At 27.7% G+C, this 72,089-nt stretch overlaps 4 protein-coding genes across 6 annotated transcripts; 3 read left to right on the top strand and 1 right to left on the bottom strand.

The window, feature by feature from the left end:
* Positions 1-39,882: 39,882 nt before the first annotated feature.
* LOC149056091 (zinc finger MYM-type protein 1-like) lies at positions 39,883-40,791 on the top strand. The gene has a single exon (XM_089227006.1). It carries the CDS (start codon positions 39,883-39,885, stop codon positions 40,789-40,791), a length of 909 nt encoding a protein of 302 aa, XP_089083132.1.
* A 17,607-nt stretch (positions 40,792-58,398) lies between these two features.
* Positions 58,399-65,195, top strand: LOC107169266 (tetratricopeptide repeat protein 27). Its single transcript, XM_015518954.2, has 17 exons — positions 58,399-58,623; positions 58,702-58,873; positions 60,030-60,113; positions 61,310-61,451; positions 61,539-61,791; positions 61,847-61,974; positions 62,054-62,166; positions 62,234-62,300; positions 62,360-62,473; positions 62,533-62,751; positions 62,809-62,997; positions 63,090-63,242; positions 63,796-63,957; positions 64,034-64,204; positions 64,269-64,464; positions 64,771-64,871; positions 64,935-65,195. The coding sequence occupies exons 1-17, from the start codon at positions 58,521-58,523 to the stop codon at positions 65,034-65,036; spliced, it is 2,469 nt and encodes an 822-aa protein (XP_015374440.2). The 5' UTR covers positions 58,399-58,520; the 3' UTR covers positions 65,037-65,195.
* Positions 65,196-65,760: 565 nt separating this feature from the next.
* Positions 65,761-67,713, bottom strand: LOC107169267 (UPF0598 protein CG30010). Of its 3 annotated transcripts, none has more exons than XM_015518956.2 (4): positions 67,166-67,713; positions 66,855-67,092; positions 66,422-66,470; positions 65,761-66,298 (listed from the first exon to the last, which is right to left on the bottom strand). In XM_015518956.2, the coding sequence occupies exons 2-4, from the start codon at positions 67,026-67,028 to the stop codon at positions 65,862-65,864; spliced, it is 660 nt and encodes a 219-aa protein (XP_015374442.2). In that variant the 5' UTR covers positions 67,029-67,092; positions 67,166-67,713; the 3' UTR covers positions 65,761-65,861. The 3 variants fall into 3 exon arrangements, with proteins under 3 accessions (XP_015374442.2, XP_015374441.2, XP_015374443.2); XM_015518955.2 differs by having other exon boundaries at positions 67,409-67,713; XM_015518957.2 differs by having other exon boundaries at positions 67,546-67,712.
* Positions 67,714-67,940: 227 nt separating this feature from the next.
* Positions 67,941-69,285, top strand: mRpS17 (mitochondrial ribosomal protein S17). The gene is made up of 3 exons (XM_015518949.2): positions 67,941-68,228; positions 68,286-68,494; positions 68,943-69,285. The coding sequence occupies exons 1-3, from the start codon at positions 68,109-68,111 to the stop codon at positions 69,112-69,114; spliced, it is 501 nt and encodes a 166-aa protein (XP_015374435.1). The 5' UTR covers positions 67,941-68,108; the 3' UTR covers positions 69,115-69,285.
* The last annotated feature ends 2,804 nt before the right edge of the window (positions 69,286-72,089 follow it).

The raw sequence follows: 72,089 nt of genomic DNA, 5'->3' as shown, positions 1-72,089 counted from the left end.
ATACCCCCTTTCCATTTTTCTTTTCAAAATATAGCTCATTTATTTTTTAAAATTTATTATTCAAATTCCACTAAAATACATAATTTTATCAAGATTCCATTATCCTTCATTTTTTATTTAATTTTTTTTCTTGAAAATACATAGTGCAGTCTTCATTGTGTATTTTAATACTATAATTTTTTTGAAATTTCTTTTTTGATCCTTAAGAATCATTTGCCTGCGGGTGCCAATACCCCCTTTCCATTTTTATTTTAAAAATATAGCTCTAGTTTATTTTTGTGGACACAATTTTTAAACTTTATTAGCCATAAGCCACTAAGAAACATAATTTTATCATGATTTAATTAACCTTCTTTTATTTTTGTTGAGAATACATAGTGCAGTCTTTATTGTGTGTTCCAAGACTATAATTTTTTCTAATGTTCTTTTTTGATCCTTAAGAATCATTTGCCTGCAGGCGCCAATACCCCCTATCCATTTTTGTTTTCAAAATATAGCTCTAGTTTATTTTTGTGGACACAATTTTTAAACTTTAATAGCCACTTGCCACTAAGATACATAATTTTATCATGATTCAATTATTCTTCATTTTTTATTTCATATTTTTTCTTGAGAGTACATAGTGCAGTCTTTGTTGTGTATTCCAAGACTATAATTTTTTCCAAATTTCTTTTTTGACCCATAAGAATCATTTGCCTGCGGGCGCCAATACCCCTTTCCATTTTTATTTTCAAAATATAGCTCTAGTTTATTTTTGTGGACACAATTTTTAAACTTCATTTGCCACTTGCCACTAAGAAACATAATTTGATCATGATTTAATTATCCTTCGTTTATTTTTCTTGAGATTACATAGTGCAGTCTTAATTTTGTATTCCAAGACTATAATATTTTCCAAATTTCTTTTTTGATCCTTAAGAATCATTTGCCTGCGGGCGCAAATACCCCCTTTCCATTTTTATTTCCAAAATATAGCTCTAGTTTGTTTTTGTGGACACAATTTTTAAACTTTATTAGCCATTAGCCACTAAGAAACATAATTTTATCATGATTCAATTATCCTTCTCTTATTATTCTTGAGAATACATAGTGCAGTCATCATTGTGTATTCCAAGACTATAATTTTTTTGAAATTTTCTTTTTGATCCTTAAAAATCTTTTGCCTGCGGGCGCGAATACACCCTTTCAATTTTTATTTTCAAAATATAGCTCTAGTTTATTTTTGTGGACACAATTTTTAAACTTTAATAGCCACTTGCCACTAAGAAACATAATTTGATCATGATTTAATTATCCTTCTTTTATTTTTCTTGAGATTACATAATGCAGTCTTAATTATATATTCCAAGATTATAATATTTTCCAAATTTCTTTTTTGATCCTTAAGAATCATTTGCCTTCGGGCGCCAATACCCCCTTTCCATTTTTATTTTCAAAATATAGCTCTAGTTTATTTTTGTGGACACAATTTTTAATTTTTATTAGCCACTTGCCACTAAGAAACATAATTTTATCATGATTTAATTATCCTTCTTTTATTTTTCTTGAGATTACATAGTGCAGTCTTAATTTTGTATTCCAAGACTATAATATTTTCCAAATTTCTTTTTTGATCCTTAAGAATCATTTGCCTGCGGGCGCAAATACCCCCTTTCCATTTTTATTTCCAAAATATAGCTCTAGTTTGTTTTTGTGGACACAATTTTTAAACTTTATTAGCCATTAGCCACTAAGAAACATAATTTTATCATGATTCAATTATCCTTCTCTTATTATTCTTGAGAATACATAGTGCAGTCATCATTGTGTATTCCAAGACTATAATTTTTTTGAAATTTTCTTTTTGATCCTTAAAAATCTTTTGCCTGCGGGCGCGAATACACCCTTTCAATTTTTATTTTCAAAATATAGCTCTAGTTTATTTTTGTGGACACAATTTTTAAACTTTAATAGCCACTTGCCACTAAGAAACATAATTTGATCATGATTTAATTATCCTTCTTTTATTTTTCTTGAGATTACATAGTGCAGTCTTAATTATATATTCCAAGATTATAATATTTTCCAAATTTCTTTTTTGATCCTTAAGAATCATTTGCCTTCGGGCGCCAATACTCCCTTTCCATTTTTATTTTCAAAATATAGCTCTAGTTTATTTTTGTGGACACAATTTTTAATTTTTATTAGCCACTTGCCACTAAGAAACATAATTTTATCATGATTTAATTATCCTTCTTTTATTTTTCTTGAGATTACATAGTGCAGTCTTAATTGTGTATTCCAAGACTATAATATTTTCCAAATTTCTTTTTTGATCCTTAAGAATCATTTGCCTGCGGGCGCCAATACCCACTTTCCATTTTTATTTTCAAAATATAGCTCTAGTTTATTTTTGTGGACACAATTTTTAAACATTAATAGCCACATGCCACTAAAAAACATAATTTGATCATGATTTAATTAACCTTCTTTTAATTTTGTTGAGAATACATAGTGCAGTCTTAATTGTGTATTCCAAGACAATAATTTTTTCCAAATTTCTTTTTTGATCCTTAAAAATCATTTGCCTGCGGGCGCGAATACCCCCTTTCCATTTTTCTTTTCCAAATATAGCTCATTTATTTTTTAAAATTTATTATTCAAATTCCACTAAAATACATAATTTTATCAAGATTCCATTATCCTTCATTTTTTATTTAATTTTTTTTCTTGAAAATACATAGTGCAGTCTTCATTGTGTATTTTAATACCATAATTTTTTTGAAATTTCTTTTTTGATCCTTAAGAATCATTTGCCTGCGGGTGCCAATACCCCCTTTCCATTTTTATTTTAAAAATATAGCTCTAGTTTATTTTTGTGGACACAATTTTTAAACTTTATTAGCCATAAGCCACTAAGAAACATAATTTTATCATGATTTAATTAACCTTCTTTTATTTTTGTTGAGAATACATAGTGCAGTCTTTATTGTGTGTTCCAAGACTATAATTTTTTCTAATGTTCTTTTTTGATCCTTAAGAATCATTTGCCTGCAGTCGCCAATACCCCCTATCCATTTTTGTTTTCAAAATATAGCTCTAGTTTATTTTTGTGGACACAATTTTTAAACTTTAATAGCCACTTGCCACTAAGAAACATAATTTGATCATGATTTAATTATCCTTCTTTTATTTTTCTTGAGATTACATAGTGCAGTCTTAATTATATATTCCAAGATTATAATATTTTCCAAATTTCTTTTTTGATCCTTAAGAATCATTTGCCTTCGGGCGCCAATACCCCCTTTCCATTTTTATTTTCAAAATATAGCTCTAGTTTATTTTTGTGGACACAATTTTTAAACTTCATTTGCCACTTGCCACTAAGAAACATAATTTGATCATGATTTAATTATCCTTCGTTTATTATTCTTGAGATTACATAGTGCAGTCTTAATTTTGTATTCCAAGACTATAATATTTTCCAAATTTCTTTTTTGATCCTTAAGAATCATTTGCCTGCGGGCGCAAATACCCCCTTTCCATTTTTATTTCCAAAATATAGCTCTAGTTTGTTTTTGTGGACACAATTTTTAAACTTTATTAGCCATTAGCCACTAAGAAACATAATTTTATCATGATTCAATTATCCTTCTCATATTATTCTTGAGAATACATAGTGCAGTCATCATTGTGTATTCCAAGACTATAATTTTTTTGAAATTTTCTTTTTGATCCTTAAAAATCTTTTGCCTGCGGGCGCGAATACACCCTTTCAATTTTTATTTTCAAAATATAGCTCTAGTTTATTTTTGTGGACACAATTTTTAAACTTTAATAGCCACTTGCCACTAAGAAACATAATTTGATCATGATTTAATTATCCTTCTTTTATTTTTCTTGAGATTACATAGTGCAGTCTTAATTATATATTCCAAGATTATAATATTTTCCAAATTTCTTTTTTGATCCTTAAGAATCATTTGCCTTCGGGCGCCAATACCCCCTTTCCATTTTTATTTTCAAAATATAGCTCTAGTTTATTTTTGTGGACACAATTTTTAATTTTTATTAGCCACTTGCCACTAAGAAACATAATTTTATCATGATTTAATTATCCTTCTTTTATTTTTCATGAGATTACATAGTGCAGTCTTAATTGTGTATTCCAAGACTATAATATTTTCCAAATTTCTTTTTTGATCCTTAAGAATCATTTGCCTGCGGGCGCCAATACCCACTTTCCATTTTTATTTTCAAAATATAGCTCTAGTTTATTTTTGTGGACACAATTTTTAAACATTAATAGCCACATGCCACTAAAAAACATAATTTGATCATGATTTAATTAACCTTCTTTTAATTTTGTTGAGAATACATAGTGCAGTCTTAATTGTGTATTCCAAGACAATAATTTTTTCCAAATTTCTTTTTTGATCCTTAAAAATCATTTGCCTGCGGGCGCGAATACCCCCTTTCCATTTTTCTTTTCAAAATATAGCTCATTTATTTTTTAAAATTTATTATTCAAATTCCACTAAAATACATAATTTTATCAAGATTCCATTATCCTTCATTTTTTATTTAATTTTTTTTCTTGAAAATACATAGTGCAGTCTTCATTGTGTATTTTAATACCATAATTTTTTTGAAATTTCTTTTTTGATCCTTAAGAATCATTTGCCTGCGGGTGCCAATACCCCCTTTCCATTTTTATTTTAAAAATATAGCTCTAGTTTATTTTTGTGGACACAATTTTTAAACTTTATTAGCCATAAGCCACTAAGAAACATAATTTTATCATGATTTAATTAACCTTCTTTTATTTTTGTTGAGAATACATAGTGCAGTCTTTATTGTGTGTTCCAAGACTATAATTTTTTCTAATGTTCTTTTTTGATCCTTAAGAATCATTTGCCTGCAGTCGCCAATACCCCCTATCCATTTTTGTTTTCAAAATATAGCTCTAGTTTATTTTTGTGGACACAATTTTTAAACTTTAATAGCCACTTGCCACTAAGAAACATAATTTTATCATGATTCAATTATCCTTCTCTTATTATTCTTGAGAATACATAGTGCAGTCATCATTGTGTATTCCAAGACTATAATTTTTTTGAAATTTTCTTTTTGATCCTTAAAAATCTTTTGCCTGCGGGCGCGAATACACCCTTTCAATTTTTATTTTCAAAATATAGCTCTAGTTTATTTTTGTGGACACAATTTTTAAACTTTAATAGCCACTTGCCACTAAGAAACATAATTTGATCATGATTTAATTATCCTTCTTTTATTTTTCTTGAGATTACATAGTGCAGTCTTAATTATATATTCCAAGATTATAATATTTTCCAAATTTCTTTTTTGATCCTTAAGAATCATTTGCCTTCGGGCGCCAATACCCCCTTTCCATTTTTATTTTCAAAATATAGCTCTAGTTTATTTTTGTGGACACAATTTTTAATTTTTATTAGCCACTTGCCACTAAGAAACATAATTTTATCATGATTTAATTATCCTTCTTTTATTTTTCTTGAGATTACATAGTGCAGTCTTAATTGTGTATTCCAAGACTATAATATTTTCCAAATTTCTTTTTTGATCCTTAAGAATCATTTGCCTGCGGGCGCCAATACCCACTTTCCATTTTTATTTTCAAAATATAGCTCTAGTTTATTTTTGTGGACACAATTTTTAAACATTAATAGCCACATGCCACTAAAAAACATAATTTGATCATGATTTAATTAACCTTCTTTTAATTTTGTTGAGAATACATAGTGCAGTCTTAATTGTGTATTCCAAGACAATAATTTTTTCCAAATTTCTTTTTTGATCCTTAAAAATCATTTGCCTGCGGGCGCGAATACCCCCTTTCCATTTTTCTTTTCAAAATATAGCTCATTTATTTTTTAAAATTTATTATTCAAATTCCACTAAAATACATAATTTTATCAAGATTCCATTATCCTTCATTTTTTATTTAATTTTTTTTCTTGAAAATACATAGTGCAGTCTTCATTGTGTATTTTAATACCATAATTTTTTTGAAATTTCTTTTTTGATCCTTAAGAATCATTTGCCTGCGGGTGCCAATACCCCCTTTCCATTTTTATTTTAAAAATATAGCTCTAGTTTATTTTTGTGGACACAATTTTTAAACTTTATTAGCCATAAGCCACTAAGAAACATAATTTTATCATGATTTAATTAACCTTCTTTTATTTTTGTTGAGAATACATAGTGCAGTCTTTATTGTGTGTTCCAAGACTATAATTTTTTCTAATGTTCTTTTTTGATCCTTAAGAATCATTTGCCTGCAGGCGCCAATACCCCCTATCCATTTTTGTTTTCAAAATATAGCTCTAGTTTATTTTTGTGGACACAATTTTTAAACTTTAATAGCCACTTGCCACTAAGATACATAATTTTATCATGATTCAATTATTCTTCATTTTTTATTTCATATTTTTTCTTGAGAGTACATAGTGCAGTCTTTGTTGTGTATTCCAAGACTATAATTTTTTCCAAATTTCTTTTTTGACCCATAAGAATCATTTGCCTGCGGGCGCCAATACCCCTTTCCATTTTTATTTTCAAAATATAGCTCTAGTTTATTTTTGTGGACACAATTTTTAAACTTCATTTGCCACTTGCCACTAAGAAACATAATTTGATCATGATTTAATTATCCTTCGTTTATTATTCTTGAGATTACATAGTGCAGTCTTAATTTTGTATTCCAAGACTATAATATTTTCCAAATTTCTTTTTTGATCCTTAAGAATCATTTGCCTGCGGGCGCAAATACCCCCTTTCCATTTTTATTTCCAAAATATAGCTCTAGTTTGTTTTTGTGGACACAATTTTTAAACTTTATTAGCCATTAGCCACTAAGAAACATAATTTTATCATGATTCAATTATCCTTCTCATATTATTCTTGAGAATACATAGTGCAGTCATCATTGTGTATTCCAAGACTATAATTTTTTTGAAATTTTCTTTTTGATCCTTAAAAATCTTTTGCCTGCGGGCGCGAATACACCCTTTCAATTTTTATTTTCAAAATATAGCTCTAGTTTATTTTTGTGGACACAATTTTTAAACTTTAATAGCCACTTGCCACTAAGAAACATAATTTGATCATGATTTAATTATCCTTCTTTTATTTTTCTTGAGATTACATAGTGCAGTCTTAATTATATATTCCAAGATTATAATATTTTCCAAATTTCTTTTTTGATCCTTAAGAATCATTTGCCTTCGGGCGCCAATACCCCCTTTCCATTTTTATTTTCAAAATATAGCTCTAGTTTATTTTTGTGGACACAATTTTTAATTTTTATTAGCCACTTGCCACTAAGAAACATAATTTTATCATGATTTAATTATCCTTCTTTTATTTTTCTTGAGATTACATAGTGCAGTCTTAATTGTGTATTCCAAGACTATAATATTTTCCAAATTTCTTTTTTGATCCTTAAGAATCATTTGCCTGCGGGCGCCAATACCCACTTTCCATTTTTATTTTCAAAATATAGCTCTAGTTTATTTTTGTGGACACAATTTTTAAACATTAATAGCCACATGCCACTAAAAAACATAATTTGATCATGATTTAATTAACCTTCTTTTAATTTTGTTGAGAATACATAGTGCAGTCTTAATTGTGTATTCCAAGACAATAATTTTTTCCAAATTTCTTTTTTGATCCTTAAAAATCATTTGCCTGCGGGCGCGAATACCCCCTTTCCATTTTTCTTTTCAAAATATAGCTCATTTATTTTTTAAAATTTATTATTCAAATTCCACTAAAATACATAATTTTATCAAGATTCCATTATCCTTCATTTTTTATTTAATTTTTTTTCTTGAAAATACATAGTGCAGTCTTCATTGTGTATTTTAATACCATAATTTTTTTGAAATTTCTTTTTTGATCCTTAAGAATCATTTGCCTGCGGGTGCCAATACCCCCTTTCCATTTTTATTTTAAAAATATAGCTCTAGTTTATTTTTGTGGACACAATTTTTAAACTTTATTAGCCATAAGCCACTAAGAAACATAATTTTATCATGATTTAATTAACCTTCTTTTATTTTTGTTGAGAATACATAGTGCAGTCTTTATTGTGTGTTCCAAGACTATAATTTTTTCTAATGTTCTTTTTTGATCCTTAAGAATCATTTGCCTGCAGGCGCCAATACCCCCTATCCATTTTTGTTTTCAAAATATAGCTCTAGTTTATTTTTGTGGACACAATTTTTAAACTTTAATAGCCACTTGCCACTAAGATACATAATTTTATCATGATTCAATTATTCTTCATTTTTTATTTCATATTTTTTCTTGAGAGTACATAGTGCAGTCTTTGTTGTGTATTCCAAGACTATAATTTTTTCCAAATTTCTTTTTTGACCCATAAGAATCATTTGCCTGCGGGCGCCAATACCCCTTTCCATTTTTATTTTCAAAATATAGCTCTAGTTTATTTTTGTGGACACAATTTTTAAACTTCATTTGCCACTTGCCACTAAGAAACATAATTTGATCATGATTTAATTATCCTTCGTTTATTATTCTTGAGATTACATAGTGCAGTCTTAATTTTGTATTCCAAGACTATAATATTTTCCAAATTTCTTTTTTGATCCTTAAGAATCATTTGCCTGCGGGCGCAAATACCCCCTTTCCATTTTTATTTCCAAAATATAGCTCTAGTTTGTTTTTGTGGACACAATTTTTAAACTTTATTAGCCATTAGCCACTAAGAAACATAATTTTATCATGATTCAATTATCCTTCTCATATTATTCTTGAGAATACATAGTGCAGTCATCATTGTGTATTCCAAGACTATAATTTTTTTGAAATTTTCTTTTTGATCCTTAAAAATCTTTTGCCTGCGGGCGCGAATACACCCTTTCAATTTTTATTTTCAAAATATAGCTCTAGTTTATTTTTGTGGACACAATTTTTAAACTTTAATAGCCACTTGCCACTAAGAAACATAATTTGATCATGATTTAATTATCCTTCTTTTATTTTTCTTGAGATTACATAGTGCAGTCTTAATTATATATTCCAAGATTATAATATTTTCCAAATTTCTTTTTTGATCCTTAAGAATCATTTGCCTTCGGGCGCCAATACCCCCTTTCCATTTTTATTTTCAAAATATAGCTCTAGTTTATTTTTGTGGACACAATTTTTAATTTTTATTAGCCACTTGCCACTAAGAAACATAATTTTATCATGATTTAATTATCCTTCTTTTATTTTTCTTGAGATTACATAGTGCAGTCTTAATTGTGTATTCCAAGACTATAATATTTTCCAAATTTCTTTTTTGATCCTTAAGAATCATTTGCCTGCGGGCGCCAATACCCACTTTCCATTTTTATTTTCAAAATATAGCTCTAGTTTATTTTTGTGGACACAATTTTTAAACATTAATAGCCACATGCCACTAAAAAACATAATTTGATCATGATTTAATTAACCTTCTTTTAATTTTGTTGAGAATACATAGTGCAGTCTTAATTGTGTATTCCAAGACAATAATTTTTTCCAAATTTCTTTTTTGATCCTTAAAAATCATTTGCCTGCGGGCGCGAATACCCCCTTTCCATTTTTCTTTTCAAAATATAGCTCATTTATTTTTTAAAATTTATTATTCAAATTCCACTAAAATACATAATTTTATCAAGATTCCATTATCCTTCATTTTTTATTTAATTTTTTTTCTTGAAAATACATAGTGCAGTCTTCATTGTGTATTTTAATACCATAATTTTTTTGAAATTTCTTTTTTGATCCTTAAGAATCATTTGCCTGCGGGTGCCAATACCCCCTTTCCATTTTTATTTTAAAAATATAGCTCTAGTTTATTTTTGTGGACACAATTTTTAAACTTTATTAGCCATAAGCCACTAAGAAACATAATTTTATCATGATTTAATTAACCTTCTTTTATTTTTGTTGAGAATACATAGTGCAGTCTTTATTGTGTGTTCCAAGACTATAATTTTTTCTAATGTTCTTTTTTGATCCTTAAGAATCATTTGCCTGCAGGCGCCAATACCCCCTATCCATTTTTGTTTTCAAAATATAGCTCTAGTTTATTTTTGTGGACACAATTTTTAAACTTTAATAGCCACTTGCCACTAAGATACATAATTTTATCATGATTCAATTATTCTTCATTTTTTATTTCATATTTTTTCTTGAGAGTACATAGTGCAGTCTTTGTTGTGTATTCCAAGACTATAATTTTTTCCAAATTTCTTTTTTGACCCATAAGAATCATTTGCCTGCGGGCGCCAATACCCCTTTCCATTTTTATTTTCAAAATATAGCTCTAGTTTATTTTTGTGGACACAATTTTTAAACTTCATTTGCCACATGCCACTAAGAAACATAATTTGATCATGATTTAATTATCCTTCGTTTATTATTCTTGAGATTACATAGTGCAGTCTTAATTTTGTATTCCAAGACTATAATATTTTCCAAATTTCTTTTTTGATCCTTAAGAATCATTTGCCTGCGGGCGCAAATACCCCCTTTCCATTTTTATTTCCAAAATATAGCTCTAGTTTGTTTTTGTGGACACAATTTTTAAACTTTATTAGCCATTAGCCACTAAGAAACATAATTTTATCATGATTCAATTATCCTTCTCATATTATTCTTGAGAATACATAGTGCAGTCATCATTGTGTATTCCAAGACTATAATTTTTTTGAAATTTTCTTTTTGATCCTTAAAAATCTTTTGCCTGCGGGCGCGAATACACCCTTTCAATTTTTATTTTCAAAATATAGCTCTAGTTTATTTTTGTGGACACAATTTTTAAACTTTAATAGCCACTTGCCACTAAGAAACATAATTTGATCATGATTTAATTATCCTTCTTTTATTTTTCTTGAGATTACATAGTGCAGTCTTAATTATATATTCCAAGATTATAATATTTTCCAAATTTCTTTTTTGATCCTTAAGAATCATTTGCCTTCGGGCGCCAATACCCCCTTTCCATTTTTATTTTCAAAATATAGCTCTAGTTTATTTTTGTGGACACAATTTTTAATTTTTATTAGCCACTTGCCACTAAGAAACATAATTTTATCATGATTTAATTATCCTTCTTTTATTTTTCTTGAGATTACATAGTGCAGTCTTAATTGTGTATTCCAAGACTATAATATTTTCCAAATTTCTTTTTTGATCCTTAAGAATCATTTGCCTGCGGGCGCCAATACCCACTTTCCATTTTTATTTTCAAAATATAGCTCTAGTTTATTTTTGTGGACACAATTTTTAAACATTAATAGCCACATGCCACTAAAAAACATAATTTGATCATGATTTAATTAACCTTCTTTTAATTTTGTTGAGAATACATAGTGCAGTATTAATTGTGTATTCCAAGACAATAATTTTTTCCAAATTTCTTTTTTGATCCTTAAAAATCATTTGCCTGCGGGCGCGAATACCCCCTTTCCATTTTTCTTTTCAAAATATAGCTCATTTATTTTTTAAAATTTATTATTCAAATTCCACTAAAATACATAATTTTATCAAGATTCCATTATCCTTCATTTTTTATTTAATTTTTTTTCTTGAAAATACATAGTGCAGTCTTCATTGTGTATTTTAATACTATAATTTTTTTGAAATTTCTTTTTTGATCCTTAAGAATCATTTGCCTGCGGGTGCCAATACCCCCTTTCCATTTTTATTTTAAAAATATAGCTCTAGTTTATTTTTGTGGACACAATTTTTAAACTTTATTAGCCATAAGCCACTAAGAAACATAATTTTATCATGATTTAATTAACCTTCTTTTATTTTTGTTGAGAATACATAGTGCAGTCTTTATTGTGTGTTCCAAGACTATAATTTTTTCTAATGTTCTTTTTTGATCCTTAAGAATCATTTGCCTGCAGGCGCCAATACCCCCTATCCATTTTTGTTTTCAAAATATAGCTCTAGTTTATTTTTGTGGACACAATTTTTAAACTTTAATAGCCACTTGCCACTAAGATACATAATTTTATCATGATTCAATTATTCTTCATTTTTTATTTCATATTTTTTCTTGAGAGTACATAGTGCAGTCTTTGTTGTGTATTCCAAGACTATAATTTTTTCCAAATTTCTTTTTTGACCCATAAGAATCATTTGCCTGCGGGCGCCAATACCCCTTTCCATTTTTATTTTCAAAATATAGCTCTAGTTTATTTTTGTGGACACAATTTTGAAACTTCATTTGCCACTTGCCACTAAGAAACATAATTTGATCATGATTTAATTATCCTTCGTTTATTTTTCTTGAGATTACATAGTGCAGTCTTAATTTTGTATTCCAAGACTATAATATTTTCCAAATTTCTTTTTTGATCCTTAAGAATCATTTGCCTGCGGGCGCAAATACCCCCTTTCCATTTTTATTTCCAAAATATAGCTCTAGTTTGTTTTTGTGGACACAATTTTTAAACTTTATTAGCCATTAGCCACTAAGAAACATAATTTTATCATGATTCAATTATCCTTCTCTTATTATTCTTGAGAATACATAGTGCAGTCATCATTGTGTATTCCAAGACTATAATTTTTTTGAAATTTTCTTTTTGATCCTTAAAAATCTTTTGCCTGCGGGCGCGAATACACCCTTTCAATTTTTATTTTCAAAATATAGCTCTAGTTTATTTTTGTGGACACAATTTTTAAACTTTAATAGCCACTTGCCACTAAGAAACATAATTTGATCATGATTTAATTATCCTTCTTTTATTTTTCTTGAGATTACATAATGCAGTCTTAATTATATATTCCAAGATTATAATATTTTCCAAATTTCTTTTTTGATCCTTAAGAATCATTTGCCTTCGGGCGCCAATACCCCCTTTCCATTTTTATTTTCAAAATATAGCTCTAGTTTATTTTTGTGGACACAATTTTTAATTTTTATTAGCCACTTGCCACTAAGAAACATAATTTTATCATGATTTAATTATCCTTCTTTTATTTTTCTTGAGATTACATAGTGCAGTCTTAATTTTGTATTCCAAGACTATAATATTTTCCAAATTTCTTTTTTGATCCTTAAGAATCATTTGCCTGCGGGCGCAAATACCCCCTTTCCATTTTTATTTCCAAAATATAGCTCTAGTTTGTTTTTGTGGACACAATTTTTAAACTTTATTAGCCATTAGCCACTAAGAAACATAATTTTATCATGATTCAATTATCCTTCTCTTATTATTCTTGAGAATACATAGTGCAGTCATCATTGTGTATTCCAAGACTATAATTTTTTTGAAATTTTCTTTTTGATCCTTAAAAATCTTTTGCCTGCGGGCGCGAATACACCCTTTCAATTTTTATTTTCAAAATATAGCTCTAGTTTATTTTTGTGGACACAATTTTTAAACTTTAATAGCCACTTGCCACTAAGAAACATAATTTGATCATGATTTAATTATCCTTCTTTTATTTTTCTTGAGATTACATAGTGCAGTCTTAATTATATATTCCAAGATTATAATATTTTCCAAATTTCTTTTTTGATCCTTAAGGATCATTTGCCTTCGGGCGCCAATACCCCCTTTCCATTTTTATTTTCAAAATATAGCTCTAGTTTATTTTTGTGGACACAATTTTTAATTTTTATTAGCCACTTGCCACTAAGAAACATAATTTTATCATGATTTAATTATCCTTCTTTTATTTTTCTTGAGATTACATAGTGCAGTCTTAATTGTGTATTCCAAGACTATAATATTTTCCAAATTTCTTTTTTGATCCTTAAGAATCATTTGCCTGCGGGCGCCAATACCCACTTTCCATTTTTATTTTCAAAATATAGCTCTAGTTTATTTTTGTGGACACAATTTTTAAACATTAATAGCCACATGCCACTAAAAAACATAATTTGATCATGATTTAATTAACCTTCTTTTAATTTTGTTGAGAATACATAGTGCAGTCTTAATTGTGTATTCCAAGACAATAATTTTTTCCAAATTTCTTTTTTGATCCTTAAAAATCATTTGCCTGCGGGCGCGAATACCCCCTTTCCATTTTTCTTTTCAAAATATAGCTCATTTATTTTTTAAAATTTATTATTCAAATTCCACTAAAATACATAATTTTATCAAGATTCCATTATCCTTCATTTTTTATTTAATTTTTTTTCTTGAAAATACATAGTGCAGTCTTCATTGTGTATTTTAATACCATAATTTTTTTGAAATTTCTTTTTTGATCCTTAAGAATCATTTGCCTGCGGGTGCCAATACCCCCTTTCCATTTTTATTTTAAAAATATAGCTCTAGTTTATTTTTGTGGACACAATTTTTAAACTTTATTAGCCATAAGCCACTAAGAAACATAATTTTATCATGATTTAATTAACCTTCTTTTATTTTTGTTGAGAATACATAGTGCAGTCTTTATTGTGTGTTCCAAGACTATAATTTTTTCTAATGTTCTTTTTTGATCCTTAAGAATCATTTGCCTGCAGGCGCCAATACCCCCTATCCATTTTTGTTTTCAAAATATAGCTCTAGTTTATTTTTGTGGACACAATTTTTAAACTTTAATAGCCACTTGCCACTAAGATACATAATTTTATCATGATTCAATTATTCTTCATTTTTTATTTCATATTTTTTCTTGAGAGTACATAGTGCAGTCTTTGTTGTGTATTCCAAGACTATAATTTTTTCCAAATTTCTTTTTTGACCCATAAGAATCATTTGCCTGCGGGCGCCAATACCCCTTTCCATTTTTATTTTCAAAATATAGCTCTAGTTTATTTTTGTGGACACAATTTTTAAACTTCATTTGCCACTTGCCACTAAGAAACATAATTTGATCATGATTTAATTATCCTTCGTTTATTATTCTTGAGATTACATAGTGCAGTCTTAATTTTGTATTCCAAGACTATAATATTTTCCAAATTTCTTTTTTGATCCTTAAGAATCATTTGCCTGCGGGCGCAAATACCCCCTTTCCATTTTTATTTCCAAAATATAGCTCTAGTTTGTTTTTGTGGACACAATTTTTAAACTTTATTAGCCATTAGCCACTAAGAAACATAATTTTATCATGATTCAATTATCCTTCTCATATTATTCTTGAGAATACATAGTGCAGTCATCATTGTGTATTCCAAGACTATAATTTTTTTGAAATTTTCTTTTTGATCCTTAAAAATCTTTTGCCTGCGGGCGCGAATACACCCTTTCAATTTTTATTTTCAAAATATAGCTCTAGTTTATTTTTGTGGACACAATTTTTAAACTTTAATAGCCACTTGCCACTAAGAAACATAATTTGATCATGATTTAATTATCCTTCTTTTATTTTTCTTGAGATTACATAGTGCAGTCTTAATTATATATTCCAAGATTATAATATTTTCCAAATTTCTTTTTTGATCCTTAAGAATCATTTGCCTTCGGGCGCCAATACCCCCTTTCCATTTTTATTTTCAAAATATAGCTCTAGTTTATTTTTGTGGACACAATTTTTAATTTTTATTAGCCACTTGCCACTAAGAAACATAATTTTATCATGATTTAATTATCCTTCTTTTATTTTTCTTGAGATTACATAGTGCAGTCTTAATTGTGTATTCCAAGACTATAATATTTTCCAAATTTCTTTTTTGATCCTTAAGAATCATTTGCCTGCGGGCGCCAATACCCACTTTCCATTTTTATTTTCAAAATATAGCTCTAGTTTATTTTTGTGGACACAATTTTTAAACATTAATAGCCACATGCCACTAAAAAACATAATTTGATCATGATTTAATTAACCTTCTTTTAATTTTGTTGAGAATACATAGTGCAGTCTTAATTGTGTATTCCAAGACAATAATTTTTTCCAAATTTCTTTTTTGATCCTTAAAAATCATTTGCCTGCGGGCGCGAATACCCCCTTTCCATTTTTCTTTTCAAAATATAGCTCATTTATTTTTTAAAATTTATTATTCAAATTCCACTAAAATACATAATTTTATCAAGATTCCATTATCCTTCATTTTTTATTTAATTTTTTTTCTTGAAAATACATAGTGCAGTCTTCATTGTGTATTTTAATACTATAATTTTTTTGAAATTTCTTTTTTGATCCTTAAGAATCATTTGCCTGCGGGTGCCAATACCCCCTTTCCATTTTTATTTTAAAAATATAGCTCTAGTTTATTTTTGTGGACACAATTTTTAAACTTTATTAGCCATAAGCCACTAAGAAACATAATTTTATCATGATTTAATTAACCTTCTTTTATTTTTGTTGAGAATACATAGTGCAGTCTTTATTGTGTGTTCCAAGACTATAATTTTTTCTAATGTTCTTTTTTGATCCTTAAGAATCATTTGCCTGCAGGCGCCAATACCCCCTATCCATTTTTGTTTTCAAAATATAGCTCTAGTTTATTTTTGTGGACACAATTTTTAAACTTTAATAGCCACTTGCCACTAAGATACATAATTTTATCATGATTCAATTATTCTTCATTTTTTATTTCATATTTTTTCTTGAGAGTACATAGTGCAGTCTTTGTTGTGTATTCCAAGACTATAATTTTTTCCAAATTTCTTTTTTGACCCATAAGAATCATTTGCCTGCGGGCGCCAATACCCCTTTCCATTTTTATTTTCAAAATATAGCTCTAGTTTATTTTTGTGGACACAATTTTTAAACTTCATTTGCCACTTGCCACTAAGAAACATAATTTGATCATGATTTAATTATCCTTCGTTTATTTTTCTTGAGATTACATAGTGCAGTCTTAATTTTGTATTCCAAGACTATAATATTTTCCAAATTTCTTTTTTGATCCTTAAGAATCATTTGCCTGCGGGCGCAAATACCCCCTTTCCATTTTTATTTCCAAAATATAGCTCTAGTTTGTTTTTGTGGACACAATTTTTAAACTTTATTAGCCATTAGCCACTAAGAAACATAATTTTATCATGATTCAATTATCCTTCTCTTATTATTCTTGAGAATACATAGTGCAGTCATCATTGTGTATTCCAAGACTATAATTTTTTTGAAATTTTCTTTTTGATCCTTAAAAATCTTTTGCCTGCGGGCGCGAATACACCCTTTCAATTTTTATTTTCAAAATATAGCTCTAGTTTATTTTTGTGGACACAATTTTTAAACTTTAATAGCCACTTGCCACTAAGAAACATAATTTGATCATGATTTAATTATCCTTCTTTTATTTTTCTTGAGATTACATAATGCAGTCTTAATTATATATTCCAAGATTATAATATTTTCCAAATTTCTTTTTTGATCCTTAAGAATCATTTGCCTTCGGGCGCCAATACCCCCTTTCCATTTTTATTTTCAAAATATAGCTCTAGTTTATTTTTGTGGACACAATTTTTAATTTTTATTAGCCACTTGCCACTAAGAAACATAATTTTATCATGATTTAATTATCCTTCTTTTATTTTTCTTGAGATTACATAGTGCAGTCTTAATTTTGTATTCCAAGACTATAATATTTTCCAAATTTCTTTTTTGATCCTTAAGAATCATTTGCCTGCGGGCGCAAATACCCCCTTTCCATTTTTATTTCCAAAATATAGCTCTAGTTTGTTTTTGTGGACACAATTTTTAAACTTTATTAGCCATTAGCCACTAAGAAACATAATTTTATCATGATTCAATTATCCTTCTCTTATTATTCTTGAGAATACATAGTGCAGTCATCATTGTGTATTCCAAGACTATAATTTTTTTGAAATTTTCTTTTTGATCCTTAAAAATCTTTTGCCTGCGGGCGCGAATACACCCTTTCAATTTTTATTTTCAAAATATAGCTCTAGTTTATTTTTGTGGACACAATTTTTAAACTTTAATAGCCACTTGCCACTAAGAAACATAATTTGATCATGATTTAATTATCCTTCTTTTATTTTTCTTGAGATTACATAGTGCAGTCTTAATTATATATTCCAAGATTATAATATTTTCCAAATTTCTTTTTTGATCCTTAAGAATCATTTGCCTTCGGGCGCCAATACCCCCTTTCCATTTTTATTTTCAAAATATAGCTCTAGTTTATTTTTGTGGACACAATTTTTAATTTTTATTAGCCACTTGCCACTAAGAAACATAATTTTATCATGATTTAATTATCCTTCTTTTATTTTTCTTGAGATTACATAGTGCAGTCTTAATTGTGTATTCCAAGACTATAATATTTTCCAAATTTCTTTTTTGATCCTTAAGAATCATTTGCCTGCGGGCGCCAATACCCCCTTTCCATTTTTATTTTCAAAGTATAGCTCTAGTTTATTTTTGTGGACACAATTTTTAAACATTATTCATAGAAATTCATATTGAAGTCATCAGTGTATTTTTTTAGAATTTTTTCTAATTTTTCTTTTATTGCACTTCAAAACATAATTACCTGTAGGTGCCAAACCCCCCTTTCAATTTTTTTTTTACTTCTCATAACTAATTTGCCAATTGGTAAAGACACCCTCTTTCATTTATATTCTTTATATATAGTATTAATAAATCAATTTAAGAGTTTTGAGGTAACATACTGCAATCTACAGTGTGTATCCAACCCATATATTTTGTTTGAATTTTTTTTTATTCCCATTAAAAACCTTTTTCCAGCGAGCGCCAATACCCTCATTCTATCTTTTTTTTTTTAATAATGAAATTGATGAAGTGTCCTAATAACAAATATTCAAACAAAATGTTATATTTACTGTAATTTACTGTGGAAAATTTTCTACGGGAAATTTACTATGGGAGAAAAATTGTAATTTACAATGGAAAATTACTGCGGAAAAAAGTGAATTTACTAGGCAAAATTTACTATGGGAAAAAAGTGAAATTTACTACGGAAAATTTACTATGGGGAAAAAAAGTGAATTTACTATGAAAAATGTAATTTACCATGGGAAAAATGAAAATTACTGCGGAAAATTTACTATGGGAGAAAAATTGTAATTTACTACGGAAAATTTACTACGGAAAATGTAGTATGGGAAAAGTGAAAATTACTACGGAAAATTTAGTATTGGAAAAAAGTGAAATTTAATGCGGAAAATTTACTATGGGAAAAAGTGAAATTTACTACGGAAAATTTAGTATGGGAAAAGTGAAAATTACTGCAGAAAATTTACTATGGGGAAAAAAAGTGAATTTACTATGGAAAAAAATGAAATTTACTATGGGAGAAAAATTGAAATTTACTACGGAAAATTTACTATGGGAAAAAAGTGGAATTTACTGCGGAAAATTTACTATGGGGAAAAAAGTGAATTTACTATGGGAAAAAAGTGAAATTTACTATGGAACATTTACTATGGGGAAAAAAGTGAAATTTACTACGGAAAATTTACTATGGGAAAAATTGAAATTTACTTCGGAAAATTTACTATGGGAAAAAATTGAAATTTACTACGGAAAATTTATAATGGAAAAAATGAAATTTACTACGAAAAAACTGTAATTTACTATATTCTAGTTAAATTTTTCTATTGTAAATTAAATAATCTTCAGTAAATTTTACATAGGAAATTTTCATAGTTACATTTCCGTAGTTAATTACTTTTCCTTGATATGTATTTGCAACCACAGGTAAAAGTTTTTAAAGGAAGTAAAAAAATATACGGGATGCATACACACTGTAGACTGCAGTAAATAATCTCAATATAAATTTATAAGAATATAACATTTTCACTGAATGTTTGTAATAGGGGGACTTTTTCAATATTTCGAAAAAATATGGTCTTTGAATACACAACAAAGACTGCAGTATGTATTTTCAAAAATATAAATAAAATAAAAAATGAAGGATAATGGAATCATGATCAAATTATGTTTCTTAGTGGCAAGTGGCTATTAAAGTTTAAAAATTGTGTCCACAAAAATAAACTAGAGCTATATTTTGAAAATAAAAATGGAAAGGGGGTATTGGCGCCCGCAGGCAAATGATTCTTAAGGATCAAAAAAGAAATTTGGAAAATATTATAGTCTTGGAATACACAATTAAGACTGCACTATGTATTCTCAACAAAATCAAAAGAAGGTTAATTAAATCATGATAAAATTATGTTTCTTAGTGGCAAAAGGATTTTAAGGTTTAAAAATTGTGTCCACAAAAATAAACTAGAACTATATTTTGAAAATAAAAATTGAAAGGGGGTATTCGTGCCCGCAGGCAAAACATTGTTAAGGATCAAAAAGGAAATTTCGAAAAAATTATAGTCTTGGAATACACAATGATGACTGCACTATGTATTCTCAAGTAAAAAAAAAAAATAATAATAATTAAATCATGATAAAATTATGTTTCTTAGTGGCAAGTGGCTAATAAAGTTTAAAAATTGTGTCCACAAAAATAAACTAGAGCTATATTTTGAAAATAAAAATGGAAAGGGGGTATTGGCGCCCGCATGCAAATGATTCTTTAGGATCAATAAAGAAATTTGGAAAATATTGTAGTCTTGGAATACACAATTAAGACTGCACTATGTATTCTCAAGAAAAATAAAATAATAATAATTAAATCATGATAAAATTATGTTTCTTGGTGGCAAGTGGCTAATAAAGTTTAAAAATTGTGTCCACAAAAATAAACTAGAGCTATATTTTGAAAATAAAAATGGAAAGGGGGTATTGGCGCCCGCAGGCAAAACATTGTTAAGGATCAAAAAGGAAATTTGGAAAAAATTATAGTCTTGGAATACACTATTAAGACTGCACTATGTATTCTCAAGTAAAAAAAAAAAATAATAATAATTAAATCATGATAAAATTATGTTTCTTAGTGGCAAGTAGCTATTAAAGTTTAAAAATTGTGTCCACAAAAATAAACTGGAGCTATATTTTGAAAATAAAAATGGAAAGGGGGTATTGGCGCCCGCAGGCAAATGATTCTTAAGGATCAAAAAAGAAATTTGGAAAATATTATAGTCTTGGAATACACAATTAAGACTGCACTATGTAATCTCAAGAAAAATAAAAGAAGGATAATTAAATCATGATCAAATTATGTTTCTTAGTGGCAAGTGGCTATAAAAGTTTAAAAATTGTGTCCACAAAAATAAACTAGAGCTATATTTTGAAAATAAAAATGGAAAGGGGGTATTGGCGCCCGCAGGCAAATGATTCTTATGGATCAAAAAAGAAATTTGGAAAAAATTATTGTCTTGGAATACACAATAAAGACTGCACTATGTATTCTCAACAAAATCAAAAGAAGGTTAATTAAATCATGATAAAATTATGTTTCTTAGTGGCAAGTGGCTATTAAAGTTTAAATATTGTGTCCACAAAAATAAACTAGAGCTATATTTTGAAAATAAAAATGGAAAGGGGGTATTGGCGCCCGCAGGCAAATGATTCTTAAGGATCAAAAAAGAAATTTGGAAAAAATTATAGTATCAAAATACACTATGAAGACTGCACTATGTATTCTCAAGAATAATAAGAGAAGGATAATTGAATCATGATAAAATTATGTTTCTTAGTGGCTAATGGCTAATAAAGTTTAAAAATTGTGTCCACAAAAACAAACTAGAGCTATATTTTGGAAATAAAAATGGAAAGGGGGTATTGGCGCCCGCAGGCAAAAGATTTTTTAGGATCAAAAAGGAAATTTCGAAAAAATTATAGTTTTGGAATACACAATGATGACTGCACTATGTATTCTCAAGAAAAATAAAAGAAGGATAATTAAATCATGATCAAATTATGTTTCTTAGTGGCAAGTGGCTATTAAAGTTTAAAAATTGTGTCCACAAAAATAAACTAGAGCTATATTTTGAAAATAAAAATGGAAAGGGGGTATTGGCGCCCGCAGGCAAATGATTCTTAAGGATCAAAAAAGAAATTACGAAAAAATTATAGTATAAAATACACAAGACTGCACTATGTATTTTCAAGAATAAAAATTAAATAAAAAATGAAGGATAATGGAATCTTAATAAAATTATGTATTTTAGTGGAATTTGAATAATAAATTTTAAAAAATAAATGAGCTATATTTTGAAAATAAAAATGGAAAGGGGGTATTGGCGCCCGCAGGCAAATGATTCTTAAGGATCAAAAAAGAAATTTGGAAAATATTATAGTCTTGGAATACACAATTAAGAATGCACTATGTAATCTCAAGAAAAATAAAAGAAGGATAATTAAATCATGATCAAATTATGTTTCTTAGTGGCAAGTGGCTATAAAAGTTTAAAAATTGTGCCCACAAAAATAAACTAGAGCTATATTTTGAAAATAAAAATGGAAAGGGGGTATTGGCGCCCGCAGGCAAATGATTCTTATGGATCAAAAAAGAAATTTGGAAAAAATTATTGTCTTGGAATACACAATAAAGACTGCACTATGTATTCTCAACAAAATCAAAAGAAGGTTAATTAAATCATGATAAAATTATGTTTCTTAGTGGCAAGTGGCTATTAAAGTTTAAATATTGTGTCCACAAAAATAAACTAGAGCTATATTTTGAAAATAAAAATAGAAAGGGGGTATTGGCGCCCGCAGGCAAATGATTCTTAAGGATCAAAAAAGAAATTTGGAAAATATTATAGTCTTGGAATACACAATTAAGACTGCACTATGTAATCTCAACAAAATTAAAAGGAGGTTAATTAAATCATGATAAAATTATGTTTCTTAGTGGCAAGTGGCTATTAAAGTTTAAAAATTGTGTCCACAAAAATAAACTAGAGCTATATTTTGAAAATAAAAATGGAAAGGGGGTATTGGCGCCCGCAGGCAAATGATTCTTAAGGATCAAAAAAGAAATTTGGAAAAAATTATATTATTAAAATACACTATGAAGACTGCACTATGTATTCTCAAGAAAAATAAAAGAAGGTTAATTAAATCATGATAAAATTATGTTTCTTAGTGGCAAAAGGATTTTAAAGTTTAAAAATTGTGTCCACAAAAATAAACTAGAGCTATATTTTGAAAATAAAAATGGAAAGGGGGTATTGGCGCCCGCAGGCAAATGATTCTTAAGGATCAAAAAAGAAATTTGGAAAATATTATAGTCTTGGAATACACAATTAAGACTGCACTATGTAATCTCAAGAAAAATAAAAGAAGGATAATTAAATCATGATCAAATTATGTTTCTTAGTGGCAAGTGGCTATTAAAGTTTAAAAATTGTGTCCACAAAAATAATCTGGAGCTATATTTTGAAAATAAAAATGGAAAGGGGGTATTGGTGCCCGCAGGCAAATGATTCTTAAGGATCAAAAAAGAAATTTGGAAAATATTATAGTCTTGGAATACACAATTAAGACTGCACTATGTAATCTCAAGAAAAATAAAAGAAGGATAATTAAATCATGATCAAATTATGTTTCTTAGTGGCAAGTGGCTATTAAAGTTTAAAAATTGTGTCCACAAAAATAAACTAGAGCTATATTTTGAAAATAAAAATGGAAAGGGGGTATTGGCGCCCGCAGGCAAATGATTCTTATGGATCAAAAAAGAAATTTGGAAAAAATTATTGTCTTGGAATACACAATAAAGACTGAACTATGTGTTCTCAACAAAATTAAAAGAAGGTTAATTAAATCATGATAAAATTATGTTTCTTAGTGGCAAGTGGCTATTAAAGTTTAAATATTGTGTCCACAAAAATAAACTAGAGCTATATTTTGAAAATAAAAATGGAAAGGGGGTATTGGCGCCCGCAGGCAAATGATTCTTAAGGATCAAAAAAAAAATTTGGAAAAAATTATAGTATTAAAATACACTATGAAGACTGCACTATGTATTCTCAAGAATAATAAGAGAAGGATAATTGAATCATGATAAAATTATGTTTCTTAGTGGCTAATGGCTAATAAAGTTTAAAAATTGTGTCCACAAAAACAAACTAGAGCTATATTTTGGAAATAAAAATGGAAAGGGGGTATTCGCGCCCGCAGGCAAAAGATTCTTAAGGATCAAAAAAGAAATTTGGAAAAAATTATAGTATTAAAATACACTATGAAGACTTCACTATGTATTCTCAAGAAAAATAAAATAATAATAATTAAATCATGATAAAATTATGTTTCTTAGTGGCAAGTGGCTATTAAAGTTTAAAAATTGTGTCCACAAAAATAAACTAGAGCTATATTTTGAAAATAAAAATGGAAAGGGGGTATTGGCGCCCGCAGGCAAAAGATTCTTAAGGATCAAAAAAGAAATTTGGAAAAAATTATAGTATTAAAATACACTATGAAGACTTCACTATGTATTCTCAAGAAAAATAAAATAATAATAATTAAATCATGATAAAATTATGTTTCTTAGTGGCAAGTGGCTATTAAAGTATAAAAATTGTGTCCACAAAAATAAACTAGAGCTATATTTTGAAAATAAAAATGGAAAGGGGGTATTGGCGCCTGCATGTAAATGATTCTTAAGGATCAATAAAGAAATTTGGAAAATATTATAGTCTTGGAATACACAATTAAGACTGCACTATGTATTCTCAACAAAATTAAAAGAAGGTTAATTAAATCATGATAAAATTATGTTTCTTAGTGGCAAAAGGATTTTAAAGTTTAAAAATTGTGTCCACAAAAATAAACTAGAGCTATATTTTGAAAATAAAAATTGAATGGGGGTATTCGCGCCCGCAGGCAAAACATTTTTAAGGATCAAAAAGGAAATTTCGAAAAAATTATAGTCTTGGAATACACAATGATGACTGCACTATGTATTCTCAAGAAAAATAAAATAATAATAATTAAATCATGATAAAATTATGTTTCTTAGTGGCAAGTGGCTATTAAAGTTTAAAAATTGTGTCCACAAAAATAAACTAGAGCTATATTTTGAAAATAAAAATGGAAAGGGGGTATTGGCGCCCGCAGGCAAATGATTCTTAAGGATCAAAAAAGAAATTTGGAAAATATTATAGTCTTGGAATACACAATTAAGACTGCACTATGTAATCTCAAGAAAAATAAATGAAGGATAATTAAATCATGATCAAATTATGTTTCTTAGTGGCAAGTGGCTATTAAAGTTTAAAAATTGTGTCCACAAAAATAAACTGGAGCTATATTTTGAAAATAAAAATAGAAAGGGGGTATTGGCGCCCGCAGGCAAATGATTCTTAAGGATCAAAAAAGAAATTTGGAAAATATTATAGTCTTGGAATACACAATTAAGACTGCACTATGTAATCTCAAGAAAAATAAAAGAAGGATAATTAAATCATGATCAAATTATGTTTCTTAGTGGCAAGTGGCTATTAAAGTTTAAAAATTGTGTCCACAAAAATAAACTAGAGCTATATTTTGAAAATAAAAATGGAAAGGGGGTATTGGCGCCCGCAGGCAAATGATTCTTAAGGATCAAAAAAGAAATTTGGAAAAAATTATAGTATTAAAATACACTATGAAGACTGCACTATGTATTCTCAAGAAAAATAAAATAATAATAATTTAATTATGATAAAATTATGTTTCTTAGTGGCAAGTGGCTAATAAAGTTTAAAAATTGTGTCCACAAAAATAAACTAAAGCTATATTTTGAAAATAAAAATGGAAAGGGGGTATTGGTGCCCGCAGGCAAATGATTCTTAAGGATCAAAAAAGAAATTTGGAAAATATTATAGTCTTGGAATACACAATTAAGACTGCACTATGTAATCTCAAGAAAAATAAAAGAAGGATAATTAAATCATGATCAAATTATGTTTCTTAGTGGCAAGTGGCTATTAAAGTTTAAAAATTGTGTCCACAAAAATAAACTAGAGCTATATTTTGAAAATAAAAATGGAAAGGGGGTATTGGCGCCCGCAGGCAAATGATTCTTAAGGATCAAAAAAGAAATTTGGAAAAAATTATTGTCTTGGAATACACAATAAAGACTGCACTATGTATTCTCAACAAAATTAAAAGAAGGTTAATTAAATCATGATAAAATTATGTTTCTTAGTGGCAAGTGGCTATTAAAGTTTAAATATTGTGTCCACAAAAATAAACTAGAGCTATATTTTGAAAATAAAAATGGAAAGGGGGTATTGGCGCCCGCAGGCAAATGATTCTTAAGGATCAAAAAAAAAATTTGGAAAAAATTATAGTATTAAAATACACTATGAAGACTGCACTATGTATTCTCAAGAATAATAAGAGAAGGATAATTGAATCATGATAAAATTATGTTTCTTAGTGGCTAATGGCTAATAAAGTTTAAAAATTGTGTCCACAAAAATAAACTGGAGCTATATTTTGAAAATAAAAATAGAAAGGGGGTATTGGCGCCTGCATGTAAATGATTCTTAAGGATCAATAAAGAAATTTGGAAAATATTATAGTCTTGGAATACACAATTAAGACTGCACTATGTATTCTCAAGAAAAATAAAATAATAATAATTAAATCATGATAAAATTATGTTTCTTAGTGGCAAGTGGCTATTAAAGTTTAAAAATTGTGTCCACAAAAATAAACTAGAGCTATATTTTGAAAATAAAAATGGAAAGGGGGTATTGGCGCCCGCAGGCAAATGATTCTTAAGGATCAAAAAAGAAATTTGGAAAATATTATAGTCTTGGAATACACAATTAAGACTGCACTATGTAATCTCAAGAAAAATAAATGAAGGATAATTAAATCATGATCAAATTATGTTTCTTAGTGGCAAGTGGCTATTAAAGTTTAAAAATTGTGTCCACAAAAATAAACTGGAGCTATATTTTGAAAATAAAAATAGAAAGGGTGTATTGGCGCCCGCAGGCAAATGATTCTTAAGGATCAAAAAAGAAATTTGGAAAATATTATAGTCTTGGAATACACAATTAAGACTGCACTATGTAATCTCAAGAAAAATAAAAGAAGGATAATTAAATCATGATCAAATTATGTTTCTTAGTGGCAAGTGGCTATTAAAGTTTAAAAATTGTGTCCACAAAAATAAACTAGAGCTATATTTTGAAAATAAAAATGGAAAGGGGGTATTGGCGCCCGCAGGCAAATGATTCTTAAGGATCAAAAAAGAAATTTGGAAAAAATTATAGTATTAAAATACACTATGAAGACTGCACTATGTATTCTCAAGAAAAATAAAATAATAATAATTTAATCATGATAAAATTATGTTTCTTAGTGGCAAGTGGCTAATAAAGTTTAAAAATTGTGTCCACAAAAATAAACTAAAGCTATATTTTGAAAATAAAAATGGAAAGGGGGTATTGGTGCCCGCAGGCAAATGATTCTTAAGGATCAAAAAAGAAATTTGGAAAATATTATAGTCTTGGAATACACAATTAAGACTGCACTATGTAATCTCAAGAAAAATAAAAGAAGGATAATTAAATCATGATCAAATTATGTTTCTTAGTGGCAAGTGGCTATTAAAGTTTAAAAATTGTGTCCACAAAAATAAACTAGAGCTATATTTTGAAAATAAAAATGGAAAGGGGGTATTGGCGCCCGCAGGCAAATGATTCTTAAGGATCAAAAAAGAAATTTGGAAAAAATTATTGTCTTGGAATACACAATAAAGACTGCACTATGTATTCTCAACAAAATTAAAAGAAGGTTAATTAAATCATGATAAAATTATGTTTCTTAGTGGCAAGTGGCTATTAAAGTTTAAATATTGTGTCCACAAAAATAAACTAGAGCTATATTTTGAAAATAAAAATGGAAAGGGGGTATTGGCGCCCGCAGGCAAATGATTCTTAAAGATCAAAAAAGAAATTTGAAAAAAATTATAGTATTAAAATACACTATGAAGACTGCACTATGTATTCTCAAGAATAATAAGAGAAGGATAATTGAATCATGATAAAATTATGTTTCTTAGTGGCAAGTGGCTATTAAAGTTTAAAAATTGTGTCCACAAAAATAAACTGGAGCTATATTTTGAAAATAAAAATAGAAAGGGGGTATTGGCGCCCGCAGGCAAATGATTCTTAAGGATCAAAAAAGAAATTTGGAAAATATTATAGTCTTGGAATACACAATTAAGACTGCACTATGTAATCTCAAGAAAAATAAAAGAAGGATAATTAAATCATGATCAAATTATGTTTCTTAGTGGCAAGTGGCTATTAAAGTTTAAAAATTGTGTCCACAAAAATAAACTAGAGCTATATTTTGAAAATAAAAATGGAAAGGGGGTATTGGCGCCCGCAGGCAAATGATTCTTAAGGATCAAAAAAGAAATTTGGAAAATATTATAGTCTTGGAATACACAATTAAGACTGCACTATGTAATCTCAAGAAAAATAAAAGAAGGATAATTAAATCATGATCAAATTATGTTTCTTAGTGGCAAGTGGCTATTAAAGTTTAAAAATTGTGTCCACAAAAATAAACTGGAGCTATATTTTGAAAATAAAAATAGAAAGGGGGTATTGGCGCCCGCAGGCAAATGATTCTTAAGGATCAAAAAAGAAATTTGGAAAATATTATAGTCTTGGAATACACAATTAAGACTGCACTATGTAATCTCAAGAAAAATAAAAGAAGGATAATTAAATCATGATCAAATTATGTTTCTTAGTGGCAAGTGGCTATTAAAGTTTAAAAATTGTGTCCACAAAAATAAACTAGAGCTATATTTTGAAAATAAAAATGGAAAGGGGGTATTGGCGCCCGCAGGCAAATGATTCTTAAGGATCAAAAAAGAAATTTGGAAAAAATTATTGTCTTGGAATACACAATAAAGACTGCACTATGTATTCTCAACAAAATTAAAAGAAGGTTAATTAAATCATGATAAAATTATGTTTCTTAGTGGCAAGTGGCTATTAAAGTTTAAATATTGTGTCCACAAAAATAAACTAGAGCTATATTTTGAAAATAAAAATGGAAAGGGGGTATTGGCGCCCGCAGGCAAATGATTCTTAAGTATCAAAAAAAGAAATTTGGAAAAAATTATAGTATTAAAATACACTATGAAGACTGCACTATGTATTCTCAAGAATAATAAGAGAAGGATAGTTGAATCATGATAAAATTATGTTTCTTAGTGGCTAATGGCTAATAAAGTTTAAAAATTGTGTCCACAAAAATAAACTAGAGCTATATTTTGAAAATAAAAATGGAAAGGGGGTATTGGTGCCCGCAGGCAAATGATTCTTAAGGATCAAAAAAGAAATTACGAAAAAATTATAGTATAAAATACACAAGACTGCACTATGTATTTTCAAGAATAAAAATTAAATAAAAAATGAAGGATAATGGAATCTTAATAAAATTATGTATTTTAGTGGAATTTGAATAATAAATTTTAAAAAATAAATGAGCTATATTTTGAAAATAAAAATGGAAAGGGGGTATTGGCGCCCGCAGGCAAATGATTCTTAAGGATCAAAAAAGAAATTTGGAAAATATTATAGTCTTGGAATACACAATTAAGAATGCACTATGTAATCTCAAGAAAAATAAAAGAAGGATAATTAAATCATGATCAAATTATGTTTCTTAGTGGCAAGTGGCTATAAAAGTTTAAAAATTGTGCCCACAAAAATAAACTAGAGCTATATTTTGAAAATAAAAATGGAAAGGGGGTATTGGCGCCCGCAGGCAAATGATTCTTATGGATCAAAAAAGAAATTTGGAAAAAATTATTGTCTTGGAATACACAATAAAGACTGCACTATGTATTCTCAACAAAATCAAAAGAAGGTTAATTAAATCATGATAAAATTATGTTTCTTAGTGGCAAGTGGCTATTAAAGTTTAAATATTGTGTCCACAAAAATAAACTAGAGCTATATTTTGAAAATAAAAATGGAAAGGGGGTATTGGCGCCCGCAGGCAAATGATTCTTAAGGATCAAAAAAGAAATTTGGAAAATATTATAGTCTTGGAATACACAATTAAGACTGCACTATGTAATCTCAACAAAATTAAAAGAAGGTTAATTAAATCATGATAAAATTATGTTTCTTAGTGGCAAGTGGCTATTAAAGTTTAAATATTGTGTCCACAAAAATAAACTAGAGCTATATTTTGAAAATAAAAATGGAAAGGGGGTATTGGCGCCCGCAGGCAAATGATTCTTAAGGATCAAAAAAAAAATTTGGAAAAAATTATAGTATTAAAATACACTATGAAGACTGCACTATGTATTCTCAAGAATAATAAGAGAAGGATAATTGAATCATGATAAAATTATGTTTCTTAGTGGCTAATGGCTAATAAAGTTTAAAAATTGTGTCCACAAAAACAAACTAGAGCTATATTTTGGAAATAAAAATGGAAAGGGGGTATTCGCGCCCGCAGGCAAAAGATTCTTAAGGATCAAAAAAGAAATTTGGAAAAAATTATAGTATTAAAATACACTATGAAGACTTCACTATGTATTCTCAAGAAAAATAAAATAATAATAATTAAATCATGATAAAATTATGTTTCTTAGTGGCAAGTGGCTATTAAAGTTTAAAAATTGTGTCCACAAAAATAAACTAGAGCTATATTTTGAAAATAAAAATGGAAAGGGGGTATTGGCGCCCGCAGGCAAAAGATACTTAAGGATCAAAAAAGAAATTTGGAAAAAATTATAGTATTAAAATACACTATGAAGACTTCACTATGTATTCTCAAGAAAAATAAAATAATAATATTTAAATCATGATAAAATTATGTTTCTTAGTGGCTAGTGGCTATTAAAGTTTAAAAATTGTGTCCACAAAAATAAACTAGAGCTATATTTTGAAAATAAAAATGGAAAAGGGGTATTGGCGCCCGCATGTAAATGATTCTTAAGGATCAATAAAGAAATTTGGAAAATATTATAGTCTTGGAATACACAATTAAGACTGCACTATGTAATCTCAAGAAAAATAAAAGAAGGATAATTAAATCATGATCAAATTATGTTTCTTAGTGGCAAGTGGCTATTAAAGTTTAAAAATTGTGTCCACAAAAATAAACTAGAGCTATATTTTGAAAATAAAAATGGAAAGGGGGTATTGGCGCCCGCAGGCAAATGATTCTTAAGGATCAAAAAAGAAATTTGGAAAAAATTATAGTATTAAAATACACTATGAAGACTGCACTATGTATTCTCAAGAAAAATAAAATAATAATAATTTAATCATGATAAAATTATGTTTCTTAGTGGCAAGTGGCTAATAAAGTTTAAAAATTGTGTCCACAAAAATAAACTAAAGCGATATTTTGAAAATAAAAATGGAAAGGGGGTATTGGTGCCCGCAGGCAAATGATTCTTAAGGATCAAAAAAGAAATTTGGAAAATATTATAGTCTTGGAATACACAATTAAGACTGCACTATGTAATCTCAAGAAAAATAAAAGAAGGATAATTAAATCATGATCAAATTATGTTTCTTAGTGGCAAGTGGCTATTAAAGTTTAAAAATTGTGTCCACAAAAATAAACTAGAGCTATATTTTGAAAATAAAAATGGAAAGGGGGTATTGGCGCCCGCAGGCAAATGATTCTTAAGGATCAAAAAAGAAATTTGGAAAAAATTATTGTCTTGGAATACACAATAAAGACTGCACTATGTATTCTCAACAAAATTAAAAGAAGGTTAATTAAATCATGATAAAATTATGTTTCTTAGTGGCAAGTGGCTATTAAAGTTTAAATATTGTGTCCACAAAAATAAACTAGAGCTATATTTTGAAAATAAAAATGGAAAGGGGGTATTGGCGCCCGCAGGCAAATGATTCTTAAAGATCAAAAAAGAAATTTGAAAAAAATTATAGTATTAAAATACACTATGAAGACTGCACTATGTATTCTCAAGAATAATAAGAGAAGGATAATTGAATCATGATAAAATTATGTTTCTTAGTGGCAAGTGGCTATTAAAGTTTAAAAATTGTGTCCACAAAAATAAACTGGAGCTATATTTTGAAAATAAAAATAGAAAGGGGGTATTGGCGCCCGCAGGCAAATGATTCTTAAGGATCAAAAAAGAAATTTGGAAAATATTATAGTCTTGGAATACACAATTAAGACTGCACTATGTAATCTCAAGAAAAATAAAAGAAGGATAATTAAATCATGATCAAATTATGTTTCTTAGTGGCAAGTGGCTATTAAAGTTTAAAAATTGTGTCCACAAAAATAAACTAGAGCTATATTTTGAAAATAAAAATGGAAAGGGGGTATTGGCGCCCGCAGGCAAATGATTCTTAAGGATCAAAAAAGAAATTTGGAAAATATTATAGTCTTGGAATACACAATTAAGACTGCACTATGTAATCTCAAGAAAAATAAAAGAAGGATAATTAAATCATGATCAAATTATGTTTCTTAGTGGCAAGTGGCTATTAAAGTTTAAAAATTGTGTCCACAAAAATAAACTGGAGCTATATTTTGAAAATAAAAATAGAAAGGGGGTATTGGCGCCCGCAGGCAAATGATTCTTAAGGATCAAAAAAGAAATTTGGAAAATATTATAGTCTTGGAATACACAATTAAGACTGCACTATGTAATCTCAAGAAAAATAAAAGAAGGATAATTAAATCATGATCAAATTATGTTTCTTAGTGGCAAGTGGCTATTAAAGTTTAAAAATTGTGTCCACAAAAATAAACTGGAGCTATATTTTGAAAATAAAAATAGAAAGGGGGTATTGGCGCCCGCAGGCAAATGATTCTTAAGGATCAAAAAAGAAATTTGGAAAATATTATAGTCTTGGAATACACAATTAAGACTGCACTATGTAATCTCAAGAAAAATAAAAGAAGGATAATTAAATCATGATCAAATTATGTTTCTTAGTGGCAAGTGGCTATTAAAGTTTAAAAATTGTGTCCACAAAAATAAACTAGAGCTATATTTTGAAAATAAAAATGGAAAGGGGGTATTGGCGCCCGCAGGCAAATGATTCTTAAGGATCAAAAAAGAAATTTGGAAAAAATTATTGTCTTGGAATACACAATAAAGACTGCACTATGTATTCTCAACAAAATTAAAAGAAGGTTAATTAAATCATGATAAAATTATGTTTCTTAGTGGCAAGTGGCTATTAAAGTTTAAATATTGTGTCCACAAAAATAAACTAGAGCTATATTTTGAAAATAAAAATGGAAAGGGGGTATTGGCGCCCGCAGGCAAATGATTCTTAAGGATCAAAAAAAAAATTTGGAAAAAATTATAGTATTAAAATACACTATGAAGACTGCACTATGTATTCTCAAGAATAATAAGAGAAGGATAATTGAATCATGATAAAATTATGTTTCTTAGTGGCTAATGGCTAATAAAGTTTAAAAATTGTGTCCACAAAAATAAACTAGAGCTATATTTTGAAAATAAAAATGGAAAGGGGGTATTGGTGCCCGCAGGCAAATGATTCTTAAGGATCAAAAAGGAAATTTCGAAAAAATTATAGTTTTGGAATACACAATGATGACTGCACTATGTATTCTCAAGAAAAATAAAAGAAGGATAATTAAATCATGATCAAATTATGTTTCTTAGTGGCAAGTGGCTATTAAAGTTTAAAAATTGTGTCCACAAAAATAAACTAGAGCTATATTTTGAAAATAAAAATGGAAAGGGGGTATTGGCGCCCGCAGGCAAATGATTCTTAAGGATCAAAAAAGAAATTACGAAAAAATTATAGTATAAAATACACAAGACTGCACTATGTATTTTCAAGAATAAAAATTAAATAAAAAATGAAGGATAATGGAATCTTAATAAAATTATGTATTTTAGTGGAATTTGAATAATAAATTTTAAAAAATAAATGAGCTATATTTTGAAAATAAAAATGGAAAGGGGGTATTGGCGCCCGCAGGCAAATGATTCTTAAGGATCAAAAAAGAAATTTGGAAAATATTATAGTCTTGGAATACACAATTAAGAATGCACTATGTAATCTCAAGAAAAATAAAAGAAGGATAATTAAATCATGATCAAATTATGTTTCTTAGTGGCAAGTGGCTATAAAAGTTTAAAAATTGTGCCCACAAAAATAAACTAGAGCTATATTTTGAAAATAAAAATGGAAAGGGGGTATTGGCGCCCGCAGGCAAATGATTCTTATGGATCAAAAAAGAAATTTGGAAAAAATTATTGTCTTGGAATACACAATAAAGACTGCACTATGTATTCTCAACAAAATCAAAAGAAGGTTAATTAAATCATGATAAAATTATGTTTCTTAGTGGCAAGTGGCTATTAAAGTTTAAATATTGTGTCCACAAAAATAAACTAGAGCTATATTTTGAAAATAAAAATGGAAAGGGGGTATTGGCGCCCGCAGGCAAATGATTCTTAAGGATCAAAAAAGAAATTTGGAAAATATTATAGTCTTGGAATACACAATTAAGACTGCACTATGTAATCTCAACAAAATTAAAAGAAGGTTAATTAAATCATGATAAAATTATGTTTCTTAGTGGCAAGTGGCTATTAAAGTTTAAATATTGTGTCCACAAAAATAAACTAGAGCTATATTTTGAAAATAAAAATGGAAAGGGGGTATTGGCGCCCGCAGGCAAATGATTCTTAAGGATCAAAAAAAAAATTTGGAAAAAATTATAGTATTAAAATACACTATGAAGACTGCACTATGTATTCTCAAGAATAATAAGAGAAGGATAATTGAATCATGATAAAATTATGTTTCTTAGTGGCTAATGGCTAATAAAGTTTAAAAATTGTGTCCACAAAAACAAACTAGAGCTATATTTTGGAAATAAAAATGGAAAGGGGGTATTCGCGCCCGCAGGCAAAAGATTCTTAAGGATCAAAAAAGAAATTTGGAAAAAATTATAGTATTAAAATACACTATGAAGACTTCACTATGTATTCTCAAGAAAAATAAAATAATAATAATTAAATCATGATAAAATTATGTTTCTTAGTGGCAAGTGGCTATTAAAGTTTAAAAATTGTGTCCACAAAAATAAACTAGAGCTATATTTTGAAAATAAAAATGGAAAGGGGGTATTGGCGCCCGCAGGCAAAAGATACTTAAGGATCAAAAAAGAAATTTGGAAAAAATTATAGTATTAAAATACACTATGAAGACTTCACTATGTATTCTCAAGAAAAATAAAATAATAATATTTAAATCATGATAAAATTATGTTTCTTAGTGGCTAGTGGCTATTAAAGTTTAAAAATTGTGTCCACAAAAATAAACTAGAGCTATATTTTGAAAATAAAAATGGAAAAGGGGTATTGGCGCCCGCATGTAAATGATTCTTAAGGATCAATAAAGAAATTTGGAAAATATTATAGTCTTGGAATACACAATTAAGACTGCACTATGTAATCTCAAGAAAAATAAAAGAAGGATAATTAAATCATGATCAAATTATGTTTCTTAGTGGCAAGTGGCTATTAAAGTTTAAAAATTGTGTCCACAAAAATAAACTAGAGCTATATTTTGAAAATAAAAATGGAAAGGGGGTATTGGCGCCCGCAGGCAAATGATTCTTAAGGATCAAAAAAGAAATTTGGAAAAAATTATAGTATTAAAATACACTATGAAGACTGCACTATGTATTCTCAAGAAAAATAAAATAATAATAATTTAATCATGATAAAATTATGTTTCTTAGTGGCAAGTGGCTAATAAAGTTTAAAAATTGTGTCCACAAAAATAAACTAAAGCTATATTTTGAAAATAAAAATGGAAAGGGGGTATTGGTGCCCGCAGGCAAATGATTCTTAAGGATCAAAAAAGAAATTTGGAAAATATTATAGTCTTGGAATACACAATTAAGACTGCACTATGTAATCTCAAGAAAAATAAAAGAAGGATAATTAAATCATGATCAAATTATGTTTCTTAGTGGCAAGTGGCTATTAAAGTTTAAAAATTGTGTCCACAAAAATAAACTAGAGCTATATTTTGAAAATAAAAATGGAAAGGGGGTATTGGCGCCCGCAGGCAAATGATTCTTAAGGATCAAAAAAGAAATTTGGAAAAAATTATTGTCTTGGAATACACAATAAAGACTGCACTATGTATTCTCAACAAAATTAAAAGAAGGTTAATTAAATCATGATAAAATTATGTTTCTTAGTGGCAAGTGGCTATTAAAGTTTAAATATTGTGTCCACAAAAATAAACTAGAGCTATATTTTGAAAATAAAAATGGAAAGGGGGTATTGGCGCCCGCAGGCAAATGATTCTTAAAGATCAAAAAAGAAATTTGAAAAAAATTATAGTATTAAAATACACTATGAAGACTGCACTATGTATTCTCAAGAATAATAAGAGAAGGATAATTGAATCATGATAAAATTATGTTTCTTAGTGGCAAGTGGCTATTAAAGTTTAAAAATTGTGTCCACAAAAATAAACTGGAGCTATATTTTGAAAATAAAAATAGAAAGGGGGTATTGGCGCCCGTAGGCAAATGATTCTTAAGGATCAAAAAAGAAATTTGGAAAATATTATAGTCTTGGAATACACAATTAAGACTGCACTATGTAATCTCAAGAAAAATAAAAGAAGGATAATTAAATCATGATCAAATTATGTTTCTTAGTGGCAAGTGGCTATTAAAGTTTAAAAATTGTGTCCACAAAAATAAACTAGAGCTATATTTTGAAAATAAAAATGGAAAGGGGGTATTGGCGCCCGCAGGCAAATGATTCTTAAGGATCAAAAAAGAAATTTGGAAAATATTATAGTCTTGGAATACACAATTAAGACTGCACTATGTAATCTCAAGAAAAATAAAAGAAGGATAATTAAATCATGATCAAATTATGTTTCTTAGTGGCAAGTGGCTATTAAAGTTTAAAAATTGTGTCCACAAAAATAAACTGGAGCTATATTTTGAAAATAAAAATAGAAAGGGGGTATTGGCGCCCGCAGGCAAATGATTCTTAAGGATCAAAAAAGAAATTTGGAAAATATTATAGTCTTGGAATACACAATTAAGACTGCACTATGTAATCTCAAGAAAAATAAAAGAAGGATAATTAAATCATGATAAAATTATGTTTCTTAGTGGCAAGTGGCTATTAAAGTTTAAAAATTGTGTCCACAAAAATAAACTAGAGCTATATTTTGAAAATAAAAATGGAAAGGGGGTATTGGCGCCCGCAGGCAAATGATTCTTAAGGATCAAAAAAGAAATTTGGAAAATATTATAGTCTTGGAATACACAATTAAGACTGCACTATGTAATCTCAAGAAAAATAAAAGAAGGATAATTAAATCATGATCAAATTATGTTTCTTAGTGACAAGTGGCTATTAAAGTTTAAAAATTGTGTCCACAAAAATAAACTAGAGCTATATTTTGAAAATAAAAATGGAAAGGGGGTATTGGCGCCCGCAGGCATATGATTCTTAAAGATCAAAAAAGAAATTTGAAAAAAATTATAGTATTAAAATACACTATGAAGACTGCACTATGTATTCTCAAGAATAATAAGAGAAGGATAATTGAATCATGATAAAATTATGTTTCTTAGTGACTAATAGTATAAAATACACAAGACTGCACTAGAATTTTCAAGAAAAAAAATTAAATAAAAAATGAAGGATAATGGAATCTTGATAAAATTATGTATTTTAGTGGAATTTGAATAATAAATTTTAAAAAATAAATGAGCTATATTTTGAAAAGAAAAATGGAAAGGGGGTATTCGCGCCCGCAGGCAAATGATTTTTAAGGATCAAAAAAGAAATTTGGAAAAAATTATTGTCTTGGAATACACAATGAAGACTGCACTATGTAATCTCAAGAAAAATAAAATAATAATAATTAAATCATGATAAAATTATGTTTCTTAGTGGCAAGTGGCTAATAAAGTTTAAAAATTGTGTCCACAAAAATAAAATAGAGCTATATTTTGGAAATAAAAATGGAAAGAGTGTATTGGCGCCCGCAGGCAAATGATTCTTAAGGATCAAAAAAGAAATTTGGAAAAAATTATATTCTTGGAATACACAATAAAGACTGCACTATGTATTCTCAAGAAAAATAAAAGAAGGATTATTAAATCATGATTAAATTATGTTTTTATGTGGCAAGTGGTTAAAAAGTTTGGAAATTGTGAACACAAATATAAACTAGATTTTTTTATTGTTTGTTGAACTAATTATGATCAGAGGATGCATTATTTACTGTGATTGACATTAGATCATATGAAATACTGGTATAACACTAATACTCGTATGGCTTTAAAACCTTGATCCAAATTATGTCAATATTAATCAGGTATGTATAATATTTTAAGTATTTTATTATTTTAAGCTAAAAAAATAGTATGTATAATTCACTTTTATATAATTATAATATTATATTTTAGTATAAATGTAGTATTAATATTTTCCTCGTTAATTTTTAAATATTTTCATCATTGTTATGTTGACAATTTCGAATACCTTGTTAGTTAGTAAGAAAGGTTCTATGCAAATGTCACGACCAGTGATGATAGTCGTCTATCATCACTTGAGCTCAACTTACCATTGTCGATAGGTACCTAACCTAAACTAACCTTCTGATGACTTATGTAGGTAACCATCTACTTGTCCGCGGGGAAGGCAGTGCCGTAGCCAGGGTTAGGATTTGAGGAGGGAATAAGTGTATACAGTACTATACACCCAATACCCTTCGGGAAGGCTGACTACGACACTGGGTTTAATAAGTATCAATCTAAATGATCGTAGAACAATAAATGCTATTTGGGTAACGCGTGACAAACGGATGGTTAACTAGGACACTTTGAATAAAAAGATCCTTAGTTGATTTCCGATATAAGTGTTTACTTATCAAGTTGTTCTATTGATTGTTAACCTCTTTGAAATTGCTCTTATTATTAAGATGTTGAGCCTCTTGAAATATTTTTCTCCCTACTAGATTTTTAGTGCAACTGCTTCTTAGATAATATATTATGGATAGAGTCATGCCCATTTTTTTGATGTATATAACTTTAAGCACATATCTATATGACGACGAGTGTCTGGCCGCGATAAGTGCATAAATGAGTACCTATACAGTATACGTGAGGGGGGCTGTTGTTAAGACATCCATAGTACATTCTATCAAGTCCTAATCAAAAATTGTCATCTAAACTCGCAAGTATGATTGATTGGATGTAAATTGTACAATTAATAACTAATAATTATTAAAGTTTTATGTGTTTGTATTGTTTCCGACTTACAAAAGTCCTGTTGAAGAGAATAAGAGTGCGACATCCTCATTAAAGCAAAACAACTTTTGTAATATTATTACATAAATTGTGTAATATCTAAATTATTTCCCCTTCCAACACACCAAAATTATAGTTATCGTGCTTTTCTGGGCCCAAAAAAGTCGGATGGTACCATAATGGTAATTTTATTTTTATTTTTATATGGTACCTAATAAAAACGACCCTAGACACAGGGACGGCGCCAAGGGGTGGCGAGGGGGGGCGATTGCCCACCCAGGATAAGTTCTCGCCCTGCTCTCGCCCCCCCAGATATTTTAACTCTTATTAACTGGTGTGTGACCATGGAGCACTAGACAAAGCTAGTTCCCCAACTATTATAACATAAACGTTTTTGAACACAAGTAATATTCTGTGATTTCGAATAACCAGCCATGGCCACCAGATTTTCTCATAATTTTTAATCGATGATTATTATACAATCACTGTAACGCTATACTTTATAGTTAATACAGTTTACGAATGTATTTATTTTTGATAGACGTATTATTTCGTAATCGTAATAAGATGACTATCTTCATTGTTCACTCTACTTTATCGATAAAAGTGGCACGATTCAAAATGTTTAAAAATAGCAGCGTTCGTCTATTAGTCGGTTTCCCTGACTTGTTATTGCACGACATATATTGTTCATTGTATATATATACCCGCATTGAATAATATCGTTTGTATTTAGATATAACAGAATAACAGATAATAATTATTAATGTCTTCGGTGGAAATTTAAGAAATAGAAGTATGGAGGCAAAATCTATTTTAGAACACATTAATTTTGAATTTATTTTTTGTTTACATCTCTTTTGTGATACATTTAGTCAAATAAAAATTGTATCTGATTATTTACAATTTCCCAATTCAGATATAGGAACTAGTTGTATAATGGTTGAATCATTAATTGATTATCTTAAGGAATTTCGAACAGTTGACAGATTATTTAATGAGCTTTTAGAAAAAGTTGTTTTGTTTGCGGAAAATAATAACATTCTATTACCTGAAGAAAACTTAATGTGTAGAAGAACTCATCGTAAATTGCCTGTTAGATTTTCATCTTATATTACAGAACTACCGACATCTAAAAATAGGACCGTTATGTGTAAGAATGATGTAAAGATAATCATATTTAATCCTGTAATTGATAGAATGATCAATGAACTACAACGAAGATTTTCTGATAATAATCCAATATTATCTGGTATAAGTTCCTTAAATCCTCAAAATAAATCCTTTTTAGACTTTCAAATATTATTACCTTTTGCTAAGCATTATGATGTTGATATTGAAAGCTTGGAATCTGAACTTAAGTTAATACCGAAACTCATAAAAAGACATCAGATAGAAAAAAAAACTAAAATTAACACTATACTCGATTTCATGCATTTATTAGAATGTTACAAATTGGCTTTTTCTGAACTATATTTACTATGTACCATAGCAATTATCATACCTCCTTCCAGTGCCGGAGTGGAGAGAACTTTTTCTAGTCTCCGACAAATCAAAACTTATTTAAGAAATAAAATGATTAACTCAAGACTAACAGATATAGCAATTCTTTCAATTGAAAAAAACATTTCCAAAAACCTAGATATGGAAAAGGTTGTGGACAAGTTTTCTGCTGCTCATCACAATAGAAAGATAATGCTTATTTAAATTTTTTTCTTAATTTAATCTTACTTGGAATTTTATTTTTATTTTTAAATATTACTATTATATACATATTAAATTTATTTTATATGCAGAAATGCACTTATACATTTAAAAATGTTTTCATATTTAAATTTTAGTAATTACTATTATATTATATTCAATTATGTCTCATGCTGAAATGCAACTATACAGTTAAATGTTTTTATATTTAAATTGTAGGTCCTTTAATTGTATTTTTTATTTTCAAATATTACTATTAGGTATGTAATAAATTTATGTTATATTTAAAAATGCACTTATACAGTATTACTGTGTTCACTGATACATAAATCATTACTTAACATTTTTTTTATTGTTATTGAAATAAATAAAATTGTTGAATATGCATTATGCCCCTTCAAAAAATTAACTTGCCCTTTACCGCCCCCCTAGAAAAAAAATTCTGGCGCCGTGCCTGCCTAGACACCGGAAATTGAATTATTACGATTTTGAAAATTTTTTAAATGAAACGATCTAAAAAAAATGTTTACACAATCTTTTCTACAATAAAATATTATTATTTATTATTTCAACATAATATTTTGCTGTGTGATTGGTAATCTTTACATCACAGTGTCTGTACATTTTTTGTGACAAAGATCAAGTGTCCAGAAGAAAATTTAATCATCTAAAATATCTCAAATTACATACTTATTGTTAATTATTATTATTAAAAAGTTATAGTATGAAGTATAATATCTCATATAGACTTAAACAATGTACAATTGGTTTCTTATTATTTTTATTATTATATAATATAAGTTTTTTTTTTAAACAAATCCTTCGGCAATTATACATCCATATTGCGTGTGTTTGTTTAGAAACACGTGAGTATGTGGGGTAAGGATTCGTCACTAAGAACCCAGGTGGTCACCCATCCAGGAGCTAGTGACGCCAGGCAATGTTTGACCACGGCAAACCACCGCGCCACACCATACCCCCAAAATACAGTATACGACTAGTGTGCAGTGCATATACCAGATTTTACTGTTTGGTTTTAAACACATGTAAATAAGACTAGGATTCGTCAATAAGAACCCAGGTGGTCGCCCATCCGGGAGCTAGCAACGACAGTCGATGTGTTGACCTTTAGGTCCAAAATTTACTTTTTTAACATAATATAGAAACCATATCTATTATATGAGATAATTAGTACTTGTACGTCTATTTTTCATCAAGTTCAAGAATGTTTTTTATTTTTATAGCTAATTACTACAACAACACGTATGTCACTTAAAATATTGAATACCTACAAATAATAAATACATACGTGAACAACAAAAAAATTTTGTTTTATTTCTAAAATCTTAAATTTAAAAATTCCATTAGACTAGTCGAAAAATTATAGGTACGATTAACACTAGTATAGATTCCAACACTCAACTAAAATAATAATTTTTTGAATTTATGATTGATTACAGGGTATAATTAAAGGGTAATGAGTGATAAAGTGTACCTACCCTGTTTTGTGGGACACGTGGTATATATATATATATAAACATATGATAAAATGCATAAAATATTTAATTAAGTAATTTTTATAGTGTACATTAGCTACAAAAATAAAAGAATGTAATATTTTTTAAGGCATATTTAACTGAATGTATTTGATGAATTATTAGTAAGTACTTAAAAGTCCTAGCTCTACAGTTATTAATTATAACTTTTACTTCCAATCATGCCTACTTTTAATTTTATTTTTTTAATCACAATCATAGTACAATCTTGTAAAGTAATATTAAACAAAAATATTCAAATATTTTATTTTGAAATTGAAGTCCTAAGATGAATATTTTGAGAATGTGAATTTATAATATTTAAATTTTTTTTACTTATCAAGCCACAACTCTAATACTTTTTTTTATTGAGCATTACAATACTTTTCATAATAAGGCTATTTACTATAATATGTTTAATGAAATTGTAAATTTGTATATAAAAATAAAATTTGTTATTTTAAAGATAATATTCATTTGATTGATGTGATATTTTAACAAAATATGTAATGACAAAGTCATACTTTGTACAAGACTTATAACAATGTAAACAATCAACAATCAAGAGCTTTTTTGACTTGATAACACTTAAGAGGATGTCAGTGCATTTCTTTTTTTTTCTCTCTGACCCACGCACAACATAGCAAATATTACGTTCACTATAATCATAATAATTTCTAAAATTAGAGTGAAATGGCCTCTTTTAAAATTTTAAGATACTTATGATTAATACCTAGAGCATCTTATAGGCTATATTTGAAGCGAGTTATGAACACTTTAAAATACTCATAACTCATTTAATAATTTAAGTATAATAAGCCTATGATATGCCCTAGATAAAAATCTAACCATTCATTTTTCTCTAATTTTAGAAATTATTAAGATTATAGTGAACAAAAAATTTGATATATTGCGCATGAGTCGGAAAAAAATTCCACTGACATCCTCTTAATCGGCCTAACCAACCTTCTCTTTTTATTCTATCCCATAAGTCGAAGGTTGTAAACCTTACCTATCCTGGTAGTATCACTCAAAGGGTCGAGTGACCTTTGCAATTTAAGATCCTTTCTTACATATTCAGAATTGTTAACATAACTATTCTACCTAACTATTCCCCTTCCCCCCACCTAACCTAATCCTCTCTCTCTGCCACTACCCCTCTTTCTTCCTATCCCTATCACGCCCTCCCCTTCACCTATCTCAGTGTCTCTCACAACCTCTCACAATTCTCTCTCGCTTTTTGTTCTGTTCCCCCACCTAACCTTATCATCTCCCTTTGACACTACCTCTCTCTCACTCTATCACTTTCACACCATCCCCCTCACCTATCTCTCTCACACTCACTCGTCTGACATTCCCCCTCTACCCGTTTTTATCTATCTCTCTTACTATCCCTCCTTTTCTTTCTCACCCTTTTTCTCTCGATTTTTCTTCTGCTTCTCTACCATCTCTCTATACTACTTCTCTCTCTCTCTCTCTCTCTCTCTCACTCTCTCTCTCTCTCTCTCTCTCTCGCTCTCTCTCTCTCTCTCTCTCTCTCTCTCTCACTCTCTCTCTCTCTTCTCTCTCTCCTCTCTCTCTTTCTCTCTCTCTCCCCCTATCTCTTTATCCTTCTCTGACCCCACTCTCAAACTCCCAGTCCCTATAGTACCTACAGGTCATCGTACCTGATAATTGGTGAAAATATTTAAATATCATTGAGGAAATTATTAAAAAAAAAAATTTTAAATATTATACCTGACCAATTTCCTAATTTTTATCATGATTTTATTGATAACTTGAGTAGTGTTATACCAGTGGTTATAAAACGAATAATTTAAAAATTGCAAGAAATCTATCCCCTGATCAATAAATAAAAATAAACCTACTGAAAAATAGAAAATCACTTACCCAATATCTGAATCTACTATAAAACTTCATCTTCGAAACATTGTTAATACATTTCACACAGGCTTCACAACGAATATGATATTTACTTGGCAAATCTTCACTGACGAATACCATCTCTGAAATTTCAATAAAATATTCAACAATATTTTCTGACCTATTCATTTTAGATTCTGAACGAAGTGATGAATGTATTGATTTTACAATGATGTGTATTTTTTTTTTGTGTGTCTCTACAGCATATAACTAGTCGAAATAATGCTTCAATTTCAAACTTTGGGGGTTGTTTCCGATGTAAAAGTGAATATCCTTGGTGCATTATACAGGTCAAAAGTAAACATTTTCCAACAGTTTTTAAAAAAATCGAGAAAAACAACAAAAAAGGGCGGGTAAATCGTGGATGTCGCTCTACTGTACAGTAGATTACAATAGTGGGTTACTGTGATGGATGGAATTAAATTTGAATCCAATGATATTATATCATTGTATACGAAAAACGATTCTGAGAGAAGACGGTTTATCTGTGTAGGATATATTATAGATTATTTAAATTTTTTATGAATTTCTAGTTTGAAATAATTTGCGAATTTTCGTGATTTTCGTGATTTTTACATATGTTGTCAAAATTCAAACTTTGAATGCTTGTAAAAAAAAATTGTGACTACGCATTTCTTTTATTTTTCAATTGCTATTGTAAAAATATGATAGGAACCATGTATAAAATTTTCAAATCTTAGATATAAAAGGAAAATTTTTTATGAATTTCTAGCATAAAATAATTTATGAATTTTCGCGATTTTTACGTATGTTGTCAAAATTCAAACCTTGAATCCTTGTAAAAAAAAATTGTGACCATGAATTTATTTTATTTTTCAACTGCTATTGTTAAAATGTGTTAGAAGCCTTGTATTAAATTTTCAAGCTTTTCTACCGAATAACTAAATTTTTATCGATATTTATAGAAAAAGAAACGAAAAAAGTTGAAAAATTAAAATGTCAGTAAACAGCTCAAAACAAATCTAAATATTTTGAAGATTTTATCAAATATATAAAATGCCTATATAAACATTCAGTGAAAATTTCAAGTATCTGCGGTCATTTGTTTTAGACTTTTAGAGTTACTACAAAATAAGGAAATCACTATATGTGAAATCCAGTGAAAATCCAATGTTGTAAAAATTTAAATTTCAAATGCTCATAAAAATTTAATTTGAATTTCCGGTAGACTTTTTATTTGTGATAAAGATTGACAAACTTGTAAGGAATCTTGTATTAAATTTTCAAATCTTAGATTTAAAAAGAATATTTTTTATGAATTTCTAGCTTAAAATAATTTGTGAATTTTCGTGATTTTTACGTATTTTGTCAAAATTCAAACTTTGAATGCTTATAAAAAAGAATTGTGACTATGAATTTCTTTTATTTTTCAACTGCTATTGTAAAATTATGTTAAGAGCCTTGTATTAAATTTTCAAGCTTTTCTGCCAAACAAATAAATTTTTATCAATGTTAATTTTAAAAAAACTAATAATGATCGAAAATTTCAAATGCCTATGAATAGTTCAACTTAAGTCAAAAATTTTTGAAAATTGCATGGTGGATAGAATATACTTATATAATCATTCAGTCAAAATTTCATGTATCTATGTTAATTTGTTTTAAAATTACTTCAAAAACCAAAAACTGATTTTGTCGAAAAATGAGTGTGCGTAAAATTTCCCGTTTTTCCCTTAATTTTTAGTTTGTTTTTCTCGATTATTTAAAAAAGTATTAAGAATTTTTCACTTTTGACCACCAAAGTACCAACTAGATTCACTTTTTGATCGAATAACGTACTGAAGTCAAAAATCGAAGCACTTTTACTGCCCCAAAACGTGATGACAGACACAAAAAAAAATCGCTCCGCTCAGAATCAAAAATTACAGAAAAACGGAATTTTTACGCAATATCAGTTTTCGACAAAATCGATTTTTTATATGGTTGTAATTCAAAAACTAATCACTGTAAATACTTGAAATTTTCACCAAATGTTTATGTTAGTGTAATCTATATACAGTTTAATTTTAGAGTTATTTATAGACCACTGAAATTTTATATTTTTCTGTAAAATATTTTTTGAAATGTTGATAAAATTGTCGATAAAAACTTTTTGGCCCTATAAAAAAACTTTAAAATTGAATACAATGTTTCTCATAAGTTATTCTTATAGTGATTAAAAAATTATAAGAATACATAAGCAAAATTTTTTTTTATAGCGTTTATAGTTCAAATTTTTACGAAATCTGTCGAAAACGCGAAAATTTGCAAGCAATTTTGAAGTTGAAAAATCAAAAAATGTTTGTGTTTATAACTAAGGATTAAAAATACAACATTAAGTTTTCCATACGATTTCCCTCAAGTAGCTATAGAGAAAACTCGAAGCATCGTTATAGGAAAAATTTTAAGTGCGTTTGAATTTTAAATTTTTACGAAATAGCATAACGATAACGATTTATCCTCAAACGATTTTAAATATTTGTTATCATTCAAAAAGTATAGATCCTTGAACATTTCACCACTTATTTAGATTGGCATTTTCTTATATGATTTAATTTTCAAAATATTTTGACTTTTTTTGAGATATTTATAGAAATTTTCAGTTTTTCTGAAAAATATTTTTTGAAGTGTCAATAAAATTTTTTTGGCCCAATCAAAATACTTGAAAATTTAATATGAAGTTTCTCATAGGTTATTCTTATAGTGATTAAAAAATTATAATAATTATATCAAAAGTATTCTTAATATTTTTATAAATAATTGGGATGAACAAACTAAAAATTAAGGGGAAAACGAGAAATTTTACGCACAATCAGTTTTCTGACAAAATCGATTTTGATTTTTGATGTAACTTTAAAACAAATGACCATTGATACATGAAATTTTCATCGAATGTTTATATAAGTATATTCTATCCACCATGAAATTTTCAAAAAATTTTGACTTAAGTTGAACTATTCATAGGTATATGCAATTTTCGATCATTATTAGTTTTAGATTCTGAACGAAGTGATGAATGTATTGATTTTACAATGATGTGTTTTTTTTTTTTTTTTTTTTTTTTTTTGTGTCTGTGTACAGCATAACTAGTCGAAATAATGCTTCGATTTCAAACTTTGGGGGTGGTTTCCGATGTAAAAGTGAAGATCCTTGGTGCATTATAGAGGTCAAAAGTAAACATTTTCCAACATTTTTCAAAAAAATCGAGAAAAACAAAAAAAAAATGACAGAAAAACGGGAATTTTTACGCAAAATCAGTTTTCAACCAAATCGATTTTTTTATATGGTTGTAATTCAAAAACTAATCACTGTAAATACTTGAAATTTTCACCAAATGTTTATGGCAGTTCTTTCTATATACAATTTTATTTTCAAAAATTTTCGACTTTTTTTGAGTTATTTATAGACCACTGAAATTTTCGACTTTTTTGAGAATTTTTTTTTGAAGTGTCGGTAAAAAAATGTTGGACGACCAAAAAAACTTGAAAATGTAATACAAGGTTCCTTATGAGCTGTTCTTATTGTAAGCTAAAAAAAATTAAAAATCGTAAGTCACGATTTTTTTAATAAGCGTTTATAGATCATAATTTTACGAAATCTGTCAAAAACGCGAAAATTTGCAAGTAATTTTGAAGTTGAAAAATCATAAAATTGTTTGCGTTTATAACTAAGGATTGAAAATACAACACTATGTTTTCCATAAGTTTTCCTTCAAGTAGCTATAGAGAAAACTCGAAGCATCATTATAGGAAAAATTTTAAGTGCGTTTGAATTTTAAATTTTTACGAAATAGCGTACCGATAACGATTTATCCTGAAACGATTTTAAATATTTGTTATTATTCAAAAAGTATAAGTAATGATAACGATTTATCTTCAAACCAGGTATATGTATATCTATGATTATATAAGGTATTAGGAATTATGATAACTACATGCAATGTTTTTGGAAAAATTTATTAACCATGCCTTATTCAAAATGCGTCCTAATTGAAAAATAATTTATTTGTTTCAAAATAGAATATATGACAATATTTAAATATAATATATCCTAGACTGACAAATAATCTCCGTTCAGAATCGTTTTTCGTATACAATGATACCTATCATTGCATTCAAATTTAATCCCATCCATTACAGTAACCTACTGTACAGCAGAGCGACATCCACGACTTACTCGCTTTTTTTAAAATTAATATCGATAAAAATTTATTTTTTGGGTAGAAAATCTTGAAAATTTAATATAAGGCTTTTAACATATTGTTACAATAGCAGTTGAAAAATAAAATAAATTCATAGTCACAATTTTTTTTATAAGCATTCAAATTTTGAATTTTGACAAAATACGTGATAATCACAAAATTTTGCAAATTGTTTTAAGCTAGAAATTCATAAACATTTTTTCTTTTTAAATCTAAGATTTGAAAATTTAATACAAGATTCATTACAAATTTGTCATTCTTTATCACAAAAAAAAATGTTTTCCGGAAATTCAAATTAAATTTTAATTAGCATTTGAATTTCAAATATTGACAAAAATTCGTCAAAACCGTGAATATTTGCAAATTATTTTGTAGTTCAAGATTCATAATATTGTTTGTATTTATATCTAAGGTTATAAAATTTAACACTAAGTTTTCCATAAGTTTTGCATCAAATAGCTATAGAGAAAATTTTATGCGTCATAACTATAAATATCTATAATATACAATATACATAATTTATTGAAATAAAATATATTTTATTCTAAATTCCTGACTTCTGACGTTGGATTTCGAACAAATTATCATTTACGAATTAAAATTGATCCCTGTGAGTTTTGGAGACTGGAGTTATCAGTTAAAACGGATATTACAATTAACTAACTAAACAAAAATTGAAAAATGTCGATTACAAACACATACTTAGGTTGTAATTATGAAATTATAATTATTATACGTCTGGCAACCTGAAAAACGATGCAGTGCGTTTTTATTATTCGATCTCGCGTATTTCTTAATTTAGCGCTTAGAAATAAAATATGCGTCAACGATACTTGGAACTTGGGAATATATTTTTCGTGACGTTAAATATTTATTTAAAGCCTAACATAAGATTCAAGCCTCAAAATAATATGAAAATAAACTTACCTCAAACATCGACTCTTTTTCGGGGTTTTGGTGAAATCCGAGACGTGTATGGGTACACTCCGATACCGACGTAAGAACGCATCGGATACTTAATTGAAGTCTGAAAATATTATTAATTATGAAATTAAAATTATACGGAATACAAAATATTTTAAGTTCATGTTTGCTCTAGTGCTCATTGAAATTATAATTTTATAATCTTTAATCGACTGCCACTTCTGATTCTGAAAAGACAATTGCCACAGATAATATTATGTTACGCTAATAGGATAAATCCAAAGATATGTAATATTTCAATAAAAAATCTATTACCAAGGAGGTTCACGCTTATGAATAATGTTCATTTAAATAATTAAATGTGATACAACAATAACCAAAAAATATTTGTAATTTTAAATTTAAATTATAATATAATATATTATTTTTCTTAGCCTATTTTTGTTTGATTATTGATTACGAGCATGCTTCTTTTATGCATTACAGGTATTATATATCTAAAATAATCCGGTTAATGTTTAATTTTTATCTTCCCTGCCTAGTTATAATGTGTTAATTTATTTATTTTTTATATTTTATTCAAGATCTTATTATTTCTTCACTAGTTCACTAACCACAACAAGTTATCTACTAAAACTCGGGTACCTACCGGTTCGTTTTTATATTAATAACGTAAAGATTAATTATAATTACTTGTATTAATGTTTATTTATTTTACTTCGATAATTTTTAAAAATATTATTCCAATTTATTATTTATTAATTTTTGATATATTGTGTTTTTTTAGAAAATAAATAATAAATGCAATTTTAATAAATTATTGAATTAGGTACCTACGTAAAATATAAAATAACCTATTCATGAAAAAAACCTAGACATAATTAATTTTTTAAGAAAAACAAAATTGTTCAATCTTATATATATAAAAAAAAAAAATGTTTTATCCTAATTAAATAACTTACCATTGTATCAGTACCTACATATTATATTATATCATTATTGTAAATAAGTGTTGTCGATGTGAATATGCTCAATAAAAAAAAAATATATATATATATATATATATATATATATATAAAATTGTTTACCTATAAATCTGTAAAAATTTAATTTAATTTTAAATGGTTTAACTTTTAAGCAATATGAATTATAAATATAATGTATAAATAGGTAATAATATATTAATCTATGTCAGTTGTTGGCTTATTGTATATATTTTGTATAATATTATATACCGTAATAAATACGGAATGTAATTCATTCTATTAATCATTTTCTGATAATTTCTAATGTACAAAACCTTATCAACCATAAATTTTAATTTAATTTTATTATTGTTCTATGCAAATATTAACAGCTATTAAAAATGCAGAATTTAATATTACAAATGAAGTAATATTGGATGGTTAAATACTACATCTTCAGTGATAAGTACATGAATACGAGAACAGTAAGTAGGTACTTAGCAGCTACACAGTTGCAATTTTTTACAAGCTATATTATTATAATATTTTTTTTGACGATTTACCATTGAAAACCACACATGACACATTCAAACAAATCAAATGAAAGTTCACAAAATTTCATTGAGCTAGTAGGTGCCAATGGAAACTTAGTGTGATTAAATAACTGACTCTAATAATAAATAATAATTTTATGTTGATCTCAATGATCTCGTGTTTATATGAACTTTATGTTACAACACAGTTTGTATTCTGTTTACAGATTTAGATAGTGAAGATTTTGATGATAGTATTAAAGACAAGGACTGGAAGGAAAATAAAAGCTCAGGAACATCATAAGAAAGGTCTAAAATCAGAATTTGATGACATTTTAACTAGAACAAGGTGTCATAGTAAAGATTTTTGTAACAACTTTAATAAAAATAATATCGGTCAAATGGTTTTATAGAGAGATATTAAAAATTAATTAAAGTTAAAAAATAATTCCCTGATAAATTGTTTTTACAACAATTTAAACAACTTATGGGCAAGCAAATTATCAAGAAATTATAGTTATAAAGAAAAATAGAAATTCAAAAATAAAATTATCGAACATACATTACATATGAAATTTGCATTTATTGAAAAGCCTGGAATCTTACATATAAAAAAGATTTATTTTTATCGCGCATAGCAAGACTTATTCCAGATACTTATTATCATTTTTATAAAAACTTAAAAATATCTGAAATTGATAATACCTATAACAAATACTAATAAAATAATAATAATAATAAAAAACTATGAAGATGGTGATTAATTTATATAATAAAATTAGACTTATTATTTATTTATTTTCAAAGCCATAGGTAGCTTAATATTATTAAACATAAGGCCATGATAATTATAATGAGTAACTTTTTTTTTACATTGTATTTCAAACAAGTATTACCTATATTATTAAAATAATAATAAATTATTCAAATTCGTAAATAATGTTATAGACTTGTACTTTTGTTCAAAAGCATTTGATAATTTTATAGCCATTATCAGCTTAGAATATATTTTTTTTTAATTTGTCATATTATTATTGTTACTTTGATACATAAAAATAAGCTTATTGACTTAAAGACAAGTAGTATTTTATTTTTTATTTTGTGTTTTATAGTAAATTATTTTTAAAGATATTGATTACATATCTACAACTATTAAATGATTAATTTTCATCCTTATATATATTACCTGTGCAATTATAAAAAATAACACAACAATAATTTTAATCAAATTTCAAAAAAACTAACAGTTAATAATATTTTATTATTCATTAATAATTCAAAGTTCAATACTGCCATAAATGGATATATGACACAAACATAAACATAGCTTAAATTCAATACTGCCATATTTTGGTATGTCTGAAAATTAATTTATGTATGCAATACAGCCACATATCAAAATATGACAGTCTTGCATTTATTTAAAAAATTTTAAAAGGCCATAATAAGTCTGACTTTTTGGGTTCAAGGGAATATTTTATTATATTTGAAAAAGTCACAATATAAAGTATGTTTAAAGTGCCTACTGTAGTTTTTAGTTTCAAATGCATAGGTGAAGAACTCTTTGCAAACATCACCATTGTAAAAGTGTACGAACGTGTACCTCAATTATTTTATAATATTAAGTCGCAAAAGAATTGGTATTAAAACAAACTTACCTTAAATATCAATTATTTTGGGCTTTGTTAGTGTCCGCGACGTGTATGCACTCCGACGCTGACATGGAAACGCATCAGATAGGTACTGCTGAATTGAAGTCTAAAAATAATGTGATTTATGAAAAAAAAGATTAAACGGAAAACAGGATGTTTTTCGTTCATGTCTACTTTGCTATCTAATTGAAATGTTAGAATCTTTAATAGACTGCGTCCTCCGCAACGACTTTGACAATCGCCATGGATTATATTGTACTAATTCAAGAAGAGAAATCCATAGATACCTAGGTATATATTATAATACTACTTTTGTATCAACGATACCCTTGTATACAATCTGTTCATTGCAGGGCATCGGGCAATAATGAAATGAGATAACTATACCGAAATAATGCATAACTTTATATTAAAATTATGTATAACAAAATAAAGTACCTTGGTATTATTTTAATTATTTTTTTTAAATTTATTTATTTGATTATCGATTAAGAATATTTAAGATGGTGTTTAAATATTAGATAGAAGCACATGCATATTTTTACTAAGATATATTTCTTTATGAACTATTAAATAAATGTGATTAGGTACTGCTTTTTAAAGTTAAAATTAAGTTAAACAGTGTACACATTAATTTTCCGTGCCGACCATGTCGGGCGACAGCTAGTTTGTAAAATTCCAAGTCAAAAGGTATCTCCGAATACGAAACTAATAATTAATTACAAATTTGTTATTTGTTATAATTAATTAATTATCTACGGCAAAAGCCACCAATATGCCAATCATGTGCCACCACAATCTCATTAAACACATCTTCGTAGCATAGTAATATTGTTAATCATAAGGTCATGACAATTATAATAAGTAGAGCTAGGGTTTTAAAGCAAATACTTATTTTTTCATATAGGTAGGAGATAGATATTTAATTTTTATATATATAAATTACACTCACGCCATTCTTATTCCAAACAAACCAATTGTTTTAGATTTTTTTTTTTGTTTCTTTCAGTTATTTTAGATGTCGAATTTGTATATTATGTTTATTATAGTAATAAAATAATTTTAATTTAAGTGATAAGAAAATCCGGAATACGCATTGCGAGTTATTTCATGGTTTTTTATATGTATAAAAATTTTATGTCAGACATGTCTGTTGCAATAGTCTGCAGTTTCACTACTGAAATCTTGCCAAATTAATATGGTAGTGAATTCTTTGAGATTCTGAACGGAGTGATGAATGTATTGATTTTACAATGATGTGTGTGTGTTTTTTTTTTTTTTTTGTTTTTTTGTGTGTTACATTAATCAATATTACAGACGACAGTATTTCAGCCGAAACTTATTAAAGCCGAATTTATACCGATAAGCGTTATCATAATCATTTTTTTAAATTCATTACATAGTGATACTGCGATAGTTAATATTGTATATTATTTTACATACATTATACCCTAGAACAAATTATACATAATATATTAATATATTGATTAGTAGGTATATAATAATATTTTATTGTAGGTATAATATAATTAGATATAAATATATTATGTTCAACACTTCAACAACTTTTTTGAAAATAAAAACGGTGCACTGGCGTTATTAATAATATTTGATGGAAGTACCTAGGTACTAACAATTATAATGACCACACAGAAAACTGAAATTTTTTTTATCAACTATCAAGAACAAATTAAGGAATACTTATAACTTATAAGTTATAATACAAATTACAAAGCAAAAAAAGATTTATTTCATAGATATATCATTGTTGCTAAAACTATAGACAGCTCTAAAAGCTTAAGAGTTAAGACTAACAATGCTGCAGAGCGTGCATGGTCCTCTAGGCTTGCATTTATTTAAACTATAAGTTATATAAGTATAGTAATATGCTATATCAATCTCTGTCAATAATATATAGGTAATGAGGCAGGGATCCAACAATTCACCTTTGCAAAAATATATTGTTTTCAATTTTTAATCAATAATATCTGTCCTTGTATTTTATTTGAATGTACCTATCTATAGTTTTTCTTATTCGTTTATTTTAGAATAATCAATATTGTTTTACTCTCTATCTCTATCACAAGTTTGCTGAAGGAGATTTTATACTCATAAACATTGTATAAATAATTTGTATTGATAATTATTTTTTTTTTAAATTGTTTTTTTCTTAAAAAAATTAACACAAATATAAGCTGGTAAGAAACAGCAATTTAATTTTTGTTTTTTGTTAACTTGAGCATTTATATATAAATGCAAATGGAGAATTTTAAATGTAACTGCCAGTTGAATAAAATATGCCACCCAAAATTATTATTTTCAATAATAATAAAGAATAAAAAGGTTAAATATGTATAATTAATGCAAAGCTATACTGTTAGTATTTCCATTGTCTGTATAACTTTTATGCCTAACTGCAAAGTGCAAATCATTTATGTATAATGTATATATACCTAAATAGTGTAAATTGTATGTCCATGTTGCTGACATAATTTTTTAAATAATTGTTTAATATGTTATCAACACCAAAAAAAATACTTAACTAGTAACAATCACTGATAAATAGATTTTAATCACTTGGGGGTATTTTAATTTTTCTTTGCTCTCAAATTTGACATCCAGTGTCCGAGTACCCTTTTATCATTGGGACACAACTCGTGTACCAGAAATTTAGTCGGGACACAACTCGTTAACTGCGCCATCCACATTACTAGGGCCCACTCATCGTACTCGAACGCCGGAAGAAAACGTTCAATATCCCATAAATAAAATGTGCCCCGGGTCCCGCAAAACCTCACGCCACCGCTGATTTGATCGCCACTTCTGGTGCGTCAAGCGTCAACTATTTTACGTTCGCCGTCGACCTGTATCAGCCGATACAACAGGGTCTCTAGAAATTTGGCGACAACAGTAGACGAGTTATTTTATTTTATTTGCCGTTTCTTGTTCGTATACCGTCATCCTACAACATGATCGGCTAGTATACAATCGCGGTCGCAGTCAATTTACTAGTTCGGGACACTATTCTTCTTCTTTAATCGGTTTTCTTATTTTTATTCTCAGCAGCGACGATGATTGGCAGTTGCAATTAGATTGTAGACGCTGTAGTTGCAATGACATCATAATTTCTAGCACCCATAATATGGTTATACAAGAGACACTCGACATCGGTACTAATACAGCATAATAATTCTTTCTTTCCCCTAATTTTACGTTTAATTATGAAATCTTACATTTCATGTTAGAGCTACGTTAAGCTTTGTCTATAATATATTATATAAATGATAACGCTTTGATTTCAATAATTGTCCAAAAGAAATCTTAAAATGCTCATAACGCCAGTGGCGATTATAAAATTATAATTATAATTATATATAATCATAGTTATCTAGGTTTATAAAATTGTTAGGTTTTTTTTTTTTGTTACAATACATCATATTTTACTTTTGTTAACTAGGCACTTAATATTGTGCTATTTAAATAAACTGTATTGTCTTTTGTGTTATGAATTTAATCTAAAGTGATATAAATGGTAAGTTATTGCTAATTAACTAAAAATATTTAATTGAATTTTCTAATTAATAAATACATTGTTGGGTGAGACGTAGCTTTTGGAAAATGGTTGTCGGAAACAAAAACTTGCGCGGCTATAATAATATTTTAGTATTTTACAATAAAATATTATCAATGAGGACAAAAATAAATACTAATGTATACTGCTATGAATAAATGAATGTAATTATTTAATTGTGACTTGTTCGTCGAAAGATTCCTAATCGTATAACATTTAATCCAACAACTGGCTCTACATTAACGAGTATTATCTTTATGAAACAAGATTAAAATAATGACCAAGTAAAAGTACGACCAATTTGTTAAACAATCGGTGACAATTTTTTTTGATTGTTTCTTTTTTGGTAAAAGACGTATAGGTACTTACTAGAATATTATTAAGATTTATGGCCATATCATTATTCGTTACAACTCATACACAAATTACACGAGCTACAAATTACGCATCACTATTATATTACCTATTTATTATAATTTGTATGTATATAATTATATGGTAAACACTAAACAGTATACATAATAATACTTACATGTTATTGTTATACTTGATATAATAATATTATATGAAATATGAATTATAAACTAACAATATTACTAATGTGACTTATAAGAATCCGACAATTACGGCTTGGGATCCTCGTATATAATATGCTTACAATTCGCGCACCACATAATAAAATAACTATAATACATAGTAAATATTCCATCTTCCCAGCGTAGTCTGGTCTACCCAGTGGTCTTTTTTCTCCTTGGATTTTCTTGGAGTACTCTTTGAACCATTGAACCTTGCTTTCTACATACGTGCCCTGCCCAGGGTACTTTTTTATTTATTTATATTTTTTTTATGAAAAATAATAGGAACAATAAAATTGCAGTTTAGCTCCCCATCGCCATTTTGAATTTTTTTTATCGAAACTTATGTAACTCATCGAGTTAAGAACGATGGTGCAATCAGAATTGGTCGCTCTCACTTAGTTTCGAAGTTATGGCCTTCCAAAGTTTTCAATTTTACGTTTATACGCATGCGCACAACACTACTATAATGCCAAAATAATGAAGCATTTAACGATTAATCTCGAAACAAAAATAAGAGATATTAATTTTATCGTAGTATTGGGTACGTTAATTAAAAACTTATTAAGCCAATGTATAGGTATTATTACTAATATGCATATAGCATATTAAATTATCTCTATGATTATAGAATAAGCTATATTAAGTTATTTTGCAATTACATAAATAAGTGTATATATATAGTAGCTCCCTTCGCCTACCGGCTCCGGTCGCCAAACCCCCCGGGGCTAAATAGCAAACCTGGGGGGGTCGCGGGGGGGGAGAGCTTACCTGCCCTGCGGGCAGACGGATGACCTAACAAGTAAACTTAACCTTGTTAGTTATAGTAACACAAGTATAATATAGATTCCATCGTCTATCGGCTCCGGTCACCAAACTCAAGGGACCTCCTTCAGCCTACCGGCACCGATCAGTATCGTGTAGTGATGCCATGCTAGCGGCACTCGTCGCTACGCTCCTCGGCGCCGTCGCTCTGCTCCGCAAATCGAAAATATCCCCCGACTTGCTGTGCAACACCACCTCAAGTTGGTCACAGGGTAACTGCCAGCTAGCCATGCGCGGCATTCTAGTAGTTCTAGTAGTACAAAAAAAATACAAAAATGGTGGTCCTCCACGCGGCATTATAGTAGTATTGCACGCATACGTATAAACGTAAAATTGAAAACTTTGGAAGGCCATAACTTCAAAACTAAGTGAGCGACCAATTCTGATTGCACCATCGTTCTTAACTCGATGAGTTACATAAGTTTCGATAAAAAAAATTCAAAATGGCGAGGGGGAGCTAAACTGCAATTATGCGAAAAGGTCACCTGTTAAGTTGGTAGTTTTAAGTAGTTTTACAAAATATTTTTTATGGTTCAATGTTCGACTTACCGGTTTTATATTTTATTATAATTAATTGTTTTAAAAAGTAAAACAATTTTTGTACTTAATTTGTTAGTAAATTGCTTCATTTAATATATTTTAGCATAGAAATTTTTATCAACTAATACCATCTAGAATATTATTTTAAATAATTAATGTAATGGGTAAATTTAAGATAAATCAAAAATATAAAAATAATAATTTTGCCTGAATACGTTTTAAATTTTTAATACGTTTTCTACCTTGACGTCATCTTGTGCTTGGGCAAGAGAGAGAAAACTGTGATAATAGGTGATAACTGATAACAGTGTTCAATTTGAGGTTATGTTAATCTATTCTGTGGTTTAAGTGTTTAACACTAATATTTTGAAAGGCATGTTTATTGTTTTTGTTTTGAAATTCTCCATTTGGAGTCGTCATAAATTTTCATTTATTTTACGTTTTTTTCAAATTAGTATATTAATTTTATATTCAAAACATTTAGTTCTATGAAATATAATAATATGTCTAATGAAAAGTTTACGGACACAGAAAAGTGTCTGATATATGGAAATACATATTCAAATTTATATAATGAAATAATTGTTTCAGGTATAAATTATTATGGTATACATTATTTTCATTAAAATAGATTTATAGTTGATTTTCATTACCTTAAATTTTTTTCAGATGATATAACATCAAATGAAATGAAAAATGTTCTTAAGGGCAATTATGTTGAAGTTTTAGAGGATGATTTGTTTTTGGATCTTTACAACGAGTTTGAACATTTGAGCAAAGCAAATTTCAGTTCAAATATTATAAAACATTTAAGTGATTTCCTACTTTTAAATCCACTTAAGTAGGTTTATATATAATATACTATTTACATACTATAATTATAGCGCAAACGTTTATAAAGTACGTCAAAAAAAATTGTAATATTGATTATAAAAAAAGATACTGCATCAGTTAGTTCTCCTGTTACACCAGTAAAACACTACATATCTAGCTTGTTCTTACACATTTATAAAGTTGCATTAGAAGCACCAAATGTATATAAATAAGTGTGTATTCCATTATTGAAATAAGATAATTAACAATTCAGATAATAAATTATCAAGCTTTCTACAAAAGTCTATAAGGATAATCCTTGGCGTTTTCTATTGAACTCTGTAGTTCTGCTTAACACTATTGTTAGTAGTAATTGATTAGTTAATAAAAGCATAAATGTAAATTATATTTAAAATGTTTAACCTCTTTACTTTTTAACCCCTTGCTCTAAATTTTTTTTTTTTAATTCTAAGAACATCTTAGGTACATGCATTGTCTCTGTTTTACAAATTAATAACATCCCAAATTGTACATACTGTATACATAACTCTAGTTTGTTGAATTTTAGAGTAAATTGACCTATTATTAAATTTAAAATTAAGAATATGATTCAGTTGATGGCATAAGTTAATTTAATTTTTTCTTTTTTTAAATAAGTTATGAGCATTTTAAAATAGTATATTGTTTGTTCATTTTAAATGCTCATAACTTGCATTAAAATTGAGATATAAAAAAAACCTATGTCGCCGACTAGATAATATTCTAATTTTAAAAATAACGCAATTCACTCTAAAATTAAGTTCAATTATTTATTTAGAATGTGCAATTTGCTATTCTATGGATTTGTAAGACAGATATACAGCATATACAGGTATGACATCCTCTTACAACTACAGTAATCAGTAGCTGCTTATATATTATGTTTCACACATTACATTTTCATCAGTAATGAATTGTTCATTACTGTATTCTAGCTTTTAGTTTTCAGTGCCAAAAAGTCAAACATAAGCCGCAGGTATTCTGATTTTCAAGTAAAATCAGATTTAAAATTCCAATATTTTTCATAAAAGTACTTAATTGTAATTGATTTTTGACTAAAATTTGAAACTTTATAATTGATATTTATTTTTTTTCATTTGTAATAGGTATATTGTGGTTAATTAAATGTTATATTTTTGTTTCAGAAACAATACAATTTTTACCTTTGGTGTTGCTTGTTATCAGTTGTTTTTACAAGCAAATTGGACTGGACCTTTGGTATCAAAATTGTATGTTTTATCAAGGATCAGTTATAAACCCATATTTGACAATTTTTTATAAATATCCATGAAAAATATAATCATCTGTTCTCTAGGAAAATTGTATTGCGGAAAAGAAATATTTTGTATAATCACTTGTATAATTTATTTTTATATAAATTGCTCTCTTACTCAGTCCAGCAAAATATCACATTGCAGACCTTCAAAAATCTGTTTATTCAGCGCAACCCTGCAAATCACCCAGCCCAAGCAGTCATTCTCATAGAGACATTTAGACATTTGAAAATTCCATAATCTAGCACAGTAGCGCAACCAGAAATGTCCCTTGCGGGGGAGGGGGGGGTCCAAAATTATATTACAACATATTTACATAAATAATCATGTTGATAATAAATGTATTTTTATTTGTGTTATCATATTAATTATTAATAATAAAATGTAATATATGAAATATGAAATAAATTTATAAAATAAAGTCTAAACAACGCTTCGAATTCGATAAACACTGTATTACTTCTTCAGAGTTGATCTGATAAAACTTCATGGGAGTTTTGGACAACTGCTGATCTTTCGGTCCATGGATATTACAGACTAGAATAAGAGAAAATTACAATATGTGATAACTGATAATGGTTTGTTAACAAAACTATTTAGTTGGTTAATAAAATGTATTATACTTATAATATATTATTATATTCCAAAATTAATTTTAAAAATGTTCCATTTTAGAAATACTCTAAGTTTACTTCCCCTTTAAGGGTTTATCCCCCCTTGGTTGCACCACTGATCTGGCAGCTTTGATACTCTGTAGAATTGTGGGCATGTGGGTTACTTAGTGGAAGACAGTCTTTAGCTAGCGCTCCATCAGCCTACATGAGCAGGCCTGAAACATTCAAAATTCTTCGCATATCATATTTAGATATAATAATCTCTAATAGATATTCCCTTATAATAACTTTATAATAATATGATTACTTTTTGATAATTTATTTTTTCTTGATTAGTATTTAAATATCACAATTTCTCTTAAACATATAATTTCAGAAAAAAATATATTATATTTGTACTGAAAAAATTTTTTTTCAGTTCTAGACCTTACAGAAATGTGTTGATTAGATGTTCATTTTAGTATTAATTCCATATGCTAAATTTTCTCTAATTAGATTACACTTTTTTATATTTGTATTATTTATTGTTATTTTTAGAGATTTAAAGAGTTGGGGTTCAAGTACTGCAGTTATAGAAAGCTTAGTTAATGATTTAGATTGTGTATCAAGAAAAGTATTGTATCCTGAGCTCTTAGTATTTTCATATGCAGTTTTTAGTAACAATCAGATTAATTGTTTTGTAAGAAATCCTGCAGTTCATTGATTATTAATTTAATAACTTTCATTCATTTTTTTTTTAATTAAAATTTTTATTTGATTGTTTTAGACACGATTTTGGTGGAAAATACGAATGCTTTCAACTCTACAATCATTATTAAATGAATTATCAAATGATATAAAAAATATGTTTGAAGTGGCTTTTGAATGTATGGAAAATATTGTTTTGGAAACTGATGAAGAAGCTTTATTTAGAATAGAGCAATGTAAAATTTATCTTTTTCACTATGGAAATATTACGAAAGCCACAACCTGTTTGAACACAGCAATTAACTTATTGGGTTTAGAACATTCACTTGTTGGTGAGTTGAAATATTATCATCATTTAGTTCTATTTTGAGAACTTAATTGTTATAGGTGCGATGGGAAAGAGAACTAAATTCCAAGTTAAAGAACTTGCCCAATTAACCCTAAACGTGAATTCTCATGAGAGAGAAAATAATACTAATCTATTAACCTCACATGAGTGTTGTGATTTACCTAAAGTAAGTATCTGCCGACTGCCATATAGTATAAGGATAGTATAATAAGAAAATTAATTTAAATTGTTTTTATTTTAAATAGGATTGTGTGCTTGATGATGAAAATCGTTTACCAGATATCAAGTTTTCTAATGAAAGTGCTGGTAAATTTCCTAAATTAAATAGTCTTCAACAAGCAGCCATCTTGAATACACTGTAAATATAAAAATTTTTATTATAACCTAAAATGTTTTAATCAAAGAATATTTTATTTTTCTTAAAGTATGATGGAACAAAAGTGTAAGCCCAAAGATGATCTACAATTTGAGGAATTGCAGCCATATATAAGAGTAATTTTTTTATGATTTATTTTTTAAAACAACAATAATTTATTAATTAAATGCTTTAGTGTTTGGTGTCACAAAAATCTGTATGGAGTATTCATGTTTCAACATTGCTCCAACGATCTTTACTAGAAAAGGATAGTAGGAAGTCTTTGGAACGAGCAATGCAGCAAATTGAAGTAAATATACTTACAACAATTGTAGTTAACATTTTAAATTTAATTTGGTTTTTTTATAGAATTTAGTTAGCAGTTTGGAAGTGCCAAGTCCACTCAATGTTGATAGGTTATATCTATTTCATTGTTCTTTTGTTTCACCATCTTGGCAACTCAAAGCATACTTGGGAAATATAATGCTGTCAATTGGTGCAATCCAAAGTGCATTAGATTGGTTTTTAGCTCTAGACATGTGGGAGGAATGTGTTGCTTGTTATAATACCCAAGGCCATAGACATAAAGTAAAACTAATTGTTAGAATTTTTAATTTTGATATTGATCAATATAATTTATAATAGGCTGCAGTAATTCTTAAAAATGAGTTAAAATCATCTAACCTAACTGTAGCTAAACATATTTTAATATTATGTCTGCTCGGAGATGCTACTGACGATGTATCTCTTTATGAGGAAGCATGGACAATTTCAGGTTATCGAAGTAGTCGGGCACAAAAACATTGGGCATTTTATTATTATACCAGAAAAGAAGTAAGATATATTTTTATTTAAAATGTTTAATTGTAAAAAAAATTACCCAGATCTAAGACAGATGTTTTATATTTTATATATTATACACATAGTATAAAGAGAGTATAGATCACTTCAAAAATTCCCTAAAGATAAATTCTTTACAAGAGAACTTATGGTTTAGACTTGGTTTTGCATGTATGGTTGAAGAACGATGGTTAGAAGCTGCAGAAGCATATAGAAGGTACTGCGACATTGAGAATGACGTGAGTAATGAAATATTTAGTTTTGAACTTTTTATCAAACATAATATTAACATTTGATTGTTTATGTTTTAATTTGCTTAAACATTATTAATTTTTTTTGGAATAATTCAAAATGGTATAAAATCAAATTTTTTACACATTTTGACGTTAAAATACATTTTTCAGTCAAGAAACTTAATTTTTACAATTTTTTAAAATATTAATACATTTTAAGTGTAAATCAATTTAATACATAACTTATTTCAAAATATTTTTTTGAGAATTACCTAATTATTTCAATATGATTGAAAAATATTTCTTTAGTTATTTATTATCCACATAATTTTCAAATTTTACCACATTGCACTAGCAGAATAATTAAAGCTAAATATTTTTCTATGCTTGTAAGTGGTTATATTATATTTTACTACATTTGGGGAAACCAGCAATTACAGTTTTTTTTGCCACGGTTTTTGGTTGTTGTAATACATAAAATAGTTAAGTAATATATTGTTTAAATTTTAATCAAAAACTTATTGGTAGTTGAATAATACATTTTTTTTTTTAAATTCAGTGTTTTGAAGCTTGGAACAATTTAGCAAAATGTTACATTAAAAATGGTCAAAAATCAAGAGCTTATTATGCACTAAAAGAAGCTGTAAAATGTAATTATGAAAGTTGGATGGTTTGGGATAATTTAATGGTAGTCAGTGTTGATTGCGGTTGTTTCGAAGAGGTATAACTTTTAAATTCTATAACTAAAATAATAATTATAATACATACTTTAACAAGAATAATTATTTTAACCAAAGGCAATCAAATGCTATCATAGATTATTAGATTTAAAAAGCAAGCACATAGATTTAGAAGTTTTAAGAATTCTAGTGCAAGCCGTTCAGAATAATGTTAAAGATGAAAACGATAGGCCATCATCAGAGCATAGGAAATGTTTACTACAACTTTTTGGAAGACTTACATCACAAGTATGTTAGATAATATTCAAATTTCTTATTAGACTGTATTTTTATTAAATACAATTATAATTAGGTACAAAATGATGGGGAAATTTGGAAATTGTACGCACATCTCGAAGATGCTGTATCAATACCAAATAAGGAAACAGCCGATAAAGTTTTACACCATTTACAATGTGCTCATCGGTTCACTACACAAGGCAACAAGTGGACACAAGAAAAACATTCTTGTTTATATGTCTCTAGATTATCATTAGAACTAGCTGAAGGTAAATTTATTTTTAATTAAATTTTATTCAATAATAATAATAATAGTATTTACATGCTTTAGATTCTGAGTGGGGCGATGAATGTATTGATTTTATAATCAAATTTTTTGTGTATATACACGATAAGTAGGTTGAAATAATGCTTTCTATTCTAGACTGATAATAATGTCTCCACTCAGAATCTTTTTTGTATATAATAATATCATATCATTGAATTCTAATGTATTACCATCCATTACACTGACTCACTTGTAACCTACTGTACAGCTGAGCTACTTACACTAACTCTGCTTTTCTACTTTGCAGCATACATTAGTTGTAGTAACAAAACAGAAAACCATGACCAAAAAAAACGGTTTCTATCATCTGCAAAGATAATGCTAGTGTCGGTGGTCTCACAAATTGAAGTTAGTATTTAAAATTGTTTTTTCATACATTTAATTTTTTTTTAAATGTCTTTTATTTTGCAGAAAGAAAAAGATCTTATGGAAAATGAAGACATAAAGGAAGCATTTCAAAAAGTAAAAAATTATTTAAGCGAAATCAAACTTCAACTCTCGGCAGAAGTGTAGACATTTTCTAAAATTATACAAACTTTTATTTTCCTTATGAAAATTGCTGTAATGATAATGTTTTTAATAAGTTATACCACAAATCTATAATATTAAGTATTCTGTAAAAGATTCAGCAATTCCATAAGTCTGATGAAAAATACTTTTGAAAAATCAAAACTAAGAGTATATTTTTTATCTTCAGTAAAATATTGAGCCTAATACAAAAAAAAAAAATAAAAAACAATTATTAGGTAAATTTGGACACAGGCATTATTTTCACTGTAATCCAACATTTCTTAAGTGGGCTGGAGTGTTGCATGTTATAAAGAAGTAGTTAGACATTTCATATAGAATTTATATTTGATCTGTAAGAGAAGTAAATTAATGTAAGTGTGTGTAATTTTGTAAAATTTATTATCGAGTTATATTTGGTACTGTACTATGTACAATATATCTTACAAGAGTACTTATTGACGGCACACTAATTACATACAAATTTCTGCATGTGCAGGCACATAATATAATATCAATAATACAGATTTTATCAAATGTGTCATGCTCTTCAGATGACAAAAATGCTGATAAGCTATATAAAATTGAGAGATTTAGATTTGATAGATTTTAATTTTGAAAATTCTGCCATACAATTTTGATAGCTTTTTGGCCGTTTTACTTTTTATTTGTACCTGCTCTAGCCTCCTTAAACTAGTTTTAATTGCAGAAAAAAAGTATAAAAATCAAATAACAGAATGCACTTGTCAACTTTAATTATGTAAACAATTTCATTTTTGACATATATATTATTTTAAATTAACACTATTCATACAGAAATTCGAATTTTGCTCATTTACGGATCAAGGGTTTAAACCAATCATGGTCTAGAACATACTCTTTATCAGCCCATAAAAAATGTGTTGGTACATAATTGTCTGTATCACTGTATTTAAACATTTTACTAAATTCAATAGCTGTTCTAGATGATACGAGTCCTATTGAGCCATGTTGTTCAGAGGCTGGATGGTATACTCTACCATTTTCAACATCCATCCAAAGTTTATCAGGTTGAAATAACACAGTCAACTTTGGACCAGCATGGTTATGACAAAATAATAGACTGCCATCGGTACTTTTGATTACCTGATTGAACACAATTGGATAATCGTCACATCTAACGAAATTCCGTTCTCTACCACATAATGATATCCATGGAAAGTGTTCCTTATATCGATCAGTAGTGTTTAATTTTAATCGTTTGAAAAAAAAAAACAAAAAATCTATTTCTGAAAAAAAAATATTTTATTTAAGGTAATATCTTAAAGCAAATCTTGAAATTTTGTAAAAAATAAAAAAGTTTAATTTTTAACACAAAACATTTAGTATACATTTACAACAAAATGTTTTACCTTTATAAGCTGATGTAAAATTTTTCATTTTGCTATCATCTAAAAAAAGCTAAAAATTACATATAATTTAATAGTTGTTCAGTATATTATATTTAAATTAAGCATTATGAAAAAATGTAAGTATTAAATGTTTAATAAGACGTTTTAAGATGACTTATATTTTAATAAATATAACTATTTCTTCCAAAGGTTATAGAATTATGTGAATAATACATATAACAAGTTAAAAAAAAAAATATTTACTTTAATTTAGTAATAAATAAATTCATCGGTATTGGTTTAAAAATTGCAAGGAAAGTTCTAAATGTAAGTTTCAATAAGGGTTTGAAATTAAATAACATTGTTTTTAAGGCTTAACTATGTTGTATAGTTGTAAACATTTCCTATTAAACATTTTTTACATTTTTCTGCAAATATAAAGCAATCTACCAACCATTCCTTGGTGATCTATATAATAGAAATACTCTCTTATTTTGTACTCTGGTGATTGTCCTTGTATGTATGGTACTGTAGAGTATGTTTTATTTTGGGTAATAATTTGAACTTTACTTTTAAAAATTGTAAAATTCTTTAAAGAATTGTGAGACTTTGTACATACTGAGAACATAGTTTTTGTTTTATACAAACGGGCTTCTTTTTTTTAAAGACTGCTGTAGCACTTTGAAAATGATCTAAATCAACAAAGTAGTTAATATGTTATATCATAATATAATTTTCTGTTTTAAACATAATAAGATTCCATACTTTATATAGTTTTACTATGAATTGTTAAATTATCTATGATAATTGTAAATCAGTGAAACAGATTGCATTTTTAAAACTTGAATGAATAAAAATTTAATTAAAATTTTTCATTAGGAACACACTAACAAATTTTTATGCCTTGAATCTTGGATTTTAAAATGCATTATTACTTAAATAGGTTAATTTGTTTTTATAAGAGTAATTATTAGTCCTATTCATATAAAAATGTGTACACCTACAAACCTTAAGCAGTTGTATCACTTGTATCAAGATCAACAACTAATTAATTTAATCTATTCTGTGATTTTATTATGATGTTGTTATCGGTTATTCAATACAATATAATAACAGGAAATTATACTAGTAAATTCATAACTCACAATAAACCAATACTTATTACTCATAACAGTCATAAGTCATACTATAGCTTAACTATGGCACAAAGGCATGAACTATTTTTTTTAGAAGTCACTGATTAATATAAAAAATAAAATTAAGAAATTTTAGATTTTTACTATTTTTAAATTTCACATTCTGATTCAAGTTATCAGTATTCAGTATTATCTTCAGTGGACAGCCATGATAATAACCTTGATCTAAGATAATAACCAAGGTTTATAGATAAGCTTGGGTAATAACCACCATTAAAGATGTGTATTACCATAGAACTATTACTCTATGATTGTAGCCGTGGTAATAACAGAAAAATATTTATCATATTCTTATCTACATTAATATTTTTGAGATAGGACCACAGAATATATGAAATATATTATTTCATAATATATTCTGTGATAGGACGTTTCGGCATGTTATGTTCTGTTAATAATTTAATATTTTCATGCATTTGTAAGTTGTAGTCATATTGAGATTTGAGCCTTCTTTTTGCATTTCTGTTTAAACATTATTGATTTAAAGTAAAGTTAATAACAAAAATACAGTTATGAGCTTAGTTGGAGCAAGTAGATCTTTACTGCTTTTGGGCCGGTGTGCTCCGTCAGTTAAACAAAATGCATCAAAAATTATTGTTAAGAAATTAGAATTAGACCAGAACTTATTAATGGTGAGTCATATAATAATTTTATTTTTCATAAATAATATATTATTGATTTATTTATAGTATTTTCATAAAGATGAAGTTTATTATGCTCATGATCCAGAAAAACAGTGTAAGACAGGTGATGTAGTGCTCATCCAAGAATTACCAGAAAAACTAACAACTCACATTACTCATCAAGTACTCAAAGTGGTGTATCCTCTAGGTGATGTTACAGATCCTATATCTAATAAAAAAGTAGCAGCTCTTCGAAATGGAACAGTTTGTTACAGGTTTGTTAAAACTATGGTTGTGTACTTCTATGAATATAAATTAATTTCTATAGTTTTATAGATTTGATTATAGTTAAAATATTTTTTGTTTGATTTTTTTTTAAATTCTGTTTCAACTTTCAATCATAATGGTCTTATATGATATCTGACATTGCTAAGTGTAAATATGATATACTACCTTGTAAAATATGACTATGTTTATGTTGATAAACTATTTTCCGACCATTGTTGTTTTATATTATTTTATGTCTAATATAAATTAACCTAAACTTGGAACTCTGAAATTTTCAAATTATTGATTATGAGTAGTTGTGAAAGTATAAATAAGCGTTTATCAAAGCCTTGAACTCAGTAGTTTCAATAACTAGTAGTAAATATAAGATGATTTACAGTGGTTTTTTTGTTTAAAAAATGTTTAATTAAATGCATTTTTAATTACTATTTTTAGGGATGATTTAGAAGAAATTGATAATCTTTATGGTCTAACCAAGAAACGGTTCAATTATGAAAATGCGCCCGAAAGAGGTTGGCAAGAAGACAAAAAAGATTTTTCTCACAAAAAAAGCTACATCAAATACCATGAAACTGAAGAAGAACAACCATATTCAGTTCCAAGATAAATGTTTAATTTATATATTTAACACTTTTGTTTGTATGTAGGAAATATAGTTTATAAATAATATTGTATAATGTATCAATTATTTAAAGTTTTATATTGATGTCTATTAAGAAAATATGTACTTCATTTGACTTTATAAAATTATTAAAAAAAAATGCCTTATACGTAATAACTTTTAAAACAACTCTACATCAGTGTATCAAACATATTACTTATTAGTTATTATTATACTCTATTTGAATTGAGAAACACAGTTGGAAACCAAATTATGCACATGGCAATACTACTCAGCAGATATATAAATAGTTGCATAGTGGGGGTTGTAAAAAGTGTTCATGACTGCTACCAACTGTGTATCTTGATAATAAATGACTAATAAATAAACTCTTCCAGAACTAGATATTTAGCATAATAAACCATTAGCATCTTTAGGGATGTATAAAAAGAATATGTCCTATTTGGTTTCTGTCAGGTAGATCTCGTGAATAGTTTCAAAACAAACATTAGGAAATCTAGACAGGACCTACTCTCTTAGATTATAATATTGGTACTTAATATTTATGGTACACAAATTTTAATAGATCAGCTTGCAACCGAGGAAGGTCGATTTAGCAAATTTTGCGTATTATCTAAATCAAATCAATGTATAATTACTATGCACGTGCCAAACATGTACAACTTTTGAGTATGTTGAAAGTTATTTTCTTACAAAAAATCCAATATGGCCGTTAGCACTCAACTAACTCCTACCAAACCAGCAAATTATACACCGTACACTATAGTATACACTATACTGAAATTTCAATAAAATCAGTACCTGCCATCACAATAATGAAAATTATTTCATTGTTATTTACTATAAAGAAAATGTATTATGTAAGAACTAGAAATAAGTATGCAGATATAATTATTATTATTTAGATTAAGGTTCAAATTCGTAAGATCAACAATATTTTAATGGACTAGACTTATTAATTATACTTACTACAATAATGAGTAAGAAAGTGGTGTTTGGGTTTTAGATTTTCATTAAATAATTCTACATTTTTTAAGTTATAGTATCTTATATACTTTTGTAATGTAAATTTAACAGCAAATCTATAATTTGTATTAATTGTATCAGAAACTTCTAAATTTGGTCATTTTAAGGGATTAAGTTGCCAACAGATAATGGGTAAATAGTATACAAATGTTTGAATTTCTCTAGGTGACAATTTGATATGCATATTCTTTAAATTTAATATTTTTAAAGTTGAAGATTTTTTACCTTCTCACCCTCCCTATACTGAAAATATAGTGCACGGTTTTTTAAATTGAAGTATTTTAGTCATGATTACATACTGATAAGCTTAATTACATTTAACTGAAATAGACAACTATAATTCTGGGGTGCTAATATTTGTACTGGAGGTCGGACCACACCTAGTCTCCCATAGATACGCCAATGTCAACAGATACTATACATAGGCAGTAACATTTATGCTTGAGGCTTATTATAATATAGGTACTAAAAAATCACCTTCCAATTCATACAATTTAAGTTAGGTTTGAATAATAGTCAATCCATCCAATCTGGTTAGATTTTAACCCGATGGATGGCCATTGTTTACCATGGGTTCATTTATGATTTATCGCCAAGAAATGCCATGTAATACAAGCTACAGCTAGTTGCATTTTTCAAATTATTTTATTTATTTCAATCAAACATAAAATATTGCCTGGCGCATTGTATAGGCAAAATAGGTACATACATGCAATGTTCATTATTGTAAACTTCAAGAAGAAAGTGATAGCGTACAATCTAAAAAGGTTTGCCTAACCGCAATACAGTGGCGTAAATTGGTCATGTTAGTTGAGGGGTGGAGTGAAATGTTTATCATAAATTTTACCCATTACCCCCCTCCTCCGAAAAAAAATAATTGTATTTATCATAAGCATCTCCTTTCAGTGCAATTAATATAATATCTACGCATCATGTGGCACAGCAACAAATAACTAAAGAATATTCACAATACAAATAGATAGGTATTATACTTTAATGCTTGTATTAAATATTAATACTTTGTACAGCTAGCATAAGTGGATTCGTATTTTTTTTTTACTATTTCTGTAAGAAACTAAGTACTCTAGTAAGTACTAGACTATTATAAGTATATTATATAATAATATTTATATTTAAAACACTATATAAATGTAATTAACTAAATCAAGTAAAATGTTTTTATAAAAAAAAAAAAGGTCTTGGGGCTACGAACCCAGATCCCCCCGCTCGTAAAAATGCCACTTCAGCAACCCAAATCAAAATGCATAATCTTATGCACGAAGTAACCACAATTTCTCGGTAAGTAGAGTATAGGCAAAACGATAATATTATAATACAATTGGTGCATATACATCTGATAATATTGTGTACACAATAAAATAGGAGAATATCGGAAAAACTTGAAGAGATACAGAGATACTGACTAGGGAATAGCGTGTCATAGTTTAAAAAATGAATAATTTTAAGGAGAACACTGGTGCTCGCAGGGAAATTATAAAGAGTAAAAAAAAATATTCATAGATCATAGCTATATTTGTATATTTTTGGGAACTGCAGTCTACTATCTCTATATTCATATATAAAAAAATATATATTCACAATAATTAATTTATTTGAGCATAATAATTGTTATGAAGTCTAACTAAATAGCAAGACGAAAGTTTAAAAATAGGTTTTTAAAAATACCAAAGAAGACAAAAGTGAATAAATAAAAAAAAAATTAAAAGTGAGAAATTGGTACCTGAAGGAAAACGTATTTTGAGAAGCAAAAAAAATAATATATAGGTAAGGTTAGTTTAATATCTAAGAATAACCACTGATATAAATCGTTTACCATATCCAACTAAAGAATATACACAAAAATTATGATGGGTACAACTTTTAACTGAATTAAAACCTTATATTTTATAAACTTTAATTTAATTTGAATGAAT

This window comes from Diuraphis noxia, unplaced genomic scaffold, assembly GCF_037042655.1.
Source record: "Diuraphis noxia isolate RWA-SAM2 unplaced genomic scaffold, SU_Dnox_SAM2 contig0004, whole genome shotgun sequence".
Classification (NCBI taxonomy): domain Eukaryota; kingdom Metazoa; phylum Arthropoda; class Insecta; order Hemiptera; family Aphididae; genus Diuraphis; species Diuraphis noxia.
This window is presented reverse-complemented; position numbering and strand designations above follow the sequence as displayed.

Bases quoted from the DNA above. Each gene is read 5' to 3' on its own strand.
- LOC149056091 (XM_089227006.1), top strand. From the start codon at position 39,883: ATGGAGGCAAAATCTATTTTAGAACACATTAATTTTGAATTTATTTTT.
- LOC107169267 (XM_015518956.2), bottom strand. From the start codon at position 67,028: ATGTTCTCAGTATGTACAAAGTCTCACAATTCTTTAAAGAATTTTACA. The intron at 66,471-66,854 runs GTTGGTAGATTG...TGTAATTTTTAG, and splicing joins ATATAGATCACCAAGGAATG to CTTTTTTTAGATGATAGCAA. The intron at 66,299-66,421 runs GTAAAACATTTT...TTTTTTTTTCAG, and splicing joins TTTTACATCAGCTTATAAAG to AAATAGATTTTTTGTTTTTT.
- mRpS17 (XM_015518949.2), top strand. From the start codon at position 68,109: ATGAGCTTAGTTGGAGCAAGTAGATCTTTACTGCTTTTGGGCCGGTGT. The intron at 68,229-68,285 runs GTGAGTCATATA...ATTTATTTATAG, and splicing joins TAGACCAGAACTTATTAATG to TATTTTCATAAAGATGAAGT. The intron at 68,495-68,942 runs GTTTGTTAAAAC...TACTATTTTTAG, and splicing joins AATGGAACAGTTTGTTACAG to GGATGATTTAGAAGAAATTG.
- LOC107169266 (XM_015518954.2), top strand. From the start codon at position 58,521: ATGAAATATAATAATATGTCTAATGAAAAGTTTACGGACACAGAAAAG. The intron at 61,975-62,053 runs GTAAGTATCTGC...TATTTTAAATAG, and splicing joins AGTGTTGTGATTTACCTAAA to GATTGTGTGCTTGATGATGA. The intron at 63,958-64,033 runs GTATAACTTTTA...TTTTAACCAAAG, and splicing joins ATTGCGGTTGTTTCGAAGAG to GCAATCAAATGCTATCATAG.